The sequence below is a fragment of the Anguilla rostrata genome, chromosome 6 (genome assembly GCF_018555375.3).
Source record: "Anguilla rostrata isolate EN2019 chromosome 6, ASM1855537v3, whole genome shotgun sequence".
NCBI classification, from domain to species: Eukaryota; Metazoa; Chordata; class Actinopteri; order Anguilliformes; family Anguillidae; genus Anguilla; species Anguilla rostrata.
In genome coordinates, this window is record NC_057938.1 from 46,806,951 (window position 1) to 46,878,759 (window position 71,809).

Here is a 71,809-nt window from a genome sequence, read left to right on the forward strand (position 1 = left end):
CTGCTAACGCAACATGTCTTCTCTGTGCTTTGCTCCTTATCGCCGGCTAACGGGCTGCTAACGCAACATGTCTTCTCTGTGCTTTGCTCCTTATCGCCGGCTAACGGGCTGCTAACGCAACGTGTCTTCTCTGCACTAATCGAGGCTAATCGGCCCGCATTGGTTTCAGTGCATCTCTAACGGCTCCATCATCGATTAGGGACAGGAATGTTAGTCAGGGGCTGGAACGGGCAGTCCGTCTCTGGGGCCTGAATGACAGACTGGGTGGGGGGAGGGACTGGTCTGCTGGTCTCCAGTCCTCAGCTTTCTCCAGAGCCACGCCCTTCTGTACGCCTTGCCTCCTCAAACAAACGACGAAGTGGAAGCCAAACGCTCAACCGCCAGGGGGCTATTACTAGGGAGGCGTACCGGCACGCCCTGCGATGGTCAGGTGATGAGTGTTCCCTGCAATGGTGACCAGCGACCACACACACGAAACATTGAAGAGGTGGGCTACGGCAGGTCCCGAGGGCTTTCAGCTGTTCCAGAGGCCCAGAGCCAAACTAGTCTTTCAGGAGGCGTAAAACATGCACTGAGCTGATTGTGTAAATAATTCAGGTTTCTCTACCAGAGGAATGGTGCTCTGTGGCCTCAAATACCCAAGTAATTCCAAGATTCAAACACTTTGTTTACATACAAAAGTGCATGGTGTGCGATGGCTATAATTTTGAACAAAGCAGGCCCAGCCTGTTAAAGGAGAGATTGCTGGTCGTAAACCGACACAAAACAAAAACGGTGGCGTGCTATACATAGCCAGGCTGAAAATAAGCCAGTGCGCGCCTGCGTTTTATAGGACAAGGCTTCGAGAGGTTTCCTTTATGCACGCGAGACCCCGCCCCCCGCCTGGTCACACGCTGAATTAGTGCTGCGAGCGCCATTTGCACGTTTTCTCCAGGGGGGAGATCAATACGGGATCTGGAAGGCTGGGAAAGCTTCAGGGCGGCGCTGATGGTTACAGATCGATAGGACAGGGCTCGGCTGATTTGATAATCAGGAACTTCCTGTCTTAATCGTTAGCCTCCTGTGAGCCTGGCTCCGCTGGCCCCTCCCCCATGCCCCCCCCCCCCGCCCCGGCCCCTCCCCCATGCGGCAGAGAGATCCTCTGGGCCTGCGTCCGACACTCGGGACCAGCCTGTCCGTCCCTGCTCTCATCACCGAGAAGCTGCTCCACATACCGCTGCCTGCTAACTGCTAACAGGGCGGGGCTGATTTGCCATACACAAGCCACATGGGGGGGAGGGAGGGAGAAATGGAGAGAGAGAGGAAAAGGACAGAGAGAGAGGGAGAGACAGAGTGGGGGAGGGTTTAGAGAAAGAGGGAGAGCTAGAAGAAAATGTCTGAAGAGGCTTTTAGGGGATCACGTTGAGCTTCGAGTGCTCCTCAGACGAGCTCAGCTGTGACAAAAGCACTCAAACATTCAGTTCCTCTCAGCATTATTCTCCTTTGCCGGTTATGTAACGCAGAGGCAGTCCGTATTATCTACATATCCATGCAAAACAGGAAAGGAGCATCCATTTCGTTTCAAAGACCGCGTCGTGACCACAGGCTAGCACCCTCAGACCTCTCGCTGCTTCCCAGCTGAGGTTTGAGCTTTCTTTAAAAAAAATTAAATACAATTTTTAAAAAATTAATCTCTGAAATGCTTTGTTTTCCCACTCTCATTTAAGAAAATACCCCCTAACGGACCGCAGGCATTACATCTCGCTGTAAGCATGCCACTGTCTTCTGGGTGAATGCTCCCCAACAATGGCATTTTGTGATGCCTCAGCTCTCCCAAAACTGCGAACAAAGCTGGGCCTGTTCAAACACCGCCGCGGCTAAGCAATTAGCGCCGGGGCCCGTTCGCCGTCCGCAATATCAAACCGCATGTTCGGCCGCGGCGGTGGGGGGGGGCTCTCCCTCCGCCAGCGCCGCGGTAATATCTGCTGACGGGAGCGCGCAGCGCGACGAGCCGGCTAGCAGGGGAGCCACGCCCGGCAACGGCGCTTTTTCCATGACCGTCCGTAGAGCTTCACGTTTCCAGCAGACGATTACACGTTTTTCAAAGTTTCTCAAACGTTTTTTTTATTTTCAATCTTCAATCTTCTTGTTACCTGCCTCTACTCGAAATGGCAAGCCCAGGAACGCCTGGGTTTGCTTGCGAGCCCGCCAACGAGCGTCTTCCCCTTCCCATGATGCTCAGGGGCCGCTCTTGGTAGCAGATGCTGTTGGTTTAATCTGCTGGAAGCTCAGAACCCCCCTCGCCCCCCCGCTCCCCCGCTCCACCAGTCCTGTAATCCCCCCCATCCCCCCGCACCCCCCATGGGGTTGAGAACACCAGCCGGCAGACGGGGCCCCCGCAGCGCACGGAATCTCTTGGCGGGGCGAGCGAGGCTTCCCCCGCATTAGCACGGCGGCCATCGCTCCCGGGTCTGGGGTTCGAGCCTGGCGTCGTCCTGGCGCCATCTCGCAGACGGCAGATTCTCCGTGTGTGTCCTTGCGCTCAGCGGTCGCGGGGTTAAACTGTCTAAGAGCACTGCTATACAGAGAGAGTGCGGGCATCACACTGGCTATCGGCCGTTCGCTTTCCAGCTTCTGATGCCTAAGCGCTGTTGCTGTCAGTCATGGCCCCAGGGGACCAGCGCAGATTTTGAGTGCAGAAGGGAGGCACATGACTGTCTCAGGCCCTGCGATGCAGGCCAGGTAGCCCCAGTGAGATGCTACTCGGGGCGTTCTCTGACAATGTATTCAAATGAGAAACATTAGCTTCTCAAAATAAACGACGGGCCGCCCTCTCGAAAGGCTCTTCATTTTCACACGCCCCGTTAGCATGCCGACGGAATACAAACTCCGGCACCGGCTGAGAACGAGCGCGTAAACAAAACGCGCCCCGCCCGCCGCTTCTGTGGGAAACCCTCTTGCTTTACCGCACACTCTTGTGAAAAAAGCCACACGCCGATGGGCCGGTGCCACACGATCTCTCGCTCTCTCTCACAACAGAAAACAGAGAGCTCACATTTTCCTCAGAGCGGTCACGCGCCGTGGGCGTGAGGGGGTTGTGTGGTCTGCGGCGAGGACGTTGAGCTGGAAGCTCAACGCAACGACCTCAAGCTGTACCACCGAACACCTTGATCTGAGCTCTGATTGGCTTCCCAGGCTGCCCTGCCCTCTCCAACAATACCCCACACATTAGGCCACAAAGTCGACGAGCTTGGCAAACTGGAAGCACCGAAAGTGACACTGCTCTAACTACATTAAATTACAAAATAATACGTTATATTAAACTATGTGCACATAATCGTATATTCACAGCATATACACAGCAGGGAATCACGACTGCAGCGAATCTTTAAAGACGATGCTTTGAAAGATAATAAATGGATGAATGGCTTCCTCTCTCTGATACAGTGATTCATTCACGGCGCCGATCGTAGGTGTTCTTCTGCATCGCGCGGCTCTTCCTGCTCTTTCAGGGAGACGGCGGTTCGTTGGTGATGTAAGCCACTCCAGTCGTGTTTACAGGTTGATCTCCTGTTGACTTAAGCGCCGCGCTGCCAAAAATAAACCCGGGGACTCTCCCCGGGCTTCGGAGGCAGCCGCAACGGGCTGTGCGTGAAATCCGCGTCATGTAGCCAGCAGGACTGCGCATAATGAGTCTTCCTGCGTAACGCGCTAGCTTAACGAGGTTCATCAAACGCAGAAACAGTTTCATATGCAGCATGTACAATACGTTCGCCAATGACGCTCACTTTCACTAGCGTTAAGGATAGCAAAACAAAAAAATAATGATTCATTTGTATGCCAGTCTTGTAGGCACGTACACACGCGAGCACAAACACATACACACACACACACACACACACACACACACAGTCCTCAATCACAGAGTGAGTTTCAAAGACTACGCTGAGGCTAGAAGACCGTAGTGCTGGCCCAGTAAAAGCTCAGCTCTTTTCCACAGGTTTAGGGTGAAAGGAGACTCACCTCCACCTCGCAGGGGAACTGCGTGCCGTCCAGCATGGTCACCTGACACACCACCGTCTTCATCTTCTTGGTCAGCTTCAGCGGGGACTTGTCCGCTTTGCCCTCCGGCTTCACGATCTGCTCGTCCTCTTTCTTCACCTCCTCTGCCTTTTCGTCCGACTCCTTCTGCTCGGCGTCCTTCTCCAAAGAGTCCTCGCCCTTCTCCTCCTTGGCAGGCTAGACGTTTATCAACCAGAGAACACTGAGGACAAACGACCCTGAACCACCATGAAACAAAGTTAAACTTTACGCGCTAGGCAACAAACGGAATTAAACAGCAAATAAACACAGCGGCGGTCAGTTTGCGTTTCGTAATGTTCTTTCACGTGTCGTACTATTCGATTATTATGTCATATCAATCCAAACAAAGCAGGAACTGCAGAAGTGGGTGTGATTAACACAACAACATAATCGGCAGGCTGTGCTTTTGAACAGGAACAATACCAAGCAAAAGTGTCAGACGTTTTTTTCAGCCTGGCTGGCTGTCACAGGCTTAGTTACGGAAAAAACCCATGAATTTGGAAACATTAATGATTCTAAATTGTACAATGACATCACAAGCCTGTCCTGACTACGCCATTAAGCCATTTTAGACCGAGTGTTAAATTTGCTGTCTTTAAAAAATTTTTTAAAAAAATCAATGAAATGTGGTGAAATGTAACGTGACTACATTCTCAAGGACTACATTTGCAAAAAACAAAACAAAAAAAAGGCAACAGCAACAGCAGCAATCCCTTGAAGGAAGCCATTTCCCAAGATTCCCTGAGAGAACGCTACAATTGCTAGTCTTCGCACCATTCCGTGCCGTTGATTTCAGTCGGGAGAGCTTTAAGCACAACCATATGATTGTGCTATCTGGAAGAAGGAGAAAAAAACTGCTTTCGTCCAGAGATTTGTTTTCCATTGGCCTGATCGCTGCCGGTGATGTCATTGGGTGGATCAAAATGAAAACATGGAACATAGCGAGCAATTTGGCCCCGACACTGACAAGAACAACGGATGGAGAGGCAGCCCGATTGCAACATGTCGCAAGGCTTAAAGATGTTTAAAAGCAACAACTCCCACGCAAAACATACGTTTCCTGTTAATAAAATCAGAATGAGCCTCTTCCCTGATTGTGGACGTAAATTTCAACCGAGTTAATAAAAGAAGGCGATGATTAAAATCGGAGGTTTCTTGGATAAGCCGAGTATGATTACTGGACCACAGTCCACCTCTTGCATTAGAACATCAGTTTCTACTGGCTGTGCATCTATTATTCAATTCAATTCTATTTTTATAGTGCTTTTTACAGAACTGTCACAAAGACGCCATACACTGGCCATGTTTTTTGTGATATTTAGGTCACACTTTTCTGAAAAAATATCTTTCTGAGCTGTATTTTATGACTTCAATGCAGAACTAAAATGGAATGGCTCTCCTGGTTAAATGCTAAACAGGGTAGTAAAATGTCAAAAAATACTGAGAGTCGGACAGAAACGCTTTAGGTTTTGGTTCATAGGATGTGTTGACGACATTGAAGAAATGAAAGTTGCCGGTGCAAACCTTTAAAGGGCTGAGTTATGAACATTCATGTCCATTGTAATTTTAATGTCCTATAAGACAGGAAGTTGCCTAGCGCCGATGCCGCTGGCCCAGCATGCTAGCGAACGCGATGTTCGGTTTTTGTCCGCCAGCACCTACCAGCAGATCTCTAGTTTCTGACCCTTTCGTGAGCCTGAGGGGGGGGAAAAGCAGAAGGGCTCGGCTGAGGAGATCAACCAGAGTGAAATGAACGGCAATGAACTCCTCAGCGCCTCCGCGGTGGGAGGTCTGGACACCATGTGGCCGGCGGGCCGAGCGCCACGAGCGCGTCTCCGTGAAAACGGGGACGGGGAAGGGAGGGCGGCGGGCGAACGAGGCCTGGGATCGTGGGGGAGAGCGAGCGGTGAGCCGAGCTAATTTGGGGTGGGCTGAGGGACCTCGGATATCGCCGCTGGATGGAAACGGTGCTGAGGTTTAAATGGAGAGAACAGTAGGTGGCGCCGTGGGGGTACCTGGGTGTCGGCGCTCCCGATGGAGTGCTTCTCCTCCTTCTCGTCCTGCTTGGGCGGGGCCTCGTCGGGGGGTGCCTCCGTGCCCTCGGGCGGCTTCTCCTCCTCCTTGGGGGGGGCGCTGTCTTTGGGTCCCTCCTGGCTCTGAGACTTCTGCTTCTTAAGCCATGGGGGGAGGAACCTGGAGATCCCCTTGCCCGTGGGCTGCTGCTGCTCCTTCTCCTTCTTCTTCTCCTCGGGCGTGGTCTTCTCCGCCTCCTTGGGTGCCTCCTCGGCGGGCGGCTCCGGCTGCTCCTCCTGGGCGGGCTCCGCCGCTGGCGCCGCCGTTTCCTGGTCCGGGGCGGCTGGCTGCTCCTCGGCCTTCTCCGGCTCCTTCTTCACCTCCGTCTCCGAACCCGCTTCTGTCGTCATGGTCACCGGTCACGCTTGGGGGAGGGAGAAGGGCAGAGTCAGGATAATGACACCAACGGCACGACACGCATTATAACTCATCCTCAATCACAAAATGAATACTGAGGCTATGATTCATGGGAACATTCACACCATCACTTATAGTACTTAAAACCAGTGCAAAAGCTGTTCTAATGAATTTCCCTAAATGCTATATATATCGCATGGTCTCACATTACTCCAATTTGCATAAAGGGACCATTATGAAAGAAGATGAAAGCCAGCAATTACGTTTCATACAATGATTCAAATATATATTATTCAAATATATTATCATTATATATTCCTAAAGCAATATTCATGAAACCTAATGTGCCTGCATGAAATAGGCTAATGAGTGATATCAATTTTCATGGCTGACAGTGAGTACAAGCAGAGCTCAAAGCAGCAGAACCATAATTTGTAAAGAAATAAATGGTTATTCATAGGGTTCCCTTTGGGGGGAGGGTATACTGTGGTTTGACTCGGGCCAATATGAATGTTACACATTGTTGGGATAACTTATATGACTTAGGCTATGTATGGCTTGACAACTACAATATTATTGAGAACAGCTGATAGGCACATCCCTATTGAAAACCTACACGCCCTGACGCCTTCGCGTTTGCAAGCTGTAACTCATTACGACGTGCTTCGATTAAATTACGTAATCTGATTCGCCAAAAAAGTCAACGAGGCAAAGCAACGGGAACACCGCATTCCACAAACGCGGTTCGAGGCGGGGCCCGGATCGTTATTTGCGGAAAACGGGACGAGGCGGCCGCGGGCGGGACGGGGCTCCGGCCCAAATATCACCGATGGCGGAGCGGCTCGGTTACACTAATTCACCATGACAACAGGGGGGGGCAGAACTCAATGGCTGAGGGCTTAGGTTCTCCACAGTTCCTTTTGTAGCCGAGAGAGGGACATAGGCCAACGCGGAATAAAGAAAAGGAAGCCGAGCCGCTTTATTGCATAATAATGTTTTAGTTTCCCTGGGAAGTGAATGTCTGACAGAGATCGACAATTGTGCGTTAAATACAACGTTCGTGAGAAGACACGCCCATTATGAAATCTGAGTGGTGCGGGTCTATGCTGTAGATCTGTCATCGCACAAAGCGTATTGGTTTCCAGACTGAAACTCGTTGAGAAGCTTTTCACAACCACTTGGTGTGAAACTGGAGTGGGCGAAAGCAGCCTGGTTTCACTGCGAGAAACATCATGTAGCGTCCTTGAACTACACAGAAGAAACGTTTGGACGTGAACTACATTTCCCAACATGCAATGTCAGAAAAGAGCAAGTCCTAGAAGCAAGGGGCACACTGAATAGGTGAATCAGCATATTCAACAGAGCAAAGTCATAAATTTGACATTCTTTGCTCCTGCACATCACATTCCCAACCCATGCAGCCAAAGCTGAAACTCCAGACCTGTAGGTTGTTGTGGTACTATGAATTCACAAAGAAAATGTTCAATACAGAATGGAACAGGAAGTCGGCCAGTTTCTTCAGACCAACACCGTACAGAGACTTCTTGCCCAGAATCATTCAGCTGCAGAATCCATGAGTAAACGCACCTCTGTCGGACCGCAAACTATGAGCTGCGATTTTCAAACACTGGCCGGGGGCATCCTCGTTCTGAGCACAAACAGAGGGCATTTTAAACTATGCGCTGAGTCGCATATTTACTCCTCCTAAATTCTTTCACGTCTTTCAGTTTTTCAATTCAAGTTTTGTCTGTTCTCAGTGCAGGCTATGCGTGGAAGCAGACCTACACATTTGTGTCTTGGTACCAGATTCGGTGGGCGAGTTCTAACTAAAATGGGCGATAAATGCAAATAAAAATATGTACAGTACTGTGGCTGTTTAAGAAAACAGAGGCATAACGATGAAATTACAGCTTAATTACACACTGGTGGCAGGACACACTCGGAAATTCATCAGCGAGAAACACTGAAGCGCTCCGCTTTCCCAATCAATATGGGTAAAAGCACACATTCATCTGTGACCATCCCAGGCTACATACAGGCTAGAGGATTATGGCAGAAAACACTCCCTCTTGCGTGAGTGCTTTAGTGTTTCCAGAGAGGGAATCCATTTTATATTCCATTTTTTTTTTTTGGATGCACATTTCATGGCTGGACAGGCTGGTCACGTGATGTTTAATCTTACACCAGAGAATTGAGGAAGGGTTAGAGGAGAGCCAACAGACTGACAGGAAAGGACGGCGTTGGAAAATGACTTTCCACACGCAGATGCACATTCACTGTAAGGGCGTTCAGAACACGTATTTACAGGCATTTTATATCTCATTTCACATCCCCCGTTTTTACTTCAGGGTACGTGTTCACTGTGGCTATTTATTTATTTAGCTATTTTTAAACGGCTCTATGAACACAGCAGATTTAGCCACATAAACATATATGGAGACAACACTGCAGTATGCAGACAGACCCTTCTGGAAAAATAACCACAATTAACAAATTCTGGTTTTTTTCTTACTTCAGGTTATCTGTGGTGACTTTTCAAAATGGCGTTCTGACCGCAGCATGAACACGTCAAACTTAGCCACACAAATGCGTAGCAAGAGGACTCACCAACACGTAAAAAACTGCGTTGAAGCTGCGGCGTTAACTGCACGGTTGGCGCTCCCTGACAACAGCGACCATTCAGGCCTCCGGTAATGAAGAACAGCTGCCTTCCTCACAGACTTTATCGAATTAACAAACCGGTTAAGCTGACCGTTAAGATGGATTCAAAAAGCCCGACTCCAGACTCCACACGAAGGAACATCGGGCCGCTCGGGGTAAACAGAAATAAACGGGGGCACAGGCACGGCCGCCGCGCACATCAGCGCTCGGAATTGGCTGAGTGGGAAAAGGTCACTCAATTTCACTTCTCCAGAGGCACAAAAAACACTGTTTCCCGCCATCGGGACACAATGGAACTACGTTTCGGAATCCAAACTGTCACTGCCAATGTTTTATGTTACAGTTCCACATCGTAAAAATGTACTCTCACTTCATCTCTCATGAAACCTTATCGTTCCAGAGCTACACTTGCACGTAAACATTTAGGTATTTAACCAAAAAATTTTACATGGATGCTGGGGGTGGGGGGAGCATGTAAGAAATATAAAGTGTTTTATGATACCATTCAAAGAGTATGTCTTTAAAAAAAAAATTTTTTTTTTCAAGAGTGAGGAGAGGGTGGGGGTGGGTGTGCTCCAACGATGAAACAACAAAACTGCACTCTCCCCCGACCCAGCAGAAGAGTGAAGTCAGCCATTCAGTATCATGACGAGGCCGTCGCCGCGAACCGCGGGCTAAATCCCCATAACTGCGGAGCTAGCAGTTGGGAGTACGCGAGACAGCACAGCCTGTCAAAGCCAATCAGCATCCAGGCGCTACAAAATGGCCTCCCCGCGTTCTCATGCTTTCAGATCCTCTTTGCTGTAAGAGGCTCATATCAGCAAGCGCTGGGGGGCGGGTGGGCGGGGCAGACGCAACACACCTGCCGTCACCACGCATCACAAGTTCATAGAGGGCTCCCACCGACCCCCCAAAAAACCTGCCCTGAGTAATGAGAGCATTCTGACACCCCTGAGAGAAAGACAGAGAGATTCCGCTCAGCCATGAACGCGCAGATTGATCAGGTCAAGGCTTAGAGTGACCCCTCAGGGGTCGCAAAGGGGCAGAGGGGCCGTAAGCAGCGGTAGGCTGATGTCATCGTTAGGGCCGATCAATGTCCTGTCTTTGGAGGCTTTTGGCAACATTTCACTTAAAACGTAGCTTTTTTTAATGAGTAACAGGACAGCTACAATTACTCAAGAAAGGATCGCTGCATGTTTTACAGAGATTAATGATAAGGGCCAGGCTGACATGCTGAAAGTCTTGGACACGTGTGCACATTTACATGCATGATGTAGCCTACATAAATATGTATGAACATGTATGACGTACACAGATGCACACATTAAAAAAATACTCGGAAGGCGTGTGGACATGAAGGGCGATTAGCTCACGCTAAGGTGATTAGGCATATTAATGAGGGGAGGAGTATCCTTGCGGTAACCTCTCTGCAATCTGGCCCAAGAAGAACACCTTCGGTTCAGTCCGCTCTGAGCTCGACTAAGCGCCCGTTTCCACCGGCTGGCGGGCCGGCGGAGGGGGGGGCTGCCCCCGAGGTCCGTGGGAGACGGGAGCTGGGGGAACATCTGCGCCGCGTCTGCTGCCGGATGTGGCCCTTGGGGGGGCCCCTGGGAGCTCCGCCGGGGCGGAAGACGGCTCGGAAGACAAACAAGCCGGGGGAGCGGGCCTCGGCGACAGGCTGACTGAGCGTGCGGACCGGCCACACTGTGAGACGCTGCTCAGTCACACTGAGACGCTGCTGCTCAGTCTCAGCCCAGTTCGAGCGCTCTCCTAAACTTCCTGATCTCACATAGGGAACGCTTTCTCTGAAGGCAACCCCTTAATCAACATGCTGCCTGACATGGGTTCAAACAAGGCAGCTACTGCAGCGCATGCTCCAGGGGGAGAGCTTAATGTGACCTGTTGAATGTCAAAGGAAAGTGCATTACACAGTCATTTTTAATGTAATCTTAAGATCAAGGCATCCTCAAACCCTTCCTGGAGCCATTAGTAGGTTCTGGCTTTTTTTGGGAAGCATTAGTGTGGACCCCAGAGCCAAACAGAATCTCAGCTCCCTGCTCTGCTGGGTCCATCTGCACTGCTGTTATAGCCAGTCCATGTACCAGAGCCTTACTGATACAGTCCCCCAATGAGAAGCAGCTGCTTTCTCCCCCTGTACACAATTGTCACAATGAGGCAATGTTGCAATTCCAGCCTACAGTCTACAGTAGGGCCCCAGTTAAACACGACCCATTTCGCTCACACTTGGATCCTGAGCCAGCATGAGTCTGGGGCCCGTTTCACTCACCGTGGCCCGTTTTACACTCAATGTGTCCTACTACACACCCAACATGGCCCATTTGGCACTCAACATGTCCCACTAAACACCCAATGTGGTCCATTTGACACTCAACGTCTCCTAATAAACACCCAACATGGCCCATTTGACACTCAACGTGTCCTGCTACACACCCAACATAGCCCATTTTACACTCAACATGTTCTGCTACAAACCCAATGTAATCCATTAGACACTCAATGTGTCCTGCTACACACCCAACATGGCCCATTTCAGGCACACCATGGCACAGTACACTCTCAGCATGACCTGTTACACACTCAGCATGGTCCGTTACACACCCAGCATGGCCTGTTTCAGGCACAACGCGACCCGTTTCACGCTTGTCATGGCCCGTTACACAAGCACCCTGGCTCGTTACACACTCATTGTGGCCTGTTACACACTCGTTACGGCCCGTTACACACTCACGGTGACCAGTTACCCACTAACCACAGCCCGTTACGCTCTCTTACAGGCCCTCCAATAAAGGACCCGCCCTTCGTCCCAGAGCAGCAGCTGCACAAGCACCGGTGACTTATCCGCCATCTTCCACAAGCACTCACCCCACACGTAGCGCACACAACCCTTTCTATCAACCAAAGGGTAAACAGGGAAATCTCATTTTCCTACCGGCTGGCCGTAAGGCCGAGCCAAGCCATTTTTCCCCCCTTCCTAAAAGGCTTGTTTCACCATAAAGCGAATCCAATGTTTATGACACGCGTTATGTAATCTGTGCTGCACCATCTGTTGATGATCCAATAAAGAAGGATTCAGCCATGGGAGGCAAACAAGGGACGGCAGACCAGCGCCAAATCACGCACTCGAGACTTCGGCATACGTGACCGCGAACCCACGCACCAAACTGAACATGCGCCAAACCTCTGTTTTTCAACCGCGGTCTTAATCGCAGATACGATATGAATGTGAAGCTATTAATATCTGCTGTTTTAGCCCCAGCAGAGACAGGAATAAACAATGGAGCTCAAATTGGCCCCCGACCCCCGGCCCCTGGCCCCTCGCCCCCAGCACGGTCCCGAAGCGATGGCCGCTGTTATGCTTAGCGTCTGTACCCCGCGGAGAGGTACAGCGAGAGGGGGGGACGCTTCAAAGGGTCCGGGACGTGCCGGCTTTCTGATCCCAGCGCCGTGACCCCCCTACCCCCTTAAAACAAACACGGGCCGGGGGAGAGGGAGGCGGTACAACATCGTCAAAGGGTCGCCTTGGTTTCACGCTAAATTTGGTTCCCTGCTTCATCACCGGAACGCGGGATACCAACTCAGTTTTAGCTTTTCAAATATTTTTAAGATCTTTGCAAGATCTCAATTCATTTTTTTTTTGCCTTACTCTATAACCCAAAATTTTTAACTTCTGCAGAAAAGGTGTCAGGGTTTCAGAATCACAAAGGATGCAAACACATAACCGTCACATCCTCAATTGTCAATAAACGTGCTTGTCCACATGTGGAATTTCGCCCTTAGACATTGCATTTCACCCTTCCAGATTGCATGTCGATGCTCATGAGCGTGACGCTGACACTTAGCATGAGAAGAACACTGCACACACTGGTCTCATTAATGTTTCATGAGCATATAGCAAAACAAGAGGAACAAACTGCAGATGCAGCGCATTCCAGGCTGCAAGTCACAGAGGAATTCATCTGACAAGGCTAAAGATTACACGTAGACCCGATTTGCATTAGCTCTTTGAAATCGAATCTTTCTATTGACAGAGAAGCTCTCTGGTACTTCAGCTGAGTCCAGTCCTGTGACCCCAGAGAATCCCGTTTTATGCTGCATGGAGCCCTGAAAACATGCCTTTGTCACGCCAAGCCAAAAATCGTCTGAACCCGCTAACCGACGAACCGCGCCGCTGACCGTGACCCGCCGCCGGGCTCCGCGGCCGGGGCGGGGCGGGGCGGACGCCTACCGTGGTCGCTCGCTCGTTCTCTGGCCAGCTCCGTGCTCTGCTGCGGTCCTCCCGCCGATCGGGCTCCTGTCGCACTATGCTGTCATTACACAGCCAGGCAGCCTCCCCACACAGAGAGAGAGAGAGAGAGAGAGCCAGGGAGAGAGAGAGAGAGGGGGAGAGATGGGGAGGGAGAGTACACGTGAGAGAGGGAAAGAGTCAGAGAGAGGGAGGGAGGGAGGGAGGGAGAGTATGCGTGAGATATGGAGAGTGAGAGAGCAAGGAGAGAGGAGAGAGCGACAGAGAAAGAGAGAGAGTGAGAGAGAAAGAGAGGGAGCGTAAGAGAACGAGAGTAAGCGAGAGAGAGTCACAGCTGAGAGGCGCAGACCCCACCCAAACTTACAAGCCTGCCAAGAGAAAGGACCTTCCGAGCTATGAGAGAGGTGACCAGAGGAAGGAGACTCCACATCTCCTCCCCTCTCCGTCTGCAGCAGGACTCTTTCGTCAGAGGGTTCCGTGCCCCCCCCCACCTCCCCCCTCCCTCTCCACACACACAGCAGAGCCCCTGCTGCTGGAGTTTAACTCTTCTGATGGGTCATTCTGCTCTGCCGAGCCAGAGCTTCGCCAGGAAAAACAAAGAGCAGCTCTAATAAAAACATCACCTCTGAGGAGCTCTTTACATACCGTCCTTTCCGGCCTACCGAAAGCGCTCTTCAGACACGGCCTTAAAACACCAAACTCAGCTTTCTGCCGGTGAATGACGCAATGGCGAACTCCGCGACTTTTGACTGGTATTCGACCCGCGGTGCGGAACGGTACTGCAGCTCGCGTGTCTTGGCGGGTCAGTACCGCAGAGTCGCGGACACCGAAGCCGTTCGCTCTGAACGCCAGGCTCCACGCGCTTTCGGTGCTCGTAAAAATGGGGGGGCAGGGGGTATAAGAAAAGCACATCTGCTCCTGGGGTAGGGAGGACCTTGTCAGGACGTGCCTGAGCGGAGGGATCAAAGCCGCCCACCCCACAGAGGTGAGGCTGGGGAGGGGGGGCAAGCCATCGGTCGTCTGCTCCTCCGGCGAGGAGGATGGGGAGGGGTTGAAGCGGGATTAAACTGCTAAGAATTTCCAGCCGCCTACAGGATGAAAAGGGAAGGCTGACAAAAGGTTTAATTGCCTGGGTTTGATGCCACAGAGGCCTTTCTTCCCTCCTTTGCCTGAACTCCTCACAACAGTATCTAATGCGGCATAAGGATCCCTTTATTAAGGTCAGGCCGGAGACAATGCTGCCATTTGAGGGGCACGAGAGCCGAGGCGCTAACCGCAAGGGTTCCAAACTGAGGACGGTACAGAGGCAGAGCTAGCGCCCCCTCCATCCACTGACATGACAAATGTCCCCCTGCGCTTTCTATACATTCGAGAACAAGAGGGGAGCGTCAATGGGGACATTGTTTTCCCCTGGTCCCCTACAGTGCCCGGGCTCACAGGCCATCATTGACTGGCCTGATAAGAAACGGGTGCACCCGAGACTTCAAAAATCTTCGGGGCGTTTCCACAGAGCTTTACCTTTTCCTGAGGTACCTTCACCGCAGTGAGCATGTGCACCACCGCCCTGCTTTTATTGTGGGAACAGGGAACTAGCGACCACTCGCGCACCGCCAGCGAGGGTTAATTCAATCTACGGCGGGGTAGACTTTCCCCGTCGTAAACATCGCATACTCCATCTGGCGCCTCCGAGGAATCGCTATGGCGACGGCGAGCTCCCGGTCGCCGGCGCGGCTCTGTTACCTCAGCGGTAACAAAAGGGGTCGCCACTCGAGAGGTGCGCAAACCGCCAGAGAGCAGGCGGGCGGGGTTTGAACCGGCATCCCTCGAGACTCTGCGCGCTAGGAAGCATCCAAAATAACAAGAGCTGCTAACACCTACAGCCACCGCCCACCGCAGCACAGAGAACTGCTTCTGCAAAGAGTTCCACACAAACATGACACAGTCTGTCATTTTATATCACTGAGATGATGCCAAAATTAATTTGGCGGTGTAATAAATTACTAAATAGTCTAAGCTACGCCTTCACAGGTTTCAAGTTCAGCCACAAAACTGGTGACTAGTTTTTTGTTTTTCAAACAAGGAAACTGCAAAGTATATAAAAAGGTCGTTGAGCAAGTTCACCTTTCCCAGAGATAAACTGTTCAATGGATTAGCCAATGGGAGAGCGTTTTCTCAATAAATAAAAGGTGCACAAGAAACACAATGGAATCTAATGCTGTTGCCAGGGCTTCATCTGAATTTACAGCACACAACACACCTTCATCCTGAAAGGCCAATCTGAGGCCACATTCCACACCCCCATCTGTTCTGACAGACCGCCCTTCAGTCCAGAAAATGAACGCTCCTTCCTAATGTTCATTGCTGATTTGGACTAGGAAGCTGCTCGACAGTCTTCTTTTGAAGTAGAAGATTAAAGCTAAAGAGAACCGCAGATACTTTAGCCTGTCAAATTTACAATTACTGATGATTTATTTTAATTTAAAACCCCTCATTCTGTTTTCAATTATCTGGTAATATAGGCCTAATAATGGTCAACAGTAATTTGGAGTGTAGTGACCACGAAATATAAAATACATCCTTTATGTGCTGGTACACCCCTTCTGACTCCAGCTCTGTTGACCAAATGTCAATAACGTGGTTGATAGTGAATCCGCTTTGTCGTCTATGAATTCTTCCCATAGTCCATGTCCATCGCTGGGGCAGCAAAACCAATTCACTCTCTGCTACAACGACCTACAGATTCTATGTGAACAATGTGGGGAGATCAATCACTGTCACCAAGCAAACTGCTAGGATCCTCCCCAAGACCAGACATGCAAGCCGCTGGACTGACCCTACATGCTCATCAAAGCCCAGACTCCCCCTCCTGGGTGGCTGGGACCTCCCATAACCCCCTGGAGCAGTCGTTAGCGTATTCCAGTGCACTGCGCTACCATTGCCATGGAAGTCACAGGAGAGGCCAGGGCTGCAATGGAGCTAATGCAGTCCATTCACTCCAATGACCACATCTGGTGCATTAGGGCACATCATGAAACGCGTCAACTAATCTTGTGCATTTTATCTACAAGTAAAAAGCTATTTATGATGGTATCGTCTCTATTCACTAAATAATTCAGTAAGGGCCTGATTTGCTAATACCTTTAGCATGTGCAAAGCATTTTAGCACATGGAAAAAGAACAACACAACCAATGATTGGTGCAAAACAAATACCGTGACCAATCATTGGCCGTGTTATTAGTTTTGTGTGCGCTAAAACGTTTTGCACATGCTAAAGGTCTTCATAAATCAGGGCCTTAGACATGGGCGCCCCCATTTCTGCTGCCCTAAAGGAATTTCTTCGCTTGGCGCACTGACTCGCCCTTATGATCTCTTTTCCAGATCTAGGGTTGCCATTTCCACACAGCAATCCAATATGGCAGCGCCATTAGTGTGTTTTCATTCAGGCGAGTCTCCGCTTGCTGCTAACGGGCGAAGCGGGTCGCAAGTCGGACCCCGGGTACCGGAGAGGCGTGGCCCTCCGGTGTCGTAACTGGAGCTGTACTTTTCGGGACCTCCGCACGCTTCCTGTCTGTGACCTCCCCCCCCCCATGGCCCCGCGGAGCATCTGTTACTCCTCTCTCCCGGAGCCCCTCGGGCTCCCCGTCTGTGCGGAGAGGCGAGGGGGCTGTCCCCCGCCGGCGGGAACGCTAGCCTCCGCGCCGCCTGTCGCTCCTCCGCGCCACAGGATGGATTTCCTCGGGGATCGGGGCGATGCCCAATGCCACATGGCATGCATTCCAATTCAGAAAACAATGGAAATGAGCCTCAAAAATACATGGGCTCAGGAGAAGGAAGGGGAGTTGAGTTTCACCACATACTTACGAAATTTAACATATGTTTTATAAACTAGCTATTATAAATGCAATTCGACCAAATATGCCAGATTCCTACAAGTCAACATTCATATAGTATGTACCTGATATAAAAATTACAATGTTGACCAGACAGACAGAACACAAGGCATGGAGACGGCAGGAGAAAGACAAACCGCTCCCCAAACCATTAATCCTGATGGCAGCGGAATAGAGGGGGTGCTGTTATTGTGTATTAAGCCTGGACCCTCTCAGCTGATGTCATAGGATCGTGATGTCCATGGGCTCGGCTGAAAGGGCGGGCCGGGCCCCGAGCGGACCCCTGAGGGAACACATCTGCGCTGTGTGGAACCGTGCGGACCCCGCCCTCGTTATGGAGCCCGGGGGTCCCGAGGGGCTGCAGCGCGTGCGGGCTGCCAGAGGTACTGCTCCAGCACGGGGCTGGGACTGCTCTCTCCCACCCACGTCCCATAGAGAGGACTACCTGCTGACTTAACCATATACCTCACCCTTTCATTTCAGTAACCAATACCTCACCCTTTCATTTCATTAACACATACCTAACCCTTTTATTTCATTAACACATACCTAACCCTTTCATATCATTACCCTATACCTAACACATACCTACTTTGTTAACCCATACCTAACCCTTTAGTTTAATTAAATATTAGAAGACCATTCACAATTCTGATGCAACAATATTTTTGCATTATAAAATACAAAGCCATATGAGTACATTTCAGGAAAATTTGCTCATGAAAATTGGTGTGTGCTAACTGTAAGAATAATTTAGAAGCACATCCGCTAGTTTGAATGCATTAGTGTGCTCCTAAACTATGGGGCACATGTGCTCCTTGGGAAAAAATAATGTTACCATGGAGCCGTGTTTTCCAAATAAAACTCAATAAGAACTCAGTGATATCCGTTATGTTGACAATTTCAGATTCAATTTAGTCTAATCCAACAAAGAATGACCTTCCTGGTCACGCAAAGCCCACAGTGTGGGGCTGACAAAGCAGTGGCTCTAATTTGCAGACACTGTCCAGGTCTGAGAGAAAAACATCCTCTAGTACAGTACGGAGAGCAGGGGGGTACAGTAACCATAGAAATAGGCGCCCTGCGCAAATTGTAGAATGGCAAACCCTGTTGGTTAAGCTGCCCTAGTTTAGGTCAAACAAAACAAAACAAATAGGGGGGAAAAAAATCTTTCACCTGAATAGAAAAATAAAAACAAGGCGTCCATAATCCTCGTTTTAACGTCGCCATCTGTCGCGCGCTGAGACGGATTTCGTATTTATTTATTTTTTTTGGTGTCAAAATAGTCTGTATTCAAACGCTGGAAATTCACTCCTCTGGCATTAAACGGTGGATTACGGGATTACAAAAGGCAGGGATGCAAAGCGCTGATCTGCGCTCGGCTGCAAAGCCTGTGCCGTGACATCATGTGATCCGGTGTCTATTTGCGGCTGCAGGGCCCTGGATAAACAAAGACCTGTGGGGGGGGGGGGGGGGGGGGTTTGGTGAGAGAGAGAGAGAGAGAGAGAGAGCGAGAGAGCGGAGCTTGTGCCCAGTGTGGTACTACAGCCATGATTTATTCATTTAAGAGGGAGGCAGGGGGTAAGAAACGCTGAATGAGTCTACGGGCGCTGCCTCCAAATCGCAGCATCAGCGCTGCTTCTGAACCGCACTGCAGGAAACGCAGCCCGTGGCTGTACGTTTGGGGGGCTCGGCCTGCGTAGAGAGAGGCTGTTCCTCGGCCAAGCCCCCGTGTCCTCGCCTTTTCTCTCAGCACGCCGGGGACATGAAACATAAAGAAGAGCTGCCCGTAGGCAACCCGAACGCGACAAAAAAAAGGCGTCGTGCAAGGGGGAAGCGTGACGAACACAAGCGCGTACTGTATTTAATATAGAGGGCGCCAGTGTATTTAAGCGGCTGCAGACCCCCGGCTGATCCCTAAATGGCCGCCCCTTCCCCCCTCCCCCTTTTATTCCCGCTGAAAAGGCAGCGTGTTTTTCCGAATGCGAATAATTCGATCGCTCATAACCGCTCGGCCGGGCGTGCACGCCCTCGGTCACGTGGAGCCGGCACGGGCGCCGGCTGCCGCCGCTGCTGCTCAGGTGCTCGGGGGTTGCCGTGGAAACGGCGCCGTGTCAGCACTCGCAGCGAGCGAGGCCTGCTCCCGGCCGCTCGTTGCGAATCCTAACACAAACGTGCCCCTGGGTGTCTAAACGAGCGGCTTCGCTGCACTTGAGCGCAAACCACAGCATTTGAGCCATTATAGCACACACCTTGTGCACACAATGTCCAAAGAAAAGGCGAAATAAATTGTGGGAACAATTTAAAACGCTAAAAAAAAATACTGACATTCTTCTGAAAGAGAGCCGATTTCCACCTGGCTCATGAAGGCTCCTCCCGAGCCGAGTGTTGTTCAGACGGACTTTGGTTTGTGAACCAGGACCAGGACTGACCATATGCGACCATGGCTTTCATCAGCTTTCTGATTAGCCCGATGACAGTCGAGCCACGAGCTCCAAAAAGCAGGACCACGTTTCCAACGAGCGCGGATCCATCCGCGGCAGTCCTCGAAAGACCCTCCCGATTTTGGCACGGGGCACAGGGCACACCGGGCCCGCTGGCCTCGGGGCGCGGGCGACAGGGCCTGTGTTTACGTTCCCATGAAGGGGCCATCTGCACCTCCTGCAACCCGACACAAACAGCTCCTGAACTCTGGCCCGCTGAACGGGGGGGGGAAGGCGGGGGGGTTAGGGGGGACAGGAAGTCTGCCGTGGTGACACGCTCCTTCCTTCCCATTCAGACGCAGTCGTTTCCTCTGTGCCGCGGCCGATCCCATTCTTAATTCCCATCCTCCTGCCTCGTGTTCCTCCTCCGAACATTGACCTTTCCCCCAACGGGGGCCTCCATCAAAGCACGTTAACACCAGCTTCATCGCATTCCCCCATTCATAGCCTACTTGTTTATATAAACTTAAATGGCGGTGTTGTGAATAAACACTTTTCAACGCAGTTACATTTTATTCGCCATCATTATCGGTACAGGAAAAAACGTTTAGCTGGAAAAGACTTCTGGGGGGGGGGGGGGGGAAGCGCTAAAAGCTTTTCCTTTGATGACAAGTGCTATTTAAATTCCCCAACAGCCCCTCCCTCTTCGCGGAGACCCTCGCGACTGAATCCCACTCAGCCTTTAAGGTAATGAAAGCAGTCAAGCGCCCCTTTTCACCGGGGCTAAATGGAGGTTCAAGACGAGAGCCCGCCCCACGGAGATGATTAGAGGCTGCGGCCCGCTTAAGTTGACGGAGGGATCTGCTAATGGCGGATGAGACGCGGGAGGATCGCACCCCCGTCACCGCTGGTAATGGGTTAGGGGGGGGAACAAGACCGTCTGTGAGCGCTTCGCCTATTAGTATTCAGCGGCGGACCGCCACTTTTCAGAAGGGGGCAAGGGAGGAAAACCCTCAGCTGGTTGGACAAAAGCCCCGGCCCGATTACTCGCTCTGGGCCGCGGAGGCGGAAACCTCCACCTCGGACAATTTCCTGATGGGAACAGTGGGACCCGGCGCGAGGCATTCTCGCACCTTCCAGCGCCCGTCCCCCGGGCAACCAGGAACGAGCAGCGAGCGCTCATCTTGTTTTTACAGCCCGGCCTTTTTTTTTTATCACCGTCCGTCATCCTGCGCGACCCCTCGCCCTCTCTTTCTTTCTTTCTTTCTCTCTCTCTCTCTCTCCTCAACAACCCCCTCCCCAGCGAACTGTAAATGTAGGCCAAACGCACAGCGAAGACGACGCTGGAGAAAAAAAGAGGCCCGGCCGCTCGATGGCTTCCTGATTGAAACTGAAGTCTGTACCGAACTCATTTTCCGCATATAGGCCTAGTTCATTAAAAAGGGATTTGGAATGAAAAATGACTGTATCTAGTTCAAAGACAACACCTTTTTTTAAAACTAGAACAAAATGGAACCAACTGTGCCATGCAATGTGGGTTAGGCTAATTCAGTCTGAGAGGACTATTTATAACAGAGGTCACACAGTATTCTGATATGATATTCCACTGAAAGAATGTGGTTCTTTACGTTCAACTGGAAGTTTTTTTGTTCAATCATGATTCCGAAATTATTATTTTGATGAGCTTCCATTTTCCGTGCTGGAATCGTAGACAAGCTCCAAAACTGACGCTATAGAAAATTTCCAACATTTTGGTAACTTTGTGCCATAAACATCCACATCATTTCACAATCTGGCAGTTGCATCACAAAGCTGTTTAACATCACAGTGCACACATATAAACCTGAATGAATGTTACTGTAGAGACTGTGGGATGCATAATCCAGACCCAAAACTGCATGTTGAACAAATCCCCATTGCAGAAAAATAGCAGAAATATTGAAACGCTGGGAGTTTATTTTCCCCTACGTCTTTGGCAGGTAGAGAACAAGTTAATAAACGATTCCACAGCTTACAACTGTAGACAAGTTCTTGATCCAAATTATTTCTTCTATGCCTGTCACTGAAAGCCTTCTCAGCCAAATTGGACTCCCGCAGATAATCTCTTTTTAACTATATTTGGCAAAAGTCCAAACCTTTGGCACATAAGTCCCAGGGCAATGTTTCTTCCTCATCCTATCCATTTCAAAGCTGGATACTAACTGGGAAATTGCTGACTGTGTTTTCTTCCCACCCCACTCTTACATACTGTAATGACAAAAGCACTTTAAACCCGGTGTACTTAATTTTTTAAAAGAAAATATTATATTCTATTCAGATGTTATTTTTCTTTATTTCCAACTGACTGTATACATACTTAACCATAGCTTAGTGTTAACAATATATTTAAAGACATAGATCAGGACTGCCCTGCCCCTGGAGATCTACCATCCAGTAGGCTCTCATGCCAATCATAATTTGGCACACCTGATTCTAGGCAGCTAATATGCACCAAAGCAACAATGTGACAGTCAATCACATTATTCATGATTGAAAAATTAGGAATATGCTGTCAATGGTAATCTCTCTCGATTCATTAGTATTCAGCAAAGATAAATTCTCAAAATTTCCAATGTTTTGACATTGTTGTAAAACAAATTCCTTGGCAACACCCATATTCAGTTACCCTAGTTCAAATTTTAAAAAGGGGTTCCCTTAGATTCCTTTGTAGGGGACCACAGTTCTCTTTAGATGGCTGAAGAAAAGGCCTGGCTCGTAAAAGAACAATTACAAGGCCCCTGTGTTAAACTGGATGTCTTGATGACATCCAGGAATAAAAAGGCTGATTTTAAATTAGTCTGTACAGAACAACAAGTTTCCTTCACACATTTATGCTTTTCAGATTCACTAAAATCCTATGGTACAACACCAATTCATAAAGCTCACTGATTCTTTTTAAAATGTGACAATGAAAAACAAAAGAAGGACTAGTAAAAATAATATTTGTACAAGCCCTGCTGCATATGAGGAAAAACGCAATACTGCGAGGCCATGTTACAACTGTGCATCACTGCAGTCAAGACTCAGTGTCTGGATGTGCAGTTCAATAGCGAGCAATTAAAAACATGCATGCCACCATTTTATTAATCAATGTACTGTAAAGGACTTACAGCAGGACAACATGACCCACACAAGCCATTTCCCTTCTATGCCACGCCCTGCCGTCAAGTCATCAATAAGCACTCACTAAATTTACATTGACGTTTTTCTTTAACGAAGAAGACCGGCTCTTAATATGTCTGCAGACATAACCCTGACTGACGTCCGATGCAGCTGACAGGGTCGATGACACAATTCCCTGGGTTGCCGGCTTGCACACACGCCTGTGGTTTCCGAAGTTGTCCGAATATACGGCGGGCAGGGGGTGGCATGTGGGGAACAGGATGCCAAGCGAGGGGATGTTATGTTCGCCGGGCTTGAGGTCGAGTTTCAGGAACGGTTCCACTTGAACCCTGCTGACGTGTCGACCGTTCAGCGAGCGCAGCGTTCGCCGGGAGGAAGTGGCGCCGCGCTCCAAAGCGGGATGTTCCCACAAGCCTTCCGAATGGTTAGGCAATCTTCCCCATGGTGCGCTCCCGACTCGGGGGGGGGGGGGGGGGGGGGCAGGACATGTCAAAAAGCAGCTAGTTACAACCGAAAATGCAGCGGGAGATCAAATGACATTGCGAAATCCTTGCAAATTATAGAAACTCTCCCCCAACTTTTAATCTGCACTGATATTTTGTTACAACTGGCTGCTACAACTGAAAACAATCTTTCAGATTTAAAAAAAAAAATTGTTTTTTAATTGAAGCCAATGAATTTTTATTTCTTACGGCAGATCTGCATGAAAAACTATAGCCTATATTTTTCATAAATCTAATGTAAGGCAAAGAGCCTAACCAAAAATGAGGAACTGTTCTTTCGCCAAAGTTAATTGTGGGACTACATTCAAGTATTCTCAGGTCTACATGATTTTCATATCCAAGGGAATGACTAATCCCTTCAAAGTCAGAGCCTTCAAGTCATCAGTGCAAACACAAAATGGTATATAATGCAATGAGGGCATACTGTAGAGAAACCATGCCCTTACATGTCGTCTGGTGCGATTAGGCTACATTTAAACAGGAACAGGAGTGGAGTCTTAGGACAGATTCGACCGCAGACAAAGTTTTTACTCAAACATCTACTCAGGAAAGTGTCTTCAATTTATAATACTAACAATTTTTAAGTTTGTTAATGGTTGAACTATGACCCCTACTTCATTTAAAGACATTTTTCCAACTTCATTTAGAGAAAACTATATGCCTGCAGTAAATGTAGGTCTCAGAATTTCTGACAGTTGCCCATCACAGAATTGCTGGGGACCAATTGCATCGTGGTGTCTGCTACAGCCAGTGGGGATAGCTACTGCACTCGACCGGGATGACACCCTAAACTAGTCGGTAGAAACACCCTGAGATCCACAAAGCTCATCTCTCACAATGCTATAATCACCTTTATAAATCAAGGCCACATATTCAAGTACTTCTGAGTTTGAAGGTCAGCTTGAGAAGAAACTGGCCTAGTTCAACGCCCAGCAGAAATACACCACCAGAAATATTTACCCTAAATAGACAAAAAAAACCCCGCAAATCAGGTTTGTAAACTGATAACTAGCAAAATAGAACATATGACAAAATCGTTTTTGTAGTGGTTTTCTGCCACATGTTCAACAAGCCAATGAATTCTGCCACATGTTCAACAAGCACAATGTATTAACCAGTTGCATAAAACAAAGACTTTGCATGAATATAGGCAGTTTTAAATATTATGAGTCAAAGGCCAATATCAGATCTCCCAACAGTAAAATACAAACATTTGAACTTGTTTTCATCTTTACTTCCTCATCTAATCCTGACATCAATCTCAGAGCCTTAATCTGGTATGGCTGCAAGGCTGAAATTACATTTCACAGCAGGTGGAGTGGACATTAAAGCATGCTGTAACCCTTCCCCCCCAAAGGGTTATATCCTGCACAGTAAAAAAAAAAAAAAAAAAGAGCACCTGCATTTTGTTTTGGGGGAGCCAATTGTCATAGTGCAAGTACAGACTACCATTTCACAAAATCCTATAATTAGAATAGGAAGTGACTGCAAAAACAATGAATGAACACTCGTTAGCTATACTAATGCAGTGAGCCACAATGGGGCACTATATTGGTTTCCACAACCCTACAAACTCACAATGAACCTCTGGCATGTGAAAGTACTGAGTCATGAGAAGTTTTTTTTATTTTTTACTTCTGTCCACTGTTACACTACAGAGAATGTATCATACCTGTTGGACTGAACAACTTGCTAAATAGCATAAACATGTTCATTTTCCAGGACTTCGTAAAAATTATGAGAATGATAGCCTAATCATTATGCATATTATTTAAATGCATGAGGCAGGCATACCAAAAAGTTGACAACTTCTGAATAGTAAATAATACTTTGGCTTAATAAGATACGGTTAATGCAAAATACCGACTAAGCTATATAGCCTATTTCAAGCAACCAAGTTGTAGGCTATTACTCGCTTAAAAATTCTGAACAAGTTACCAATCTGAAGATGGCTTCAAACTCATAGAAAGCAACAAAGGTTAGATTCCTTACACAGGTCATTTTATTTAACAACTAGGCTATCTTCAGTGACTGATCAGATTTGAGTTTCACTTGACAATCATTGACAGTACCAAGTCTGCAGAAGGTTCCAGAATACATGTAGAAAAAGATATGAACAATGCATGCCCAGTCACTTAGTCCATACTCTATCCTGTCAGGATTTGGTGTAACTAGCTATATCCTGTCAGGATTTGGTGTAAATTTACCTTTGGCACTAAATTGGATTACCCATCTTTGTGCCTCACAGTATAAGATTGCAAATAAAAAAACACATGAACCTCAAAACAAGGCTTTAGTTTATTTCTGATCCCATTAATGGGTATTTCTTTAAAAGACAAGATGACTTAAACAAGCAAACATAAGGCTTAATTGAAGACAGAGAGACCATTTCACCAACAAGTGTAAACTGATCATGTAGCCTAAACTTTTTCTACCCCTGGCCCTAAAACAATGCTGAACTGCTGACCTGAACAACACAGGATTATAGTATTGCTTAAGGGGGGCTGAGACTATAGTTACGCTTTGGGAGAGGTTTTGGGGTTTTAATTACAGTTGGATCCATTCCAATATGGCTCTGTTCACCCATTTGGGTGTCTGCAAGCGAGGCTTTCCTCTGAGCTCTGACCATCTGTCAGCCCTCCTCATGATCTTCTACAAATATGACAGACAAATTTCAATAAAACAACAGAAACACATCCTAAAACAGTTAAAATTGATGGCATGCTATGCACAAACCACAAGTGGTGGAATACGCACAAAAAAACACTTTCCATAAATGTTCAGACATGAAAGACCATCTGGAGGAGGTATTAGGACACTGAATAGGCAGACATTTAAAGTCTACAACAAAGATGGGTTTTCCAATTTGTATCATTCCCATACTTTTCCACTTCTGAATCACATATCTGGAATTTTATTGATAATGAATAGTCTCCAGAAACTTCAGAAGTGTACCTATGAAAAAACAACTGAAATGCCTTAAATGGGTTTTAACACTGTATTGAGTTTCAAGGAAATTGATGATTTTCCCAGAGAACCCACGGGTCAAATTACGCTTCTAGTTGAAATGTTGCAAATCTCGTTGCCATCAAGTTAGCTCGCTGTACAGAGTGCCTGAAGGCTCAAGGCATGCCCACTCCATAAATGTAAACACAGCTGTAAGACAAACAGTAATGCAACCGTAGTCTCCTCCATAATACAATGCAAACGTTAAATGATTCGTGGATTTTAAATATAATTCGATATTTAACAGCTGTAAATATTTTACTTTCTTAACCAGATTGGAGAGCGTACTGCAACCCGTTTCCGAGTCGTGTTACCTGTGAAAGTTTACCGCTCAACAATCGTTTGGTAGGCACCGTTATAACGTTAGCTATAGTGAACCAATATGTATTAATCGAAACATACGTAAATATAATCTGTAATCTTTCCAAAATCAAATAAATAGAATATTATAGTGTTGGTTAAATGGTGCTCCTATTTGAATAGTCAAAGGGCTAACTAAATAAATGATAGCCAAGCAAACGAATTACGTTTATGTGCGCTAACGTCACAATGTTTTAGCAAAGATACGTTGCTAGCCACATAGCCTTCACATAACCCAGCATTTCCTTATGCAATGTTATTTTAAAATGCGAAATTGTTTTGGAAGCTAGCACGTAGGTTACTGTCAGATACACAGCTAACGTAACTACTCTGAAAGTATTGCGGTTAGGCTGACTAGGTCAACTAAATCACAGTCAGCAGCACTGTAGTATGGACCGCTGTGAGTAAAATGGCGTCGAGTTTTTCCAGTCATTCAAAAATACAATTACGCCGGACAGACACAGGCTACACCATGGGCTACACTACCTAACTTAGCCAGAACGTTTTATAAATTAACTTGCGACTAAACAAATGCTAATCTAACTAATTGATCATGTCAGATAGCTGACGTTCACTAACGAACAGATATATTTTAAATGTCCAAACATGTAATTAAAAGCTGTCGTTTTGAAATGCATAATTTCACATGAAACATGCAATTGGTAGGTCGCAATTAGCCACAACAAATTAGCAAATATCAGCACAGTAGTTTGAATACCCGAGCAATAGCACCCAGATAGCAAAATACCGTAATGTAAGGCAAGTTCAAACCCACTACTGCAGCCTGCATGCATACATGCATGTGGGTCGCGTGGATATTTATTAATTCGGGGATGGCTTGGTTGTTAAAATACAACGAGTGCGCACCAGAACAAGCAGAAACATCGAATCCACTGCTCACGAGATCCAAAAATCTGTAAATCCACCAGTCGAGGGATTGGCTCACAGCACACTCGTTACAGAACGCACGGGCATTTAAATGTAGGATACAAGCTAACGTTATCCAAGTATGTGCATCACGTTCGATAGTCAGTTAATGTCGTTAGTAAACATAACTAGCGAGCTATCTACTCATCAGATTAATTCAGAAATGCAATTGTAAACGTACCAACGATGCAAAACAAATAAAATGCCAGCTATGAAACTAGCTAACATTTTGTCCACAATATCTAATCAATTATCTGCTGTACATCGAGGGATTAGTCTAGCTGTAAACAGGGCATCAGTCTACAAGTTGCTAGCCAGAAATCTGCAAAACAGGAGTTGAGCTCTCTAATGTAAGGTTTACTAATGGTAGTTCAACTGAACAAGAATAAGCGCACCCATAGTTAACGGTTTTGTGTGGATTTATAATACTGCTTGCAAAACACGATCAACCAGTTCATCGTGAGCTGGACAGTAAACTAGCTGGCTAGCTACCTCCATACTGCACCCTAATCATTTAAAAGGTGGGCTAGAACCAAGCGATGATTTTTGCTAGATGCATAATTAATGAAAATGGATCAAAACAATGTAAAATATGGACTCATTCTAATAAGATGGCTGTAATTTACAGATGCTGCAACCCCAGCCATCTCATTCCAAATTGTTAACGCTTGCCAAGTAACGTTAATTTAGACCAGACAATATTAGCAGACTATCATCAGATAGCCACCGTAGCTTCATAGCTAGATAGCAAACATTGGCGTTAGCATTCGCATTGGTTTCCCACAAGTGTTCTGAAATCAACGCAACATGTTCTAATAATCTAGGTCTAATCATTTCTATAATGCTACAATGTGTAAACGATCAATTAACCAGACTGTCCTACCTGATGCAGGAAAGATGGGCAGAATCTGGTCTTCTCTTTAGCTAGCTACGTGGGCTTGTAAAAATGTGCTCCAACCAACCAACAAAATCTCAAATTGAAATTCCCAGACCAAAATCTGGCTGGGAGGAAAGCCAACGCAGCCGAACCATCCCCCGACCAAGCAGATGGACTCGTCCTACTGAACTTTCATTGGCCTTGGAGCAAGGCGGTTCTCAAAAACTGGAGTATGATTGGTTTTTGGAACTGTCTTTAGAAATGCCTAGTTTTTCATTGGTGGAGACCAAGTTGTGTTATGAACAGTCATATGGCGAGCGTCACTTTAGGTTAAAAGGCTCCCACTACTGATCATAGTGCGTAATTGCATCATTTTCATATTGACTATTAATTTACGATTATATGCAATATCATAACTTGTTATACTTATTACGTACACTATTCGAGATATACAAATTGCTAATGCAGTAATACAAATATCAAATTCAATGAAAAATCTGTATGTAGGCATTGCTTAAAAGCAACGTGGAATTCATCTGGTTTAAATACTATATCCTCACAAAAGCTACATAACCCAGAGTCATGGTGCTACAAACCATTGGTTATTTTTTGTAGAATAATAAGCCTCTTCACAGCAGATGTTTTATAGACAACCATGCAAACCTTGCTCAAAATATGACAACACCATATGGCAACACCAAGCACACACATCAGGTTGAACACAATATTTGAACCCAGAAATGGCTCTATGTAGCTGTTATAGTACTCGTTTAATACAAGAAGTTCTGATCTTTCCATGTTAATTTCGCTAATCACCACAGAAAGAATGGAATTCAAAATAGCCTTTTTTGTACAAACTACTATAGAAATTTTAAAAGTGATGTACACTGAAAGATTTCTGACAGACATTGCTACACATAAGAACATGTGTACCTCTGTATACATAGCTGTTTTACACTGTTTCAACATTGTAGCTGATCTATGTTTTACACATGAAATCTTTAATGCACTGCAATCAATGGGATAATCTACTGTGCGGGAACCAGAACAGAGTGACTGAAAGCTTCAAATCAAATCGGTGCTTTATTTGACAACAGAAAAGAATGGAATATCTTGCTGCAGGGTAGAGTGACAAATACACAGTTAACAACCATTTGCAGTTTCCAATGCCATCAAATATCCATTACAGACAGATATTTTGGTGTTTGGATCAATGCCTGAGCTTCATTTACCACTTTAGGACCGGGCAGAGGTTGGTTCTTCATTATTAATGCATAGGTCACCTCAGAATGTATTTTAGTTACACAGAAGGGGTCGATAGCCTTGTCTTTCATTTTAACCTTGGCACTTACTGGCACTGCTTTGAAATAATACTGTAGATATGCAGCAAATATTTCAGCACAATACTTGCTGCCTATTTTTGGAATCACTTAGGATTTATATGTACAAAAATAACATTGTTGAATTTTTTTGACAATTGTACTCATCAGCAAAATGAATCATAAATGATTCCCCTTTAACAATACATTCCCTACATTCCCAAAACAGCACTTTGACATTCCATTACGTCTGCACTGCACTGTTATTTCATTGACCAATGGGTGTCTGGGAGCAAAGCCAACCATAAATCAGTCTCATGTGATGAGAAGGTCCTGTAAAATGTAACACGTCTGACTCAAACAAGTTTTGTTTCAGCCATATCAAAACAAAACATGACACCATTTGCCTTGTGAGTTAGGAGTCCAAAAAAGCCAGGTAAATCAAATAACCACCCATATTTTATTTTTAAAATTTAAGGAATGTGTTTTTTTGAGTAAATAAAAATTCTTAAGTGACAACTGATAATTATTGCATTTCTCAATGCCATGCTTTTTTAAGGATTGTCTTGTTAAGTCAATTTCCAATACCATAATTTTAGAAATATAGTTTCAGAGTTTCACCTTTATGCCAGAAATTATAATTATATAATTATACTTAAACTCCTTGTTCTCCAGGGGAATTTTTTGATACCAGGAGAGAACAACAAAGTTGTAGACAGTAGACTCTTTAGGCAGTATAGACAGCACAGAATACAGTATTTTACTGATGATGACCTTTTCATGATAGACATCATGATGTTCTGATTTGGTCTAATTTTACCTGAATAAAGTGAAGAGGCCAAAACAAAATGACACGCAGTGCCGTAAATGACTGACATATCAGGGGCTACCATTTTCTGGAAGGGTTTGTCATTTTATATTAATTTTATAGAACTGCATGCTTCATAGTACATGCTACACTCATCAGAATGTAAGGTACTCACAAGAAATGTAATTTCGTCCTTCACTTTCAATTACTGGAAAAATCACTTAGTCAGCTAATTTAGAACAGTTACAAATGTGTTTAACCTATAATGATCAGCCATACTTAACCAAGGATATCTCATTCAAAACAGTCAACAGAAACTCACCACAGGAGATGGTCCAGTTCACATATGAAATTGGAGTCACAGAATCCATCACATGAGTTGAGAGTGAAAGAAAGAGAAAAATAAATTAGGCCTAATCACTCTTGAATTATTACTACCTTTACAAGGTTAAACCAGTCACGTCCCTTGACGTTCATGATGACAACAGAACAAGAAAACAAAACAAAAACATTGTTAAATACCTATTATATGATATTATTCTTTTTCATACCACATGGATCAATACAAAAGAGACAGAAATCCTAACACCATTTGATTAGCATGATATGTTCAATGATATTACCAGGGTATAAAACAGTGCTCTCTAAACCACTCTAGGATGTTGTTTCTCGTCAAATCCAGGAGCATTGCTCTGTAGATTTCCGAAGGGATTAGTCGGAAGAATTATCGCAATCCACCATCTGGCCCACAGATATCAAACTGAATAAAACAAGTGGGTTAAAAGTTACATGGCCTGCTCCTCGCAGGCTGCTAGTACACCCTTGCCAACCATCACCTGTGAAAATAGACCACGACTGGGTTTAGCTGCACTTGGACAAATTATAGGGAGCAAAATAAAGTCGGTCATGTCATCCTGACTGCTGACCAATGAAAGAGGACAGGGTTAAAGTTAACTGCGGATTAGTGGGGTAGAGAGAAGCAGCACTTGAGGCAGTGACTCTTATGTGCTCAAATCCTCTTGATGCTAACTTTGGGCTGAGTTGCTCACACAACCTGGAATTACTGATGGACAAAGAAGCCCCAGCTTTAGAACTGTGCCTCTTCTGAAAACAAGAGACAACCTCTGTCTGAGATGAACAGAGCCAGTTGTCTTCATACCTCCTGGATGTGGCTGTTCTGTTCTTAATGTCCTAATTGGATTCCACAGGACAGGATGACCCTAGCATGTGTGCGGTTGATGAATGACTCCTGTGTAAACTTAATCCCGGCTGCCATAATCTGCTTTCTAAAAGCATTCACGTAGAATGTTGCATGGGCATAAACGGGAAAACTATTAATCAATAACGGTAAAATGGCCTTCAGGATGATTTAATTAATGAGGTCGCATTTAAAATATCTATCACAGTCTACAAATGTATGATTATCTATTTCAATTAATCAGTTGATAATCCAACAGTTGATGTTTTTAAAGTTTCTTATAGTTGAAAACATAAGATCGACAGATGACACAGTCTTTTGACCTGTCCCTATCTCCTAGTGGATATTTTAAGCTGAGAAAGCTTACTATTTTTCCTTTGTCTTCATATTATCATTTCATTTCATAATTTTAAATAACTTTTATGCCATGCATAAAAAATATTTCCATAGGGTATTTAGCACAGTCATAATAATGCTGACAAAAACACTGCATAAGTTCAATCAATACATGTATACCTGAAGCATTCTCTCAACACTAAATCAGGCTTTAGATATATAGCCTTAAATATGCTTTGCTTGATAAATACAATGTCTTTTGTCTCTGACAGTTCAAATGTTTGCTCATCACACTATTTCCTGGTTAGCTGTATTTAATCAAATTCAGATAAAAGAAAACATTTAAAGAATAAAACATTCCTCATTGTTCTTTCTGCAACAAGGCACCCCCTTCCCTGACTTCAATCGGTGATGAAAAATTCATAAACAATACACAGACTGTAACTGGATCCTAAGCCTATAAAGAGAGTTTGAGAGAGAGAGAGAGATAGATAGATAGATAGAGAGAGAGAGGGAGAGAGAGAGAGAGCGAGAGAGCGAGAGAGAGAGAGAACAAAAAAAACCATTTGAGTAAATATGAGCTTCATGTTCTCACCTGAAAACCTCTCAGTCGGTCCCACACTGCGCTACGGCGAGGCACCCGGAGATGAGGCGGACAGTTCCGGAAACACGGTCGCACGTCCGCGCTGGCCTCTCTTTGGGGAGCGAGTCACGGGACTGGTCCTGCGTTTACACCTGTTCCTCTTCTGACCCGGCCGGTTCCTTTTCCACAATCTGAAACCAAACCCCAGGGTATACGGTTACACAACACACACAAAGGCGTGAAAGACAGAGGCACAGGCAAATATTTGAGCCTCCATCAAAGTATCGTTTTTCTACCCACAATGCAGATGATATTTGACCACGGTGGGGGCTCACTGAGAACCGACCACTCCTGTTTGAGGCAAAGCAACAAATTCAGTAGCTTCCTCCTTTATCAAGACGCACTGGCTGATGATTTTAAATGTTTCACAGCTAGCCTTCTTGTACAGTGGGTTGTTAATATCAGCCTGTGCTCATTATCTGGATCTTTATATTTCCATGCATTCCTTTTGTCTCTGGACATATACATCTTAATATTAATAGTGAGGCTTAACTATGTTCACTTCATAAAGGAGAAAAGTAATAACAATGTCAGTCATAATGAGAGACTAATAAAGACCGTCATTAACTACTAGTGGTGAGTAAACAGTCAGATTTTTAAAAGTACCAGACATTTGGATGGTCTGTTATAAAATGACAGACACAGAATGAGACCTGCTTATATTCTGGGGATGGACACTTGGAAGAAAAGGTGTGCTCATCATTTGTGATAAAAAAAAAAAAAACCAAACAAAACACTGGCACTACTAGTCACCACCTGCTGCCGGCTGCCTTAATGGACCTGTCTTTCAATGTTCAGGATGACTTCACACAATTATGTTGAAGGTGTTGATGTCAATGATTAAATAACAATAATAATACAAATCTGTAGGAAAATGCTGAGGCATTTCAATGCAAACTGTTACATGATCTCAGAGCAGTGTTCTTCAACTCCTTCAGGTCTAGTTTCAGTAGCAACAAACAATTAACCTTAGCAGCTGGGTTACTAACAGCACTTCCTCATTCATACAGACATGAATGTACAGCAAGCCATGTCTACACCAATTATGACATTAACGATTACAATATTGTCTGAAATGTACTGTAACATACAGTCTAGGAATGACCTTACTACTTAGGTAACTATACAACATATCTGTATTAAGCAGTTAGGAAGAAATACTTATTATTAACTTGGAAAATCAACGTTTTATTATGGTAACAGGCTAGTTGCTTATTGCTTCAGTAGCTATCAAGCCAATGGGCATTTATAATAAAATGATCTGAAATGAATGCGGAATGTTCATGAAAAAGCACGTAAAAAGGGCAGGAGATATTTGTAAAGTGTATTACCAGCAGCCAGACGGGATCATCTACCACGAGTGTCACACACAGTCACATGAGACCATCTTCATGTTTAACTTTCATTTTCGAATCTGACGGATTTATAATGGCCCTTTGTGGTATCCGTAGAAGTGTGTTTACAAATATAACTAGCTAGCAGCCAGAGCGGTACCCGTAGGAAGTTAGCTAACGTTCGCACATATTTGCTAGCTGGCTATATTTACAAGTGTTGGTACGTAGGTAGCCGTCTGATCACCACCCCTTGCGTGCTGGCATACTTCTGTTCTGCAACTTAAGTTACAAGCGCATAAGCAAACTATAAATAGCTGTGTTTAACTCGACTACCGAACATTCTTTGTCCGTTGTACAAGAAAAATACTAACTAGCCAGCTAACATAATGGTAACGTTATAGCTACCGCCGACTACGGAACATTAGTCAAATGGCAGCGCTAGTGAACTATAGAATATGTCCGTCATTCTAGCCATCTAGTTTTGCTCAAGTTACAGCGAAACGTCAGCTAAAAAAGTCGAAGTAGTAGAACCTTATGCTAGCTAGTGACGCTAGCTGCGTGCAATTCGCAGCTTGTGTTGCTAACTCTTGCCTGTAGATTGCAAGCCAGGTATACTTAGTTTATTAACGTTAGCTAGTCATTTATGACGATGGCTAGCTAGTTGTGGATTTATTACTTAAATCTAATTTTAGCACAACTATATGGACTAGTTGGCTAGCTTTTCACGCTAAACGAAACGAACTTTATGCGAAAGGTATGTGTTAACTGGTCACAGATAAATTATTAAGACCAGTTATGATTCCTTTGAGGATTATGCTTATACAAACTCGCAAGATTACGGTAAAATTAGCTCGGCAGAACCTTCCAAGAGTCTTTCACACGTTACCTGGAGGACAGGTAAATCTGACAGAAAAGGTCGTTTGTCAATCCTACGGATTATCTAAAATACCTCACGGACAGGTACATTTCACAGGCATGCAAACTGTTGACTGCTCTGAGACGGATATCCACGCTGTTGAACTCAAGGCCAGCATGGAGCATGACAGTGACCTCTTGCCTACACCTACACATGCACCCAATGCACTGGTGGATATAACCACTGAAGAGGGCTGTTTGCAATCTAGCCCATGTGCCAAAGCACGCGTCGATCCTGGTGAGCTACGTTTTTAAGAGCTGCTTTCATTCAGCGGACGGTCTGGCTAATTTGGGCATACAGTAGCTGGATAACCAAATAACCACGTCAACTATACGAAACTGAAATAACTGTTTCTTCAGCGAGGGTCTGCAAACCTGGTGCGATTTATGCAGTAAATAGATGATTTGCTTTGGCTGCGTGTATTCAGAAGGCGGCGCTATTTATATGGTAATGTTACTGTGTATCAGATATGCAAATCTTGCAACATAAGAAAGGCAAGTTTCTCACATAGCATATCCAAAGCATACACTCTACACATCTGTAAAAACATAATTCCAAAAAAATCTGTAAACCAGTGTGGATTACTAAATTATTATGTTTTTACCACATTAGTTAACTAGGCTCTGTGTCTCTTCATATTGATGTGTCCTTTATAAATGGTGTGTCACATAAACGAAACACATATCAATATCTCAGCGTGTACGCAATTATTTTCATGATTTGCATATTCTGTGGTTGAAAACTAAACACTATATAAGACCCTGAAAGTGCCAATCATTTAACATTGTACAGGTATGTGGTATGCCCAACCAACCTCTAACTTGGCAGATGGAATATCTGCCATCCCTATACAGGGAGGGCACTTGCTACCATACATCTTTTACTCTCTGTATTACCCATAATTCATTTGCGTTTGTGTTTTATCCATTAGGATTTATGGAACTGTTTGTCCGAAGCTAGCAATACCATTTACTTTGAGCTCGCGTTTAAATCCGCTCAGAACCACTCTTACAACAACTGGTTGACCTAGATTTGAAATCACATTGTCTTTCCCATGAAAGCGTAGAAGCTAGATGTATGTCCAATTCCAAGGAGAGCTTTATGTATTCAGATAATTTGTTGTGCTGGAATGGAAAAGATTGATGTCATATACTGACACTAGCACTAGAAAGATGGGCATTTTCAGGGTGGTTGAAGTTGTCTTCTAAAGTCTCAGGATTGGTTGTCACAAAATGCACCAGCTCGTCGTCTGGTTTAGCATCCAACACAGTCAGGACTCTGCATGTTTGGTGGGACATGCTTACAAATTCGGAACAACTTGTGGAAGTAGTGGACCCCTTGAATTTAGTGTTTGATGTTGATGCCACCATTGCATTACACAATGTACCAAAAGGGATTACTGTGTGATGTACTGCTGAATGTAGGCTACTGCTTTCACGGACAGCCTAGGTTTACCAGTCTTATCTGTCATGCAAGCTTTAAAATTCATTGCGTTTGCACGCTACTGTAAAAACATGGATAGGGATGATGGCAGTTTGAGATGGTAATCGTGCAGATGATGTTGATTATATGAAAATGTGAAATCGGTATTAGTTTCTAATAAAACTAAACATTACTTTGAAAGATTGCCATTTGTGTTTGCAATGGAGAAACTGACTTGCGTCACTGATCTGACCTCCACATGTAATCAGATATTTGCACTATGGTGTAAATGGGTGTGTTTTACCCCCCCCCCCCCCACCTGATACACACAAAAACAGTTTTCATTTTTCATATTTGATGAAAATGTGTAATTGTCTTTGAAAACACGACTGCCATCCATTTCCTCGTTTCAGCTTGATAAATGTGCTGATTGTGAGCTGGTTATCATTGTGAGAATGGGTATCGTTACAGTCACTTGACATCCTGATGTCCAGATTAATTTTTTTTAAAGAACATGCCTTTATTGATATCCAGAGTTCTGTTCTATACTGGAAGGTCTGCATTTCTGTATTGCCCAGGGGTGACCTGCGTCTTGCTCCCCTGTTTGATTTTTATCAGATCCTTCAGATTCAAAGAAAAGGGAGAGGAGGAAACCCAAGAAGGCCAGAGTCAGAGGCCGGAAGCAGAAACTGCAGGCGTCGGAATGTGCCGATAGCCTTTTGCAAGAGCTTCCGTTCGCTAACGCCGAAACATGGAAGGACCTAGGCTGTAAGTGCACCCCTCGAAACTCAAAAGAACCTGACAAAATCTGAGAAAAAACTGACCAAAACAGAGCTGCATTCTCAAAGTAAAGCTAGAAGAAATGAAGGCCTCTAGGCCTCTTTTTTGATGCCTGCAGTGTACAAGCTTCTATTGCCAAACTTACCTTTGCTTGCAAATGCTCTGAATCCCTTGGAGTGCTGAGATGATGATAGGTGGAAGATGGCATCGCACTTTAAGCAGTCCAGAGAGTAGACAGTTGACGAGCGAAATGGACTTCTCCTCGGCCCGCCTGAAAGCACCCTGTCTAGCTCTGTAACAAGCGATTATGTTTGTTTTGCCAAGTGATGCTAGGAACCTCCTTGTACCACAGCTGTTGAATTCAAATTTCCTCCAGCTGCCAGCAGTTCTGAATAATGCACTTGTTTTGTTGTCTGTTTCTGTCTCTCCAAGGACAGACAGATAAGACAGCTCCATTCCCCGGCTGTCACACAAAATGACATGTTTCTAGACCTTTGGGTGTGACCTTAAAGCATGGTTGAACCTGCATTGACCGTGGTCGCCTTAGCCATTTGACAGGAAGGTTGGCTCCGTCCGTAGATTCCTCCGGTGATGCGGTATCTCCTTAAACCATACTTCCTGTTCACTTATATTTTTGCTTCCCCTAGTCACGACCTCGGAGAAGACCGTGAAGAAGAAGCGCAAAAGAGGAGACAGCGGACGAGGAGAGAGCGAAGAGGACGGCGATAAAAAGAAGAAGAAAAAGCAGCCGCGCCCAAACTACTTTGTTTCCATCCCCATCACGAACCCAAAGGTGCGGGCTTGTAACCCATTTTGTCATCTAACCATGACAGACTCATTGCCACATTGCCATTATTTATCTCTTGTGTAGCTGTTCCTTGTTATATTGAGTGTTTTTAAAATTCTACATTTACATCTGTTCATTTTTAAATGTGATTTATTTGACAGATGCTCTTATCCAGAGCTACTAACTGGGACTTATGAGACATAATGCATTTATTTTACAGATCTCTCAGATTTTTTTCACACCCTTCAGGGAAGGATGATAAGTGGCTCTGTGATGTGTGATAGGAAATGAATGCTTCTGTAAAAACCTCCAGTTTAATCAAAGTTATGTCACATCACACTTCAGAGCCTTCATCGTGCCCCTGCATATGGCACCCTCCTGTGGAGCTTGTTTCTTTTAATAACTTTCTCTCCTAAGAGTTCCTGTAAGGCTTACAAATATGATCATGTACATCCCATCACCAAGCCTACACAGAAAAATGATATTTTGCGTAGATATTTGTGTATGAAACATTATCCTTTCTATCTCCAAAGGAAATTTTGTGATCAGGCTTCTGTGGAGATTTCGTTAGCCACTTTTGAGTTGAGCCAAATCAAATAAATCGAGTTGATGGAACACATTAGTACTACAGTATGATTACATTTGGCATTACATTGCTGTTTGGCTGTTGGAGGAACAAGGTTGCTCTGCAACGTGATTCTATTAGTAACGGTGCAAGGAAGTAAAGTGTGAGGTAAATATCATTAGCAACGATCCATTAGTTCAGCGTCTCTTTTAGATCAGAGGTGGCGTCCAGGCAGTCCAGGACCTGGTGGTACAGAAGGACAAGAGATACTCCCGGGCCCTGATCCCCGTGGGCAGCCTCCACATCACCCTGCTGGTGACCTACTTGGGCAACGAAGAGGAAGTCGACGCGTGAGTGGCTCCCCGGCCACGGCAGACCCTCGTGTGTCGGCCAATCGGTGGCCTTATCGCATGTCCTTTTAGATGCGCGCCATATCCAGTTTCCTGATTATTTCATTTGTGAGTTACGTGAGGCTCGTTGACTTCTCAGAAGTAGGGTCGTCAGGTCAATCCGCGCATTTGTGAAAAACTCAAAATAAACAGTTTGGAATCACGTCTTTTTGTAGTTTTCTAATTGAAATGATCATTCCAGTAGTCCTTGAACCGAGGGAGCTGTTTAATGAATGCTATCAGGCTTGCACAGAATGTTATGCAAAGGCTTTCTGAGGTTTCACACTCTGTTTTTGAACCGCAAATGTAAGTTTGCATAGATTTTAATGTAATTGAAGGAAATTGTACTTGGCGTATGAAGTCTGTGTGCTGCGTGCGGTCGGTGGGTAATTCTCTGAGGGAGCTGTGTTTGGCAGAGGGGCGGCACTAACGGTATGGGAACTACTCTTTGCCATGACAGGGCGAGGCGAGCGGTGGCCCAAATGGAGCCGACGGTCCGGGACCTGCTGCGGGGGCGGGAGCTGGTCCTGCCCTTCCACGGCATCGGACACTTCCGGAACGAGGTGGCCTTCGTCCGGCTGGCCGAGGGCGCGCACGTCGCCACGCTGACGGAGATCGCAGGTTCGTCCACGCCCCCCTGCGCCCCTGTCGGCCGGGTGGGGGGGCTGTCCGTTTTAACGCTGGGTAAATGGACGCCACATACCCTTCCTCATCAAAGCTCCCAGAACTCATTTCAGTCATGCATTGAGTTGGCACTTTCGTAAATTCAGCGCCCTACAAAAATAGGTTTCTGATGAATCGCTGGCATTTCGGACAGCAGAGTCAGGTCATCTGAATCAGATTTAGGCTGATGCCAAATCTCAAGGGTGCTTTCTGCACGGAGCCGTATTTTGCTCTGTTTTGAGGCAGCTGACAGGAAGTAAAGAGGGATGCCGATAGTTCTTTACGGTGTGAGGAGAGGACACGTCCCGCTAAGGTCATCAGATTGTCCCCTGACGCTCGCTGTATACCCCCCACCTCTCCTATCGATCGTCTCCTTCCCTTACATGCCCCCCCCCCTCCCCAGCCGTCCTTCCACGCTACACGGCTCGCACCTCTCACCACGCCCCCCCCCCCACTCCGTTCTCTCTCTCCCTCTCTCCGCTCCAGAAGCGGCGAGGAAGGTGTTCGAGGAGAGGGGAGTCTCGTCCGGGGACGCCAAAGACTTCAAGCCGCACCTTACCTTCATGAAGCTCTCCAGAGCCCCGAAGCTCCGCAGCCAGGTGAGGCCACCCCCCGGTCAGGGAGGTGCGGAGCAGTCGCCGTACTATCCTCCTGTCCTTCACACCCCCCCCACCCACACTCCCGTCCCGCAAACTTTCCTTGTTTTCCGGAGGGGAGGGACCACGAGCGTGGGTCTAGGTAGCGTCCTGCAGAGTTTGTGTGGGGATATCGCATAGAGAAGCTGAGTCATTCTCCGTCAGGTGAGTAGCTTTGCTGTTTTAACGCAGCGTGCTTCTGCTGAGCCCTGCGCAATTTAAATTACTGCCAATCAGCAGCTCACCTGGGCGCGGTGGAGTCAAACGAGCAACCGGCTTTTTAATCTGTTGTGCATGAATCATTAAGACTACAATCATTGTGTCCTTGCCAGCACAGCTTCTGCATGACTTAATTCAGCAAATATTTGTCAAAGCGTTATTGGCAGGAAATGTAATTATTACTGTAGGTTAAAGGTCGGTAAGCTCTGATGCTTGCTTGCTTGTGAGTTCCCCAAAAAGGTGATGTGACAACTGAGGAATGTCTTTGCATTTCCCATGTCAAATTACAGATAATCTTAGAATTGTTTTTTCAAAAGCTGGTATAATTTTTGGTCATTTGGTATTATTGAGTGCTGGGACTTGGGGATTGCGGAGTCTAGGAATTGGGCACTTTTATTTGTTGCCTGCATTTGAACGCATTGGATTTCATCCCGAGTGTGATACTATTCAGTGGAATGAGATTGCAAGTGGATTTAAGGCATGTTATTTATAAACTAACAATGTTACATTCCTCACAATTTGTGCAAATGAATTGAATGAAATTAGTAGCAGTGGAGTTCTAAACTGCTTAAAGCCATCTTAGCGGTCTTGTGTTCAATTAGGAACATAGTCCAGTAGAGATGTTATTAAAAAAACAGTATTAGCGGCAGATGTTTTTAGTTGCTGTTTTATAGAGTAATAATATTTAGAAAATTAAATAAATGGAATATTGTTTGAGCATATGAATCTTGCTAGTCTTTGGTATGTCCTACATTTTCCTCTTGCTTCCTGTGTTGCATATTTGAGAGATGCACAATATTGCCTGCAGGCATTATTACGGATCTTGCCTGCCCAGTGACACCATCTGTCATGGAATACCAGTGCAGGAAATTTCGCTGAGCTCAGGAAGTGAGAAACATTAATATCTAAATATAACTTAATAAATAAATGTTGAATCTGATCCATCAGTAGACATAAAGTGAATACATTTCTAACAGTGTTCATTGCATGCGGTTTGGTGCGCTACGTAGCTAGCTGTACAGCAGCGTTCTCTAGGTATGAAGAACAGAAGGTGAGGCCCTGACCGGCTGTGGGGGAGATGGGGGGTCTCGACCCCCCCTCCCTCCCCTTATCTTCTCCTCGTCAGGGCGAACGACAGGCTTCCTGCCCTTATCGGTCCCAACCGACATCGTAGACGCCGTTTCTCTTTTCCCGTACGGTAGCACTAGCGTTAGTGGAAACCAGCTTCAGCACGCAAAGTTAAAATAAGCCTCACTGTGTTCCTGACGTAGGGCATAAAGAAGATCGACCCTGAAGCCTACGGGAGCTTCCTTCAGCACAGCTTCGGAGAGGAGACCGTTTCGAGACTGGACCTCTGCTCGATGTTGAAGAAAAAGACTCCAGATGGATACTACCATTGTGAGACCTCCTTAGCACTTGGTAAGTTAACACAAGCCACCCGTCACCTTAGTTTGGTATGACCGAGTAAAAAATTGTTCATGGTTCATCAATTTTCTCCATTTTCTCCAAAGTAGCTTATGCACATCCGTATAACCACAGGCCATGGATTAAGTGTAAGAAATCTCAAAATCATTTTTGAAAAATATCATTTTAAAGTGGGTGATTTAATGCAGGAATTGGAGCTGAACCAATATCATTTTTCACAGTCCCTGGTTCTATGTCATGTCCATTCCTCTGCCACCCTTGTCAGTGCATTTTTATATAGAAGGATTCCATATAGGTAGAAAGAGTAAAATGGAGCCCAGGGGCAGTGGGCATTGTAGTCCTTTGGTTAATGCATTACCCCCTAGAGTAATTAGAGCTGCCCCATGTGTAATTGTTTTTGTTGGTAATACCTGTGCATGCGTCTGAATGAGCCTTCACTTGCTTGTTCAGCTAAGTGTTTGATGGAACCTAAGTTCTTTTAAAACAAGAAATATGATCTATTTTGCTGAAATAATTGTTGATCGGGGTTCAAGGATGTGCCTTGTATGTAGCCGGGGGACAGTATTTTTGATGAGTACAGATCAGGGGTGGCTAATCTTATCCAAAAAGGGCCGATGTAGGTGCAGGTTTTTGTTTTAGCCCAGCACTACAAACATATTACATATTAACTAATCATAGTCTTCAGTCAAGACCTTAATAAGGAGAACCAGGTGTGTTATCGCTGTGCTGGATCGGACACCCCCGGTTTAGATGCTTCCTGATAATATTTTGCTGCCGTACTGCTCTGGGTCATACTTTACTCAGGGACGTCTGAAGAAAGTGAAATTTAAAAAAGTGTTTGGAGGCACTAGTTTAACAAATGCCACAAAATAGCTTGTTCTGTTTTGTTTTTGTTTTTTTTTTACCAAAGTGGGACATTTTTTTATTGTCTTACATTAACTAAGCTAAAGAATACAGGAAGTCAGGTGAGAGTGAATTAAGAAATTGTCAAATAACTTCCTGGCTATTTTCCTTGCTTAACATCAATTTTAATTTTATTTCTTGAATTGTCTAAATTGAAATGGTATGGACCCCATCCCTGATATATACAAAATGGAAGTACAAAAAAAAAGAATGCATAAATTGATAAATAAAAAATTTGACCCAGTAATTTTCATTCATTTGAAAGTAATAGTATATTTTCCTCATTGAAAAATGTTTGAAAAGTGCAGGTGCATTGACATAAATAAATATGAAAGGTCTGAAAAGATCAATGTAAGAATGTGTGATTGAAATTGGAGGGTAAGAATTGGAGATTGAAGTAAATAACTAAATATCAGTGAAAAAAAAAACTTTTACAGTGTTTGAATTAATAGTGCAACAGTGGTATCGATTTGTTATAGCGATAAAGCTCAAGCTCCTAATTAAAAACATTGGTTTCTAGATCGAATTAAACTAAAACATGCCACTGAACATTACAATTCCCGTGTCTATAATATAATTTGGTTCAAAACCAATTACACATGTAGTTGTTCTTCAGTTCCACTAGGGGCAGTATTGTATGTCATATGACACAGTACAGACCCTTCTTATTGCATTTACTCCTGCATTAGGATCAGCACAGAGTATCAGAGCAGTTTTTTAGGAGCTACCATGATTCACTTTCTGTGCGTCATGCATCTAAAACAGAAACCTTTCTTGTTAGAAAGCAGTACCCCTTTTTGTTATTCATATTTGTCTGCTCTGTCACGCAGTTATTAAATTAGTTAAAAATTAAAATTTATAAGGCCAATAATCTGAGTTGTTTTCAAGTCCTGTGGTGTACAGGTAATTCAAGGGAACACATTACCATCTGGCACAGTCGATGCCATTTAATGACTTAATTATTCTTCAAAGAGGGCATTGGTAAATTGAATTAGGTGACATTACTCATTTGTAACACAAAATGAGAAATAATCTTTATTTAATATTATATCTCAATTTACAATGCTACTGAACGGTTTCATTTAAATATTAATTCATGTTGAATACAATTTTTGTCACATCTTGTGAAAGTAAAAATTTTCTTCATTCATTCAAATGACTACAGACAGTGTTCCGTTTGGGGTGGTTCAACTATCAGCTGCAGTTGGGAGACCTCTTGTGGTCACAGCAGGAACGGGCAGATCATCTGAGTATGTGGTATTGCTGCCTTTGTTTTTTTTCTATTATGTGGTTCATCATGATGAGAATTTTGGAGAATTTGGTAAATTTAACCTCCCTTGGGCCTTCATCCTGCACGTGTGCATGTGTGCGTGGTTTTCAGCAGTGTATTCTAGCAGAAATGTAAATAAAAATCTAAATATAAATATAAACTTGTTAACAGGTAGCGTTAAATGCCCTGAAAAACGATACATTGAGATAAATAGATAAAATCCGCTTTTTTTTCCCACCCTCCCGCAAAGTTGTCGACGAGCCGCCGGGCCGAGCGGGCAGGAGCCGCTCTGAGCTCGGCTGAATGGGCTGTTTTCATTGTCTAATCCGAAAAACAAACGAGTCGCGCATTACAGCTGGAGCGCGAAAGGGCGGCGAGGGCGGCGGCGGCGCTGTCTGGCCCGTTATCTGACCGAGACGGGAGCGGACCCGAGGTTGCGCTCGCGTGGGAAACGCAGCGCGATAATTCATGCGCACTGCCTGTCGCTATCCGTCTGTCTCGGCCCACGTAAACAACCCGTTTTTTCTCCCCCCCCCCCCCCCCCCCACCCCCCGCACTATTGACGCAGCCTGCGGAGACCGAAAGGCCAGCTTCCAGACGACAGGAAACGATTTAATCCTCCCTCAATCAAACCTTCTGAGGCTTTAGATGGATGGGCAGTGGGATTTTATGGGCTCTCTCTCTGCATGCCGACGGGTCTCTCCGTGGCAGGCTCCATAAGGTGCATTAGAGGAGAAGGAACCCACAGCAGGTTCAAAACCTGTCGGGCTTCTATTTCTGCCTCGTAAAATAACGCCATTCACTGCAATTCACTTCAATTATTTTTCATTTGGGCCTCTGCTGCGCGTATTTCAAGAGAAACCCATTTTCAGGTTTTTGCCCCAATGGCAACGGAAGCGTTCGACAGTGAGGCTGATGGAGCGTAGCAAACTCATTTTATTTTCTTTTTTTTTTGCCCACCAGTCATTACCGGGTCAGCTTCCGCTTTTGTTGAAGGCAACGGTGAAATTTCCTGAATTTTGATTGGATTTAGAAGCAGATACCCGAGCGCGCTACCACCGTCCCCAGCCGAACGCAGAAACACCTCACAGTCCCATATCCCCCAGCAGCATTGCCTCGCCCAGAGTAACACTGCTGAGTCATTAAAGCAGTTACTCATATCACTGTTAGCATACACCTTGCTGATTGTGGAATTTATCCACATAGGCCTTAGTTTTACATTGTGAACCTGAGAATGTACACTGCTCAGGTGGGCAGCAGCAACATCATCGGTGTAGATGTATGACGCATAGTTCAACCCCCGCAGATGTGTATGGTAGTGTAATTTGTGTGTGAACCATGACTTGATCCAGCCATCATGCTGTTTGTTTCTCTTAGAATGGAATATACTGGAAGTATTTTGATATAAAATGTATTATGAAGATATTTTTTCTTTAACATCATGCTGACTACCTCATTGAACCCATATTGTGCTTCGTGGATCTGGTAATGGGGAAAGTAAGTGTGTTAGTGGAAATTGAAGAGCCGTGGTCAGTCTTGGCAGACATAGCTTATCTGGCTCCAATTTTAAAAAAGATTTAGCTTCAGTCTTTAGAGAAGCGCTCGTGGCAGAAAAAACCTGATTTAATTTGTGTGGCGCTAAGCGTGTCACTGGAGCCGCTCCAGGATGAGATAACGATAGCTCTGACTCAGAAGGTGCTAGAACGAGGACCGCAAGTCGATAGGATTCAATATTGCCACGAAGTGCGCACCGTTTACGAATCACAGAAATAGACTGCACCGCCCAGGCAAGAGCTATAAATATTCTTGGATTCACATTCCTTCATTTCATGGCCCACAGAGACTGCAGATGATATTTCGATGATCGGCTATAAATGTAGCGACCAGTTATGACTGAATCGCTTGTTAGTGTCTTGTGCATTACAGTTCAGTTAATTGCAAGGTTGTCCGTTTTGCTTTATAAACAACTTGTCTTTTGTCTCAAACGCTCCATTGCAAATGACACATAAAAGACAATGTCGCAATACATGAAAGTTTGAAATGACGGGGTCGGTAACAGACGTCGCGTGGTTACACGCAGGTGTGGGTGAAAGCCGGACTGTGTAAAGCGGAAGCTGTGCTGAGTAATCGCGCGAACCCGTTAGAGCCCGGTAGCGTCAAAGCGGGCAAGTCGAGCTTCCCTGCGGGCGCCATGTATGCCCCTCCCTCTGCGGCAGGTGGCGAATCGCACAGCAGGCCGCAGGCGACGGGCGGGCCAGGGTTCCGAGCAGACCGGGATAATTGGTCCGAGGGGCTTTTTGTAGCCGGGCGGGTGTTAGAACCGGTTAGAGCCGGCACGGGGAGCAGCAGGGGCTCCGCCCGCTGTGGAACATTGGTCTGACACCATGATGGCCACCTCCGTTTTTTTTCTTTTTTTAGTAAAGTGCGAAGCCCATCAGGGGAGCAGAAGCCACCAGGTTACTTTAAACCCCTTTTCCTGCACTAAAGAAGGAAAATGCGAGATCCAAGTTCTGCCCTTATCGCTCGTTTTAGAAGGCTGCGTGTTCGTGCGCACGCGTGTATGCTCACGCGAGTGTGAGCTTTGGCCGTCACGCACGATTATTGCACGAGGGCAGGCCACACTCGCTTCGACGGTTTAACTTTTAGGCCATGCATTATTAGTCATTCTGCACTTGAGCCATTTTTTATATTTGCTTTTCTCTGAGAAATTATCTTTGTTAATTGAACAGTCAGTGTTGAGTATTGCTGTTGTAATAAAATAAACTTTGAAAGCACAAGTGATGCATTATCATTCTCTCTCCCACACACTCACTCACATTTACTCTCTCTCCCTCTCTCTATCTCTCTCTCTGTATCCATCTATCGCTCTCTCATTGTTTATGACCTTGGTTTGTTCTCCCACTTGGTCATTAATAAGCTGTAACTGCACCATGGGGACTTAGAGCTTGGAGCCAATGTTGGTATTTGTTGGTGCTTATCCGGTCTATGTGGAGAACAGTCTAGCACATTATTTGAATCCCTTAATAGAAATATCAGCAGGAAAAATTTGAGTCTTTGTTTTGATTGGTCAGGTATGAAAATGTATCAAAGATCATTTCTGAACCTTTTATTCATATATATAATACTGAAAAGCCTTGCTTTGCTGGTATAGTGTTAGATTGAACTGGCGGCCAGATCCTTTACTATGTAAAATTACTGCAGAATGAATTTTCAGTTTCCTTTTTAACAAGATCTTTAAAAAAAATTCAATGGTCTTTGTGCTCGGTCTTTTGAACTTTTTCAGATGTGCAGGAAGAGCACAATCGCTGTCTTCTCCACGGCCTTAGCCATTCAGCCCTGTTCCTGGAGAACCGCAATCCAATTAACCCACAGAAGTTGGGAGAGACGTATAGTCAGATTTATGGCTAAATGAATTATGCTGAATTCTGGCAGGCATGGAAAGCCTGCAGACTCAGAGAGAGCCAGAGCTGAACAGCAGCTGTCAGATCCAAGCCTCAGTTTTGGCCATGCGTCAACTCTAGGGGGGGGGGGGGGTGGCGAAAACGCTAGAAAATCCTCAAATCCGCAAAACAGTGCGATTATACCGAACCCATTTGGACATCTTTGTTGTTTGTCATTTGAGGAATTGTTTTGACCACAAATTATGCAGCTATTTTTGGCCTGCATTTTATAAATCCCGGAGTTAGTTGGAAATGCAAAAGTGAAGCAGACCGATGCTAATAGACAGAAATGAGGGAGCTAACACCCACACAATTAGGGAGGTAGGTCGTCACTGTGCACAGCAGGGGGGCAGTCCATGTTTAAATTAAAATTTGCATACTTGCTTTTAGCTTGCATGAAATTAGTTTAACGGTAGTTTCTTTTAATGGTCATCTATTTTTGGGGGATCTGATGTGAAGCCACAGAAATCGTATGATGAAAGCATCTGCAATCTTGTGACCTATCAAGCCTTGTTCCAATAGCAGGAAAGATAATTGTGTGTGTTCTTTTCACTGAGTGGGAATTGTAGGTCTTGACATCGGATCGGACGCAAGGGCGTTAGCTTGACTGCTGTAATTGTTGCTAGAAAGGTACGGTCTGAAAATGGTGTGTAAATCTGGCCTAGTTAAAAACACGTATTTTTGAATTAAAACCTTGGCTCATTGGATGCGATATAAATAATACTACCATTTGAACTGGGAACACCAGTGGCTTGTGAAAATGGCTGGATGTCAATTAAATGGCCCACTTCATATATCCCATTACTTTGTATTGTAAGTTAAACACTGTTAGGAAGATATTAGCACATTTGAAACCACAGGAGCTAAGTGGTGCATTTTCAGTTTGAAGCGGGATCCCGTTTGAGTTAGATTCTCAGCCATTTTGAAAATGATGATTATTTCTCATTACGGTGTTCAATGTTCAGTTTTCCATCTCTCCAACTTGTAGAATGAAGGACCACTTTACTGTCATTGTCAAGATTCTTTACAAAGCCATCACAGAAACCATTTTTCAGATGGTCTTAAGTCCTGGCATTTTACAATTTAGTCAGTAAAACCTGCTGATCGAGCCAACCACTTATGGAAGTATCACAAATATAAACCAAAGAATGTTTCTGACATCTTTTTTTGCATAAGCTAATATTCATGAGACTTGTTTAAATAGCTTAATAGCCGGTTTTAAAGAACCTCAAGTGACATGTCTTCTGCATAATTATGCAAATTGATACATAAGGCCTTTTTTAAAATATGGAGGAACCGATACTGACCTTTCTAGACTGACTGCGTTCATAAATAAAGCACTGTGCTGTCCTTTTTAAAAAATATTTATACTGAGTGTCATTTGAACATGCATAACATTCTAATATTCCCTGCTATACAATGCAGCATGTATTTAATTGGAGAATTTTGTGTGGAAATTTAAGGTTTTTGTTTCTCTAGAAGTTAAGTTTTAAATTGCTTAAAATCTCTCAATCAGTAATTCGGATATTTTCCTGATGGTTCCCTGCAGTTCTGAGTGACGCGGCTGAGTGACGTACTTTTTCCGGCTCGCTATAATTATTCTTGTTGATCCGCGTGAGTGTAGGAACGCCCTTGTTTCCATGCTTCTGTTTTGATGTTTGCGGATATTGTCTTTTCAGAATCGTAATGCCGGTCGACGCAAGTCTAACGCTCGCTGTAATCCCGCAGCTGCACCACGTGAGCGGTGTAATCCTCTCTGATTATATCTCCGTTTCTCTGTGGGAGACGCAGGAAGGAGCATCTTGTTGCGCGGCGCGTGTATTTTCTCCCTAGTTCAGAGAGATGAATCCATTGCGGAGAGGAGTTCACATTCAGACAGAGCCTGTCAGAAGAGCACACATGTCCCATAGTTTTCTATTCTCTGTATGTTTTCAATTAGATGAGGCTGCTTCTGGAATGAGCAAGTATTTTCATGTTTGCTCACTCTCACTCTGTGATGGTGGGTGGATTTGGTGGAACATTGACAATATACCATTGAATAATTCATCCTGCAGAAATAATTCAATCCATAATTCAAAATAGATGCATTTCAGTAATAAATCTGGCTGGTCTCTAGAAATTGAGATTCTCTACACTGATACATACACACATACATAGTTTAAAATGAGAAATACTAAAATAATTAATTTTTTCATTGAAAAAAATTAGCATCTGGATTTGTTTGTTGATTCTATTTACTTAAATCAGTGGTTTATTTCTAACAATTGCATAACAGTTTTTGGAAATGTTAAGCTAACGTTAAGCTGCAGTGCAGTGCGGATAAACCGTATGGCTTTAATTTCAGCCTTAGCTTCCAGGAAAGAATTTGCTGGTTCAGAGCCACGCTAACATCAGTTCACAGAAATAAAACGGGAGGAATGCAGCTCATTGGATGCATTAAATAGACTGGACATCAAAGAAGTGACAGATGTTATTTTCGAGGATGGCCAGTTGGTGGCACTCATCCCACTATTCTACACTTTGTAAAACTTCACCTGGGACGACACAGAAGTGAACGCTGTATGCCTGTATGGCCCGTAAGGTCCTGGGCAGCCACAAGGTCTGCTGGTTTCTGTTTCGCTTAATTGATTAATTAAAGCAGTTGATAACACAGTCAATTCACCTCAACCAGTTTTTTTGGTCTAAGTGGTTGTTGTATTTCAGGTCAGAAATACAACAACCAGAAACCACCAGGCCCTGCGGCTCCCCATGCAATAGCGTGCTGTTTATAAATTTCGATTTTTTTTTTTTTTTTTTTTGGTTGTTTGATCAACAGCATGTAGAAATAGGCTATATGAAGTGCTTACAGAAATTCCCGAAGAATTCAATTTGTGTTATCAGTAAATAAATAAATGAAATTTGACAATTCCATTCTGTGCGGAGAGATTTCCACGATTTGAAACGCATCGTGTGACAGCTTTGCTTCCGAAAATTTCTTTTCCGGTGTGAAATTGAAAAGCAAGTGAGCTGCTGTTAGCGAAATCTGACGTCTCTGTGAAACGGAAAAGGTTATCGGCTGTATTCAGCTGTTTATCTGTGCGCATATCGAGCTTTGGATAAGAGTTATAGCTTCACAGCCCGGCTAAGCTGACCTTTAGCAAGTGAATAAACCCATGCGTCAGATCCAAGATAGGCCTCCGTGTCTCGAGTCCTTGATAAACGCTGCTCACTCCCCCGACTTGCTTTCACCCTTGACAAAAAAGCTTTGGATGCTAAAATATTCAGTCGCGTATACAGAGTGCATTACAACAGCTGTCTTTGTACACAGGATTTCAGGCTATGTGCAATATGAATACATATACTCATCAAAAGTTGATATACTTAGTTATTTGATGTCTGTTGCTGATGTGTTTTTGGCTGGACCGCAACAGCGGGGCCAGCCCTACAAACGCGAATGTCTGTGACTGACTGAGTGACTGAGTGATGAAGTTACACCATTGGTTGGCCGAGTTATGAAGTTACACCATTGGTCGGCCGGAGTGGTCCAGCCATATACTAGGTTTTGACCTGATCTTGTTTAAAATATCAGCTGTTACTTTTATATACTTAGCTATGCATATAGTGTGGTGCATCGTTAAATAATCTGTACTATAAGAGAGCCTATATTACGCAAAACTACATCTTGAGCGTGGGCAGTGAAGGTTTGGGTGATGGACCACTTCATTGCGGCCTTGCATTTTTTTCTTTATGCAATTCCTGTTTCTGTTAATGATTTTTTAGAAGAGAAATCTGGCTCCTTTAGTGTGTAAATATTTTGTTTACACCGTTTTATTATGTCTCGCTCCCTGAAAATATGACGAAAGTGTTGATTTTATCGTTTATCTATAAGCTACTGAGCGTCTTATTAAACGGTCCGCGGGTAGGACACCGTGTAGCCTAGTCAGAAGTGCATCGTTTAAATCGGTGGCCCAGCTTCGCCTGGTCGGCCCTTACCCTTCGCAACCTCCAGACAGGAAGAGCGCTAAGCCATCTGAGCTAGAAGATGAGCATTTGGAGAAGGAGGTCGAAGACGACAGACCTCATCGTTTTGAATTCTGTTTCATTCGGATGAATAACCGCGGGTGTTATGAAGCTCCGCCACCATCGCCGTGCCGGTGCCAATCATTCGGTCGATTTCCATCGATCTCTCAGCTGAAGGGCTGACGCAGGTGTTCTGAGCGGACGCGGCTATCAAGTAAAAAAAAATGAAAAATGTCATCTGCGGAATAGAAGCGGTCCTCCTCGCTCCGCGTTCGTCTCTCGCGCTTCCTGTGCGATGTTGCCTGGTTTGCGGATATTAAACACGCCGCCGTATTGATTTGGCCGTGAGTTTCAGTTATTATATCCGCAGACTCCGAATCCTGTCTTCAGCGTGCACGCTTTTCCAGGCATTTGGTTTTGTTTTCTTCCCCCCTAATAGCCTCGCGACATCCGTTCTTCATTTCCAGATCCGTATCTGTCACCGATCTCTCAGCGTTGTTTCCATTCGGGTTCTTTTCTCCTTATGGAAAAAACAAATCAGAACATCTTTGGAAGATGATTATGTATTCCTCCTGACGTGAACTTATTCCCATATATTCTAGGGATGTCATCTGTTGTACACGTCTTCAGATAGTAGATGAAAACAGCAACATGCTCGGAAATATAATTGGAAGGATTGATACCGTTGTTGATTTGATACAGCAGATGCTATTTGCAAAGGTTATCTCGGCGGTATTGGTTCTGTTAAAGAGGCGCAAATATACGGACCCCTCTGGGAATGTTGCAAATGTGGCAGAATTCACGTGAAGGAAGCTCCCCCTGGTTCACCAGCTGCCAGGCGCTCTCTGGTGCGTCCCAGGGCCAAAGCGAGCCCGATGATTGGCTGAACGTCGCTTTACGTGTACCCGGCAAAGCGCGTAGCGGTTTGCACGTGGGACCCGGTCCGATTTCCGCGGGGTGAAGCGGCGACAGGCGCTCGCCCAGGTGCAGAATTTCGCGCTCGTTCCCTGAGGAACGAGGGAGCCCTCGCCACGGCGACGAGCGTCGTCCGTACGCGCCGCTCCAGCGGGAAACGCGTTCCTGCCTCTGCCCGTTCGCTTTCGGCCCAGACGGCTCATTTTTCCCCCCGTCTAATCGATGACGCGTTCAGCCGCGTGGCTCCCGAGTGATGTCATGTCGTCGCTAACGTGTCATGTTCCGAGATCCGGCGCGTCCACAAGGGAGAAAAAGAAACACGAGGATAATCAGATATCCGGCGGTGTGTAGCCGCAGTCAGGGTCGAACAAATATTGTCTTTCCTTGAACTGTACTGTAGAATTATCAACATTACACGGGGCAGTCATAACCGGAAAGGTTAGCATTTCTTGTAGAGATGATGACCATAGGTAAAGGGGCCACTTAGTTGACCATCTTCAGTCTTATGTGCTTTATATTTGCCACCATGGTGTTACTTTCAGTTTTTCATTCAGATCGTTCATTCATTTCATAGAGACGGTACCTTATGCCGAGATATTTTAATTGGTTTGACATAATTCTACAGCTAGGTTGTTTTGAGATAATATTTTTCTGTTGTAATTGTCATCTACGTCAACAGTTTTACCTTGGTTCTACTTAACATACATAATCAAAATATATATGTACTGTACATGTATGTATATGTATGCATGTGTGTAATTATATATATATATATATGATTTTGAGTAAAATGTTGTGTAAGTCGCTCTGGAGAAGAGCGTCTGCTAAATGAATGTAATGTATGCTCTCTAGAAGAGCTCTTTTTATGGGGCAATCCAATGAAGTCACAGTCCAGCTGCTGTTTGTAATCAGATTTTTTATGGAAGACCGAAACAGCAGCTTTCCTATTTCAAGTAAATTTTTTTTTTTTTTACCTCAGGGAGGAGTCTTTGTTATGAGTTCAGGTCCTGGGCGTGGGGGGGGAGGGGGAGGGGAGTGTGCGTCTCCAGGTGCGGGTCAGAGCAGCGGGGCGAGGATGAGAGGCTTGTCTGAGGATCAGCGCGCGGGAGAGCTCGGGCGCGCGCCAACCAGCCACCGTCCGTACGGGAGCGATCGCACGAGGCAGCGGGAGGGGAGGGAGGCGGAGCCACACACACACACACACGCGCGCGCGCGCGCAGGCACACGCTCTCCCCCCTCCCCTCCCCTCCCCTCCCCTCTGTCACAGCAGACCGAGTGCAGCGGCCAGCCACTCGCTCCCTCTCAGGCAGCGCGGAGCCGCCGTTACCGCCAGCGCCGCCGCCGCCGCTCCTGGATACCACGGCACGCCGCCCGTCTCCACCGGGGGAAGGGAAGGGAAGGGGAGAGAGGGGGAGAGAGAGAGAGAGAAGGAGAGGGAGAGAGGGGGAGAGAGAGAGAGAGGGGAGGCACGCGGAGGAGAGCGGGCTGTTCCCCGCGCGCCGTCATGGGCCAGCTGTGCTGCTTTCCCTTTTCCCGAGCGGAGGAGAAGATCAGTAAGTGAGCCGCGCGCCGCGCGCCGAGCCGAGGGGGGACCAGCCCGGCCGCCGCCGAGAGTTCTGGGGACCCGCCGAGACTCCGGCGACCCGGGCCGGCTCCCTGCCGGAACCCGGAGAACGAGGGCAGCTTTGTGCGTGTGTGTGTGTGTGTGTGTGTGTGTGTGTGTGTGTGTGCGTCCGGGGTGTGTGTGCGTTTGCACAGTAAGAGAGATAGAGAGAGGCGGCGTGCTAATCGAATAGCGCTTTGTCTTTTACTGCGCAGGTTGACTGCAAAATTGCAAAATTAGCCGTAAAAATGCCAGGAAGCGTCAGTGAGAGCGCGCTTGGTTTACCCCCGCGTGCAGAAGCGGGGGGACTTTTTGTGAGCTGTGTGGTAAAGTGTGTCTGTCTGCTTGGAGAGCCCCTGTGAGGTAAGTGCCCTCCTCACAATGGGCATTGCAGCACAGTCTCTCTGTGTGCAGCGGGAGCACGCTGAAGTGGGTCCTGAGAGGAGGAGAGGAGTCTTGGGGCAAAAAGGAACCGAGCGGAAATGTTCCCACTGCAAATCTGTCTGTGAGAGAGAGAAAGAGAGAGAGAGAGAAAGGGGGGAGAGGGAGAGGGAGAGAGAGAAAGAGAAAGAGAAAGAGAAGGGGGAGGGAGAGATCCAGAGCTGTGCTTTCTTGCCTGTGGGGCTAGGCTGCAGTCAGAGAGCCCATCATGTGTGCCCCAGTTCTTCCTGGTGTGAGGGAGGGAGAGGGAGCGAGAGAGAGAAAGAGGGAAAGAGAGAGAGAGAGAGAGAGAATGAGACAGAAAAAAATAGAGAAAAAGGGAGAGAGAGTTTGATTGAGAGGGTTTGATTTGTGTGTGTGTGTGTGTGTGTGTGTGTGTGCGTGTGTGTGAGAATTCAGTCCACAGGGGGGACATTGGCCTTGCTGTGTGAAACAGCAGCACTGTTTTCAAATTCAGGGGCCTGTCTGTTGTTCCACTGGGATCAGATGCCTCCCACAGTGCCAAATAATGGCACTGAGATTTCCAAAGACTCAGTGGTGGGGTGGGGGGTAAATCTGGCTGTGCTGCGGCGGGAGTTGGGGGGGGGTGGGTTACAGCTGAATGTTGAACACGTGCTCCCACACACTGTAAGGAGTGGGGTCTCATCTCTACCTCTTTCGTTCACATCATTGATCCTGCATGCATTTTTAATGATCATTTCATCCCCTCTTTCTTTCTTCCTCCCTCCCTGCTCTGGCTCTACGCTCACACGTGCGCCGCAGATGACCAGTTCTGTAAACGATGGGCGGACACAGCGCCGGTGCCCGTGCTCCCCATGGACCGCCGCGCGGTGCATGCTGGGCCGCGGCGGGGCGCCGCGTAGCCGAGGGCGGCGGGGGTCGGTGTCCGGCGAAGTGCGCCCGTTGTCGGGGAGGCCCCTTGGGCCGCGTAGCTGTTGCCCTGGAGACGTGACCTTTAGCACACCTCGCTGGCTGTGCTGACACACACGTACCACGCTGGCTGGTGCAGTCAGATACACACATTATTTTTGCTCCTTGTTTAATAAGACTTTTTGCTCTTATTTCCATTCCACTTAGTTTTCATTCGGAGGGAAAAACCCATTCATATTGATACAACTCCTCGCCCTACTACTACTGCTACTATTACTGTTACTACTACTATTCCTGGTACTACTAGTGCTACTACTGCTGCTACTACCTCTACTACTACTGCTACTATTAATAATAATAATAATAATAATAATAATACATTTTATTTCTGAAACGCTTTTCATAAATCAAAAGTAGTATATACAGTACACGGTGTGCTAAACGTAAGTGAAGAAGTGTAATCGTCAGCATTGGCCGAGGTCGTCTTTGGCACGTGGGCAAAATCCAGTTGAATTCATCTCCGGCACCTCACTGCGTGTTTACTGCAGAATGCGTAAAAAATCATCACTTTCAAAATCAGAACGCAGTCAAACCTCGGGCCTATGGATTCGCTGTAAAGGGATTTCCGTCACGGGCATGGGAGAATGGCACAGAAAGTCAATGCGATGTTATGTAAATGTTTAAAAACCCACAGCCGCAGTCTACCCGTGAACGCATCGAATGTGTGTTTTTCAGAGCCACTTCCCAAGGCCTTTCCGCTGATTAATTATGCAGCTTCGTATTTTATCCCCCATGTAACTGCGTCGGGTTGAGATCGGTCGAGATAATAATTGCAGGAATGATTTTCACTGTTTGGGAGCCGTCCGGAACGTGAAAGGGCACCGAAAATGTCCCGCGCCTTCCTTACCTCGGCTAACCCTGAAATTAGGGAGGGGCCCCACAGGATTTTGCTAACGGCCGGGTCATTTCCTCTCGGGAAGCACCGGTGCGCCGAGGAAAGCGGCTAAATTAATAAGAGATTCGCCTGAATCCGATCCACGTGAAACGCGAGCCGGTCTCTGCAGCTGGACCCCTGTCCTAAGGGGTCTCATCTGGTCCCTGCCCTGTCGGAGATCACGTGACTTATGTCGGCCTCCTTGGGTTTAAATAGTTACAAGTTATCCTCCGCATCCTAAACCACCCCCCCGGCATCAGGGCTATCTCTCAGCCCTCAGATAGATCGCAGGCAGAGAGCAGCGTTTACAGCTCACATGGTTATGTAAGCGGACAGCTAGCTTTTTGACACAAGCAAGTGGAACATAACCCAGCCTTCGTTCCGCGTCTGAATGATATGTTTATTACAGCGCAACGAATCGGGCTCCGGCGCGTCCGAAGATTCTCGCTCTACAGGACGGCGATGCGCGCATTAAATGCGACGAGGCTGCGCGGTCCACACCCTGTCCACCCCGCCGCCCAGACGCGACGAATGCTTTCCTCATCGGCCTCGGCTTCTCACCCGATTAGCATCCAGCGCGTCAACACGCACTGTAACTGCAGCGTCCCGTTAAGTCCGAGGAGCAAAGTGTATTCCGTTCGCACGCGATGACGTTAGATAACGTTAGCGCTTTTTAAACGCTAGCGTCCTCGTTTTCTCGCTGCTCGTTTCAAACACGCCTGGTCTTCCTCTCTCTGTTTCCCCCGAAGCCACGCTGATGACTTTTGTGTTCCCGGGATGCCATAAATCAAAAGGCTGTTATTTCGGCTCTTCCAACAGAACTAATTATTGGCCGCTTGTGGAAATGTTAATGACATGCCTTTGGAGTAGCGGGCATCCTGCCTGGTTATCAGGAGGCTAGGGATGGGGGTTAGCCGTTAAATTAAACCATTCAGTGTCTCTGTAAAAGGCCAGTCAACCTCAAATCACCTCTGGCTGCCTGCATAAGCAAACCGATCACAGCATGTTCGCTAATCGCAGCGTTTGATGTCACCACTGTAACCTAAATCAGCAGCGAATAAGGAACACGTTAATTCTGACCAGCCTCTGTTTCTTATTCGCGACATCTGATTTTATCATATGATTGGATGAAAAAAAAAAAAAGTCACTGATTTTATTTCGTTTTCTGTCCATTTGTGTTGATGCGTTCTGTGGTTGTGAAATGGATATTGTTTGTCTTGCAGATCTTATTCAGGGCGCTCCTCACGCCGCTCGGACAAGTACGTGTCTCCCGTTGTGGGTTTGAACTGCGGTGTTTCTTCTCATGCTCTTAGCACAGTGGTAGCATTGCGTAGCTGACCGCACAAACATCAGGCCAACAACCACCAGCTCTGATTCCAACAGCTGAAGTTAAAGCCCAAGGCTCAAGCTCTTAGCACAGTGGTAGCATTGTGTAGCTAACCGCACGGACATCAGGCCTACAACAAAACAGGCCGCCGGGCCTGATTCCAACAGCTGAAGCTAAAGCCCAAGGCTCAGTGCTCAAGGTCTTCAGGCTAAGCATCTTGTCACCATCATGTCGTTTGCTTTTTTTTCTGATGTATTCATTTCCCTGTTGTCCTTCACATTACAAAGAGCGACTGAGCTTTGCTTTTAGCTTCGGGTTGATGGGGAGCTGATTAAGACTTTTTAGAATATTTTGTCAGTCAAAGACAATGGTCTCTTTGCACTGCATGACGCTTCATTTGCAGTCTGCTTGAATTTAGCAGCTAATGACACCCTGCTCAGAGATTTGTCCCATGTGTGTTGGACAGAAATCAAGTGCATAGGGATCAAACAGCTCTAGTGAGTGTTGAGCGTATATTTACCGTAGGTGTGTCCTGACATTGGGCAGTCGCTTGGGAGGCCAAGTGACATTTACTTTCCATTACATTTGATGAATTTAGCAGATGCTTTTATCTAGGGTGTTTTACACCGTTTACATTCTTTACATGTAGTTCATTTGTACTGCAGCACAAGTTAAGTACCTTGCTCAGGGGTACAATGACAGTGCCCCATCTGGGGGATCAAACTGGCAACCTTGCAGTTGCAAGCCTAATTTCCTAAACATTGTGGCTGACGGCGGCCTTGCGATGGCGGGTGACCCTTGTGTGTTGTGGTGGTGTCCTTGCGTAGGTGAAAAGAAGGGGGCGGAGCCTGACGACGAGGAGCTGCAGAGCCTGAGTAAGAGGCTGGTGGAGGACGCGGTCCTCCGGGCCGTGCAGCAGTACATGGAGGAGACGCAGCGGAGCGCCGGGGGGCCCGGGGACCAGGGCCCGACCGAGCCGGGCCCCAACCTCAACGCCACCAGCAAGTGAGCCGCCAGGGGGGCCCCAGAGCAGGGCGGCGGCGGCCCCGCCCCAGAGCAGAGCCACGGACACCGAGCACCAGACCGGAGCCGCTGAGCGTTTTTCGAAAGGGGAAGAGGAGTCGTCGTTTGGGGGGAAGAAACGGATCGGGGGCCATCGAGGGGCGATTCCCTGCGCGTCTTCGGTGTGCGTTGAGCACTCCGTCCCGACCCCACCTACGTACCGCTTTTCCCCCGCTGGTCTCCTAACGCCCCGAACATTTCCGTTTGAGTTGCAGTTTGAAATCGCCAATATCCTTGTTTCAGTTAGTTTTTTTTTCTCCCATGGGTCCCCGGGAGCGATACGAACTTTAATGGACTTCAGACAGCAGGCGGTGGAAGGACCCCCCATTTCCTCCGTTTTCTCAGCCGAAGGGCCCCAGACGGAGACGGAGGGGGTTTCCGGCGGCAACGCTCGGCGGGCGGGCGGGGCGATCTACCTCCAGCGCCGCGCAGCGTAAAGACAATCCGGATCTCCGCTGAAGCTAACACAAAAAAAAAATCACTACAGGACAAACCGCGTTCGGCGAGCGCGCCGCGGCGCTAACCGTGCTCGCCGCCGCCGGGGAAGGACCGTGAGCCCGGAACACGGCGGGAAACATGTTTACACCCCGGCTTCTGCCCGTGCTACGTGTGTGTGTGTGTGTGTGTGTGTGTGAGAGTGAGTGTGTGTGTGTGTGTGAGAGGGTGGTGCGGATGAAGCCAGCTGATATCTGAGAGTCCCGCAGGTCCGGTTTCTAGCGTGTAACGAAGAGGGGGGGGGGGGGAGTTGGAGGAATGGCGTTTTGAGTTCTAAACCGGAAGGACGTTGTTTCTTTTTTCTTTTTTTTTTGTTTGTTCCCGTAGGGGCGAAGCGGGACTTTAGGAAAGCGTTGCGAACGCAAACGCGGGGCCTCTCGAGGAGGCTCGAGGGGATAAGGGCGCTTTTGTCTCAGCCGGCGGTCCGGGACGGAATCCGCCGGGAGCTCGCCGCGGCCGAGGAGCGTCCTGCCGCGCCCGACACTGACCACCAGGGCGGCGACGTCGACACTCCAACCAGGAGGGAGGTAGAAGCACAGACCTCACCGTCGCCCAATGAAACGGAGCATTCAGTGGACACAGGAACTTCTTAAAAGATCATCTGAATCCACCATTTTTTTTTTGTTTGTTTTTTTTAAAAGACATTACATTTTATATGCAGTGGGGAGGGGAAGAAGACACTCATTGGTTGGCTAAACAAAAAAAAAGTACACTATTTTTCCATGCTTGTAGTAAGATCCTCAAATTACCACTTCCAAGGTGGCCTTATGAAATGAGTATGATTACCGATCTTGTGTTATAACCTTGCACTTGAAAACATGATTCGAAACATTTATTTACTACTTTGCAGAAGTTCACCGGAACCTTAAACTATGCTTTGTCTCACTGTGTCATTTGATACTGCGATGTGTGGTCGCTGTGGTTCATTTTCTTTTTTTGATTCACGAGAGGTTTTTACTTACGTTAAACCAGGTGTAGTTGGTGCAGATTGTGTGTTTGTGTATTGTAATGATCTGCATTGAACGGTGGTGGGGGGGGGAGGGGGGGAGAATAAAATCAGGAGGATATGATTGAACTAATAATGTAATGCAACGCTTGATGTTTCATTTATTGTCTTACAAATTGACGCCCTTCGAGATTTCTGTTGATGAAAAAAATAATAAGAAGTAAGTTGTGGCCACCCTTTGTGTAGAAGCACTGAGATACAGAGAACGGGGTAGCAAGGGAGCAGGAATAAGTCAGAACACCGCTTTCAGTGCGTTTCCATGGGGCTTTCAGTCTGAAGAAAGCCGTCTGGGGTGCGCCTGCAAAGTCGTTTTTTTTTTTTTCTTTCATTTTGTCAAAAGATCTTCACAGAGGCGAGCAGAGAAACACGACTGCAGTGCATTAAAATTTCTTTATCTTTTTCTTTTTTTTTCCTTTTCTTAACATAAAATTTATTTTTGACCCGCCGCTCACAGGCTCTTTAAAGGCCACACTCTGGGAGGCGGGCCCCTTTTTGCCAAAGACTGACAAAGGAAGCAGGAAGTCCTGGCACTTGGAGCCGACTGGATCGGCCTTCCGCGGGGCCTAAATCCAGCCGGTCTTTGTGCGAGACGCCGCCATGTCGGATCGACATTGCCCGGGCCGCGCTTCAAAGTAGCCTTTGTTGTTAGCGGCTACCACCTGTTCCCTGTGAAGACGCTTTGTAGGTTGCCTTGGACGACGGTGTCAGCCAAATAAATTAATTCAGTAAATGGGGCGAGTCGGTGAGTAGGCTCTTTTACCCTGCCGTACGACTCTCTGAAGAACAGAAAGTAAATTGCATTAAGCTGGGGACTCATTAAAAATGTACTCCCGTGGGGGTCAGATCTGGGTTTACATCAGTGCCACCGCAACCCTGACCTGGACTAAGCGCTTAGAGAAGGGATGGATGGTCACATCAGCGTGTCTGGAGTGTAGTTCCCTCTCTCTTATCCTGGGATTGAAGTTCAGAGCCTGTACAGGGGTGAGGAAATCAGTGCCGCGGGGATATAAATCGCAGGGATGGACCTTTGCTCTGGACTCCTTTCTTTATCTCAGCACTGGCGTCTGATTTACTGCGGCGGCTTTAATGCTTTACAGCCTTCCCTCTCTCCGCGCGGCTCTGGAGACCACGTGCAGCTGGTCCGTCGCGTTCGGGCTCTCCGCGTAGCGCGCGCGAACGCGCGTGACGCTCACGAACCCGGATAAGATTCTATTCGGGAGAAAAACGCGCAGGAATGCGACCGGCGAGAACGCCGAGGCTCGGGAAACCGGAACCTCTCGATTTTCAGACGACGTTAAGCTCTTTTAGCGCGGGCTTGCGTTTCTTCGTGCGCGTGTCTCTCCACTTTCTTTCAGTAGCTGGGATTAATTTGTGTCTGGGAACTGTTATTCATGCACTGTTCTGGCCTATCTTGAGTTTTTCTACCCTTGACCTGAATATCTTTTTCTGTTTCTTCCTTCCCTCCCTCCCATGCGCCATTCCTTTCATAATAGATTTATAACCGAAGCCCTCCGTAAGTTTGAATAATTAAAGCAGTGATATCGTTTATTCTATAAAGAGATGACGCAAGGGTCCAAACATTCTTAGGGCAGTTACAGTTCTCTTACAAAAGAGATACTGTTTGGGGGGCTGTGTAGACCATAGAAAAAATGAAACATCACTACCTGATATGGCCCATTGCCAAGACTAGCCTGAGCAGTGCATCATTTGTGTTTTACAAGATGTCTGAAATGCAGTTCCGCCTTTTAGGAAAACAAAGCCAGTTTTCAGCATCAATCAATTTGCAACTTAATTACTGCCGGTTCCAACAATGAAAAAAAAATCCTTAAAATCAATTCATGTTGAAATGTCGCGCATCAGAACGGCATTAAAAAAAAAGGAAGCGCCAACAGGAAGACGTCATTAAATGTCTGCGAGGCACGGGGGCTGCTTTAAACGTGGAACTAATGGAAAAATGTCATCGTTTATTTGAGTTCCTGGCAGGAACGCTTTTGTTGCGGTCCCTGCTCGGCTGAATCGAGAACGTGCTCGACGGCTGTCTGGCGTGAGATTTAGTGGCGTAGTCTTACGTGTCGCGAGTTTATTTTCGTGTTTTTGTCGGCACAGTGAACTCCCGAGCCTGACTGCATGTGACACGACGCTGTGTGCCAGGCTCAGGATAACGGGGGGGGGGGGGGAGGAACCCACGGCCAGAAAAACAGTCGTTAATGGGGACGGGACTGATTTATGGGAGTTCCAGCTCGCTGATCCTTTTGGAAGGGTCCCAGTTCTGTCAGTCACGTGCGTTTACATCGCAAGGAAGGTCTGTGCCCGATCTCCCCCGTCTCCTCAGTTGACCCGTGTGGCTAAAATGGAGGGCGGTGAATTTAGAAACGATGGCTTTACTAGAATGTCTACATTTCCGCGACGGTGAAGTGTCTTGTTTTACGCAGGCTCCACCAAGGGGCGAGGAATGAGCTCACCCCAGTCAGGGCAACCGCTCGGCTGGCGAGAGCTGGGGTTCCGAATGCGACAATGGCTGCTTGTTTCCCGGTTAGCAGCGGGGTCTTCGTCCCGGGCCCAGCGGGTCGCGCCTCTGCCTTTGCTTCGGCTCGTTTGGGTTCAGTCACCCCCCCCCGGTCTCGCTTCGCTCATCCGGCTTTCTCCCTCACTGAGAAAAAAAAAAAAACCAAACTAAACACAACCTGAGCCTTTAAAAGCCAGTGGAAAAACTGAGCAGAGCTTTCCGTTCATTCCAAGCCGAGCTGATGTAGCAGCGCCACTGCTGTCTGCCGGCTAGTCGGTGTCGTTAGCTTCCTGTCACTCATTAGAATGGCCGGCTCCCTGTTTGGCTGACAGACACTAGGCCTGCGCTGTCACTGTTTATCTCTCTGGGAGAGCTGAAAGGAAAATTGAAGGCGGTATGGCTTCAGACAAAGAGCACACCTGAGAGTCCAAATTGGCTGAAGGTCACGATCTGAAATCCAAATCCAGCTGTGTTGAATTGGAGGAATCCCATCTGAAATCGCTTTTAACAGGCCGTCGGTTGCAGAACAGAAGCACCTGTTGAACATCACTGTCAAAGAATGTTTCAGTGTGCTAGTACACGAGAACCTGAAAGAGAAAATAAGGCAGACCTCTAAAAAGCCTTTTGTCCATCGTGTTTGATGTTAGGTAGTACACTCTGCTCAAGGTTTAAGGCTACAAGGCCTAAATGTTTTCGGAGAGGGAACACTGTGTAGGCCTTGAGTGGAGCTGGAACAACCGGCCTAAGCAGTCCCCACTTCTGCCACCGATTGGAAACTCACTGTCAAGCTGGAGCAGCCAATGGAGACATGGGTCATACATGCGTTAATGTCAGGCAAGGCATGCCAGGGACCGCGTGTTAACCGTGTGCGGTTCTGTGTCACGGAACTGTGATTTCAGAAGCGTTTGGGTAAATGGAGCAGTGATGGCGATTACCCAGTGTGTGTGTGTTCCCCAGGCAACGGGCAAGGATTACTCAGTCCAGCCCCTGCGCCTTCAAGGTGAGCCTGCTAATCTCACTCGACCCATCTCTAAATTAAATTAGGTCTTTGACACACCTGCTTATCACTGATTAGGCCTACAGACCTGCTGCCACAGTTGGGCATTTGACATTTCGAGGGCCAAGATGCTAACAAAAACCTACTGCCCGCGACTGCCGCTTCTGAAGTTTGTGTGGAGATTATCAGCGAGTGCGACAAAGTTTTGATCTAATCTAGCCTCCGATTGGCTCTTTTACTGAGCTCACAAGACGATTTACTCTCACAAATCAGCTTAACTGTTACAATAGGCAGGGGTATCAAGGCCATCGTTTGCGACATTTATTAGTAATGCCTGAAACGCAGCAGACACACACAGTCTAGCGCCCCAGGCTAAAATCGACCTTGTCCTGTTTCCCCTCACTGTCGCCCATTGCAATTAAAATGAGGCCTTAAGCTTGCTAATTTATTTTAGGACAAATGCGGCAAATGAGATTTGTAAAAACTTATTTTGGAGGATTCTGAGCTGAACACATTTAGTATGCTGTATGAATGCCGTGCAATTAAGGCTCATCCAGCCAAATTAATTCTCTCTCCCTTTCTCATTTTATGCCACTGCTAGAGATGCACTGTATTTCCATGGCAACCCAAATGAAGAGGTGAAATTTAGAACATCTGGGTGACTTCAACTCATGGAAGAACTGCGCACTTGTGCGTCACTGAAGAGCTTGGTCCTGACCATCTGGCCTTATTAAGCATTATAACCCACGAGAAGGGCATTTGAGCATAGAAGGGCTGAACATGTTATTCTCTATGTGGCACCACTCATCCAGGTCCAGCTAACTGCCTTTTCCTGGCTCCTCACACGCTTTGTCAAGTCTATAGACAATGGGAGATTTTGGTTCACCTTGGTTATACTGACTCTGATTCATCTCCTCTGGGGAAGCCATGACACCACCTGACAGTAACTGACTTTGATGGCACAAGCAGAGAACAAACAACCAAAGCCTGTCTGTCATGCAACAGCGTTCAAAGTGAGGGTTCTAAACGACCGTTCTGAAATGACTGAATCAAGACTGTAATTGTACACAAATTCCCAAACTGCCACCGGTGCACATCACCCAAAAATACATTTTCTGCACTGCTCCTTTCTTTCACGGCTGTAACACTTCCCAAAGATGCTGTGCTGTGCATTAGTTAACAGCACTCTGGGATGACAAACTACACCTGACTCAGCTTTTTGCGCTAAGTCAATTGGCATGGCAAAAAAAGATTTATTACAAAAGTAGTGGTTTATCTTCCCCTGTATATTTGGGGAAACTTGATGGAAAATGTACCTTTTATGAATAACCCAATGTTGCTGCTGTATGCAGGAGTGGACGAGGACTCTTCTGTTCTGAAACTTAAAGAACAAAGGCAGTAAATGCTTCCTGTAATACTGAAAATGTTTATGGCCTGATTTACTGAAACCTTTAGCATGTGCAAAACCTTTGTGCACACGCAGAACTAATAACACTACCAATGATTGGTGCATAACAAATACCATGACCAATCAGTGGCCATGTTATTGGTTTTGCGTTAGCTAAAAGGTTCTATGCATGCAAAAGGTCTTAGTAAATCAGGCCCTTAGTGTGCAAAACTGTACTGTGAATTCTTATGGACCCTACCAGCATGCTGAGTAATCGAACCAGCTGGAGCTCCGACTCCACATATAAGCTCCTCAAACAAGGCCAGCTATGAGGTCACCAGGAGCTCAGTGTCTACTTTTTAAATCCCTTTGCTAATATATTGTGTGTGCGCATGCAAATCAAATAAAAATAGAAAACCCATCTGCTGGCATGTAAACGTAGCCTACTTTGCACATTTAATCTATCGCAAAAAATTATTCACAGTTAAAACATACTGCATATTTCCCCAGTTAGATTCTCACTTCATGCAAGTCTAGGTTTTGACACATTTGTTTGATGCAGAGCATTCTAAAATGGCAGTGGACAGTTCCCAGAGGACATTTCTAGATAATTCTGGAAAAGTCGAGCCGAGTTCCTGAAAAAGCGTAGGATGCAGAAAAGGATAAAACAGACATTGTTTATGATGGCCGGGTCTGTCGTTTGCAAGAATGAGGCTTACGACAGACATAAGCAGACCATCCATTCAGGGCTCTGAAAGACTCCTAAATGGGATATAAAGTTTATACATTGCTGTTCTCAAATCCCTTTTCTGCTCTTCTATGTCCTATACTTCCACACCTACCATTTGATTCTTAATCCTTTTACTGGAGGAATTCTAGCTAAATTCAACCCAACAACCCTCTGGGTAAGACTCAGGACCCTAAACCTCTACAGTGCTGTGCTGTTTAAACCTGCCTCGTACCGATACCCAGCCCGAAGTTACACACGGCCCAAAGGATTAGCAGAGGTGAGCTCACACTGTGCCAGAAGAAGGGCAGGACAGTGGGCAGTGTTCCTCGAGTGATTACTCTTGTTGTGATTCAGACCTGTAGACCTGTTCTTTCCCCCCCTGAAGCTGATTGTAATTTCGTTCCAATCACTCAAGACCGGCCTCAAGACATGGCTTCCTAATTACGTGTAATGGCGCAAATTAAATCGTTTGAAACTAATCAAATCAAACGACTGGTCCTGCCAGCACCGTTGGGAAGCACACGCGTAAAGGAAAAGCGATATATTGATGCATTTTCTTGATTTTATATGAAGATTTTTATATTCACACAAGTAACCCTGTTGTCATGTTTTCTTAGGGTGGGATGGGGGGGGGCTCATCTTGGCGGGTCTCTCCTGCTCCCCACGGATGTCAGTGCCAGTCACACTCTAGTTGCTCTGCGTGGTGTGATTGTTGCCGCGGCGATCGGTGTGCCCGTGGCTGTGAGCGAGGGCCTTTCCGGCACTGGCTAAGGAGGTGTGAATTCCTCTCCTGTCAGCCCCGCAGAGCTCCTGTCACCGTCCTAGCAGCCCCACCGCGCCCGGCCAGGCAAGCCGGACCTTCGCCTACGTCGCCCGCGGCCGGCTGGCGGCGCGTCGACCCCGCCAGCCCGAGCCCACTCTGCAGGGGTCCTGGTCTCGCGGTCAAAAGGTCCTGGGGAGGCCGGGCCTCTCCGTACCCAAAGGGATTAGAGCGCAGCGCTTGTTGGGGGGGGTACTGAGCACCGTGACAACCGGTTCCAACGAAGCAAAACCGGCAGCGGAACACGCTTACGGGCCAGCGAGTCGCAGGCGAAGACCAGGTACACACAAAGCCTGCCAGATGCGCACTGTTGCCATGGAAACCGTGACCGTCTAGAAAATGGAGCGCTGGAAAAAGGAGGGAGGACTTTTGCGTTCGGCGTGAAAGCGCAGAGCCGCGCTCTGAGGAATTCCGCACAGGGGGAGAGCGAGAATTACCCTTCGGGCTCCCTTGAGAGTTTCCTTGAAAAAGGAACGAAAAGCACGTCTGTCGTTGCTTGTTTGAGTCAACGCAAACTGCTCTACAGGCGACTAACAGTTAGCAGGAGACTTTGTTCTCAGAATGTTAGGTTTGATCAGTCACCCGCTATCCAAAGACTGAAATGGAAGCAGCTCTCTCTTCCCACAGCAGGAAGGAAATGTTTATACGATGTGACGGCCACAAAGGACGATAGAGATCAGCATGACTGGCACGTCGGAAAAACACAAGCAGTTACACTCCTCTTAAGCTCACTTTTCATTTAAACATAAGCAGTTACACTGCTCTCTTTAAACTCACTTTTCATTTCTGTTTTCAGTCGGGCGGAACTGGGATGGGAGCAAACGAATAGCTAAAATGAATCTGCCTAGACTTCTGGCTTTCGAATGGTAAAGAAAATGGATACCACGTGATTTGTCATTTCCAAGCTTTAAAGACAAGTGCGATGAAATCAAATGCGTGCACCCGTTTCAGTTTGAAAGGAGCCTCTGTCAAGGTCCCCCCACCCTAAGCATACCAAGACAGTCTCACGCATTTCTGATTGGGGGAAGAGACTGACTTTCTCCCATTCTGTCCACTCGTGTTGCCAGGTAACACAGGGCTGCATTCTGGGGTGATCCACAGATAGCTAATAAACAGTCGAAGAGCACAACAGGCATATTTCATGTTGTGAGCTTAACGCACCGCAAGATACCACACCGCACTTTCAGTTTCTCTAAAAATGAGCCGAGCCAAGCTCTCGAGGCTTAAATTGCCAGCGGCTCGTCTCCATCATTAAGTCTTTCTGCAGTGGCTATAATTGAGAAGGCTGATTAAAACATCGCCTTGTTGCTAGGACTGCAATTTCTAAAATGGTATCTGGGCCTCTTCTAAAGAACAAGGGCTTTTAGAAATGAACTATCATGCTCTGTTTGAACAATGCGACAAGAATGCATTGCACATCAGCCAACCCTCATTTTCAAAGTTACAATTATGTTATTGTTACAAGTGTCACACTCCAGTCGTGTGTGTTCTTGGGATTGTGTTCTACATGTTTGTTGACTACACAGTACTACTACTACTACTCATTAATAATAATAATAATTTAAAAAACAGAACAAAAACAATATGTTTCCTGCAGCTTCGACCCCTAATAAATACATGAAAAGGGTGGGTTGTTTTCTTTTTAAAGCTGCCAAATGGGATTATGCGTGGTTCCAGTGTTATAAGGCCAGGCAGGTTTTATTTGTCAGACTCGATGAAAACTGTATCACAGATTACTCTTCTTGTGGGGGCAGAGAGCAGATGGTAGGATGCTACAGCCAGGCAAGCTCACCGATACGGCTTTCCACGTAACACTGTTCTACTACAGCTACAAAATTCCAATCAGAGGAGCAGTGTGTAAGCAGAGAGCGGATATGCGCAGGTGGCAGCTCATCCGTGGAGAATTCAAAGCCCCTATGAGCTTCCTTATGCCATTTTTCAAACGTTGTTTCTTCATGGGTGACTCTTCAACTACCTGAAGACAGTACATTAAGCAGCCAAGGATGTATTTTTCAGACAGGTATTTAAGAATAAATATTGAATGTGTATTTGTTAGCTCCAACTTATTCCTAGTGTACACATTATTTCTGTTTTCCACTCATTCAGCGTACATCTGTTCTACGCGAATCGTTCCAGCTGAATTCCGAATGGAATATGCGTCTTGGAGACAGTTCTGCTGTCAACATCACCACCAGTCTCATTTCATTGCACACTTAACTTTTAAGTGACACCACTTCTAATGGGAATAATGAGCACACAGTGAAGAAGGAAATTAGACAGCAAATAGCCTACATGGATAAAAACAAAACTAAATGCCAAAATGCGTGTGTCTTATCAATGCTTCATTACATCAATTAAAGTCTGTTGCTTTAAAATAAAAGCCGGCTATAATTTTTTCACATTTTACCACCTCACCAGATGCCTTCTCACTACTCACCTAACTAAAAAAGAACCTGAAACTGGGACATTCAATGCAGTTATTTCAGCATTGCAACACATAATTTCTGGCTAGCCATTCATGATTCTATCAAATCTATATTGGATGCTGGCTTTAATATGACCTTATGTTTACATATTTATAATTCTACAGAGGATGCATGTTTAGACTCTGACAGGAACTTCTCATAACCATAATCTATTTGTAAAAAGTGAATTCTTTTACTTTGAGGAACTGACTCTGCTTCTAGTTTTGGCCGTGGTTCAATAAAATAGACTTTTCATCATCAGAGAAATTCCCCTTTGACTTGGAAAACACACAGACAATTTTTGTGATCTGTTACTATCCAATTTAAGTCCTGAACATGGCTACCTAAAAACAGCAGTTATTGTTGTTGCTTTCTAATTACTAAACATTCTGCAATGGACAAACTTGACAGGTAAGTGGAGGGAGAAATCTAAACTGACGTTGAAATAGGAAAAACTGACATGGACATTGTTGCGTTAAACAGGGCACGTACAGTCAATTCTCAGCACTGGTTATTCAGAAGCGGCCATTTTATACCGATTTAATCTAACCTACCAAGAACAAAAGAGACTTCTGCTAATTTCCACTGACTAATGTAAGCAAATAAAGGTACAATGAAAAGCATCGAATAGACATTCGAGGGCGCTTCCTTTTATCTGGATGAATGATTACTCTCTCACTCTCAAACAACTTCACGCTTTCCCGAGAGCAACCTCTCGTCACGAGAGGCAGATGTTCAGCCAGCGCTAGGGACTGTGCGGGTTTGCTGTCGCCTGTCGGGGGCCATTGTCATTCACGTTATTGTCCGACGCGGCCTCTCTACGGATTAGTGAGACGCAATCAAGTGTAGTGCCCCGAAAGGACTACTCCGAAAGACTCCTGAGCTCCTGTTCGGTCCAGACCCATGGCACACTCATTTGCATCCAGGGTCTCCAAGGTTACGACAAATCAGCTTCAAGGCTGTATCAGGGGGGGGGCGGGGTCTTGGCAGAAGGACTCTGGTAACCACGTTGTTGTTGGCCAGTTCATAATTAATCTTATGACCCCCCAACAAGAACAGATTAGGTGTGCCGTGTTGATACATAAATCCTACACTCTGTATGAAATAAAAAATAAGCTTAACTTTTCCATTGAACATTGATTTGGTTGTATAAGACTTCAAAATTATGGACACAATATCCTGTAGATAGTTGTTCAGGTAAAGCTGTGGCCTACAATATTACTGATAGAAGTGTTCTTATATCTGAAATCACAGAGACTGTCATTCCGTGAGAATGCAGTGGGAACAGCAACGATTATCAACGTATATATCATTCAAAGTTTAGCCATTCATTGCCGAGCAAGCAGTGGTTTTTACGACCGATCTTTGAGCTGTGACCTTTCTATTTGGATAATAAAATGGAATTTATGACTGTTATCCATTCAAATGACAGGATTATACAGTGCAAACAGCATGCCTCCCACAGGCATTACCTGGTGATATTATACAGAGAGGGGTCACGTGCGTCAGCATGTGGAGGGCACTGCTACACGATTTAAAGGAATTAGGCTCTCAATAAAAAGCTCCATTTGACTGGCTTCATGAACTCCATAATGGATGCGGCTCTCGTGTGCTGTCAATCACTGCACTGCCCGGACCAACTAAGGCTTCTGTCTCTCTAGCAAGGCACTACGATTGGTTCAAGTCACAGTCAGTCACTTAATTTCTCCTCCCCTTTGAGGTCCGTGAAGGCTCATTCTGCCGGCGCCCCCTGTAATTGTGCAAGCTAAAGGACACGCACGTCGTGCCTGAGGACTACAGACCCCAGGCAATACGGCCAAAGGTTCACTGGACGGAAGGATCCGGAGAGGCACGCTAGCAGAGACACGACTCTCATCCCCCCCTAAACTCTCCAGCTCGCGCTGACTCATCACGTCGATGAAAGGCCTGCGAAATGGGAAATCTGCGTCGAGTTTGCCAGCCAGCTCTTGTGCGTTCGCGGCGAATGAATACCATTCCAAATTTAGACCACAAGTGCTGGAGGAGTGATTGCAAATAAGTGTCCCACTTTTGCGCTGGGAAATTTCCGAATTAGCGCATCTTTTGTCGATGGCTCTAGGCTTGATATTCCACAGTAGAAAAATAGTAACTGACTGCTTTCCAAATATGGTATTTCATACAGATTATGTAAATTCTACCCTCAATCATATGAAAATAGAAAATGCTGTGATTAATGAAAAATATTGTGGCTTTTATAAATAAAGGAGAAAATGATCTATCTTAATCCACAGATTCACAGTATTACCCTAAATAAAAAGCTTATAAGAAATCTACATATGCACACAAACACGCACACCCATACTTGTGTTAAATACATTAAGGCTAGCTACTTTTAATAACCCAAATATGATTACAATAAGCTGTGGGAAGTAAGAGGTCTAAAAAAATTAATGAAAAATGCAGATTAGATTTTCCAATAAAACAATTTAAAACAATATACGGCTGAACAATTTGAGCAGTCAGTGTGTTACGGTGTTAAATCCGCAAGAGAAATCAAGCTTCAGGTACAGCTGATTTCCGCAGTATTCCCAAATTCAACAGCAGTATTTACCACCAATACCATTTACAATCACAATTATCATTGGGATATTCTGT

The 71,809-nt window shown here is 46.0% G+C and overlaps 2 protein-coding genes across 23 annotated transcripts in view; one reads left to right on the plus strand and one right to left on the minus strand.

The window, feature by feature from the left end:
• epb41l2 (erythrocyte membrane protein band 4.1 like 2) overlaps positions 1–28,738 on the minus strand; it is a 68,923-nt gene extending 40,185 nt beyond the window's left edge. For 14 of the 18 annotated variants that reach the window (XM_064340083.1, XM_064340082.1, XM_064340077.1 and 11 more), the window contains exons 1-3: positions 28,573–28,734; positions 6,078–6,499; positions 4,003–4,218 (exon numbers count right to left, since the gene is read on the minus strand). In XM_064340083.1, coding sequence (XP_064196153.1) covers positions 4,003–4,218; positions 6,078–6,485 — 624 coding nt within the window. In that variant the 5' untranslated portion in view covers positions 6,486–6,499; positions 28,573–28,734. Of the gene's footprint in view, positions 1–4,002; positions 4,219–6,077; positions 6,500–13,399; positions 13,677–13,781; positions 13,804–28,572 lie in introns of those variants that run through there. The other 4 variants (XM_064340075.1, XM_064340070.1, XM_064340069.1 and 1 more) reach the window with 4 other exon arrangements.
• Positions 28,739–34,340: 5,602 nt separating this feature from the next.
• On the plus strand, positions 34,341–60,671 carry LOC135257399 (A-kinase anchor protein 7). Of its 5 annotated transcripts, XM_064340093.1 has the most exons (10): positions 34,341–35,357; positions 37,161–37,310; positions 37,970–38,115; positions 38,888–39,024; positions 39,524–39,684; positions 40,213–40,325; positions 41,852–41,999; positions 44,074–44,158; positions 57,604–57,639; positions 58,535–58,675. In XM_064340093.1, exons 1-10 carry the CDS (start codon positions 35,000–35,002, stop codon positions 58,536–58,538), a joined length of 1,338 nt encoding a protein of 445 aa, XP_064196163.1. In that variant the 5' UTR covers positions 34,341–34,999; the 3' UTR covers positions 58,539–58,675. The 5 variants fall into 5 exon arrangements, with proteins under 5 accessions (XP_064196163.1, XP_064196164.1, XP_064196161.1 ...); XM_064340094.1 differs by lacking the exons at positions 44,074–44,158; positions 57,604–57,639; positions 58,535–58,675 and adding an exon at positions 59,592–60,671 and having other exon boundaries at positions 34,341–35,101; positions 35,178–35,357; XM_064340091.1 differs by lacking the exon at positions 44,074–44,158 and having other exon boundaries at positions 58,535–59,157.
• Positions 60,672–71,809: the final 11,138 nt, after the last annotated feature.

Bases quoted from the DNA above. Each gene is read 5' to 3' on its own strand.
- LOC135257399 (XM_064340089.1), top strand. From the start codon at position 35,000: ATGATTCCTTTGAGGATTATGCTTATACAAACTCGCAAGATTACGGTA. The intron at 35,358-37,160 runs GTGAGCTACGTT...GATTTTTATCAG, and splicing joins CAAAGCACGCGTCGATCCTG to ATCCTTCAGATTCAAAGAAA. The intron at 37,311-37,969 runs GTAAGTGCACCC...TGCTTCCCCTAG, and splicing joins AACATGGAAGGACCTAGGCT to TCACGACCTCGGAGAAGACC.